The sequence below is a fragment of the Cnephaeus nilssonii genome (assembly GCF_951640355.1).
Source record: "Cnephaeus nilssonii genome assembly, chromosome: 11".
Taxonomy (NCBI): domain Eukaryota; kingdom Metazoa; phylum Chordata; class Mammalia; order Chiroptera; family Vespertilionidae; genus Cnephaeus; species Cnephaeus nilssonii.
Window position 1 is genome coordinate 2,397,383 of NC_137082.1, and position 67,494 is coordinate 2,464,876.

At 60.5% G+C, this 67,494-nt stretch overlaps 4 protein-coding genes across 12 annotated transcripts in view; 3 read left to right on the forward strand and 1 right to left on the reverse strand.

The window, feature by feature from the left end:
• The window catches only part of GATA5 (GATA binding protein 5), a 9,918-nt gene extending 5,483 nt beyond the window's left edge, over positions 1-4,435 (forward strand). The window contains exons 4-7 of one of the 2 annotated variants that reach the window (XM_079784631.1): positions 1,766-1,891; positions 2,409-2,496; positions 2,768-2,895; positions 3,217-4,435. In XM_079784631.1, coding sequence (XP_079640757.1) covers positions 1,766-1,891; positions 2,409-2,496; positions 2,768-2,895; positions 3,217-3,372 — 498 coding nt within the window. In that variant the 3' untranslated portion in view covers positions 3,373-4,435. Of the gene's footprint in view, positions 1-1,765; positions 1,892-2,408; positions 2,497-2,767 lie in introns of both variants that reach the window. The other variant, XM_079784630.1, reaches the window with a different exon arrangement.
• A 22,833-nt stretch (positions 4,436-27,268) lies between these two features.
• Positions 27,269-43,043, forward strand: RBBP8NL (RBBP8 N-terminal like). Of its 5 annotated transcripts, none has more exons than XM_079784937.1 (14): positions 27,269-27,332; positions 31,358-31,450; positions 33,241-33,379; positions 34,302-34,344; positions 34,758-34,853; positions 36,349-37,032; positions 37,470-37,621; positions 37,725-37,804; positions 38,013-38,170; positions 38,637-39,336; positions 39,540-39,666; positions 40,013-40,200; positions 40,292-40,427; positions 41,884-43,043. In XM_079784937.1, the coding sequence occupies exons 3-14, from the start codon at positions 33,319-33,321 to the stop codon at positions 41,901-41,903; spliced, it is 2,445 nt and encodes an 814-aa protein (XP_079641063.1). In that variant the 5' UTR covers positions 27,269-27,332; positions 31,358-31,450; positions 33,241-33,318; the 3' UTR covers positions 41,904-43,043. The 5 variants fall into 5 exon arrangements, with proteins under 5 accessions (XP_079641063.1, XP_079641065.1, XP_079641066.1 ...); XM_079784939.1 differs by lacking the exon at positions 31,358-31,450 and having other exon boundaries at positions 36,349-36,572; positions 36,960-37,032; XM_079784940.1 differs by lacking the exon at positions 31,358-31,450 and having other exon boundaries at positions 36,378-36,490; positions 36,960-37,032.
• Positions 43,044-45,185: 2,142 nt separating this feature from the next.
• Positions 45,186-56,043, forward strand: CABLES2 (Cdk5 and Abl enzyme substrate 2). 3 transcript variants are annotated; one of them, XM_079783833.1, is made up of 10 exons: positions 45,186-45,591; positions 48,844-48,915; positions 49,005-49,097; positions 50,256-50,333; positions 50,907-51,015; positions 51,383-51,548; positions 51,836-52,101; positions 52,409-52,515; positions 53,493-53,697; positions 53,947-56,043. In XM_079783833.1, exons 1-10 carry the CDS (start codon positions 45,221-45,223, stop codon positions 54,085-54,087), a joined length of 1,608 nt encoding a protein of 535 aa, XP_079639959.1. In that variant the 5' UTR covers positions 45,186-45,220; the 3' UTR covers positions 54,088-56,043. The 3 variants fall into 3 exon arrangements, with proteins under 3 accessions (XP_079639959.1, XP_079639957.1, XP_079639958.1); XM_079783831.1 differs by having other exon boundaries at positions 51,998-52,101; XM_079783832.1 differs by lacking the exons at positions 45,186-45,591; positions 48,844-48,915; positions 49,005-49,097; positions 50,256-50,333; positions 50,907-51,015 and adding an exon at positions 51,046-51,242 and having other exon boundaries at positions 51,998-52,101.
• A 103-nt stretch (positions 56,044-56,146) lies between these two features.
• Positions 56,147-57,507, reverse strand: RPS21 (ribosomal protein S21; the record flags this gene model as incomplete). Of its 2 annotated transcripts, XM_079783834.1 has the most annotated exons (6): positions 57,385-57,503; positions 57,114-57,176; positions 56,959-57,022; positions 56,737-56,808; positions 56,302-56,357; positions 56,147-56,217 (listed from the first exon to the last, which is right to left on the reverse strand). In XM_079783834.1, the coding sequence occupies exons 2-6, from the start codon at positions 57,161-57,163 to the stop codon at positions 56,208-56,210; spliced, it is 252 nt and encodes an 83-aa protein (XP_079639960.1). In that variant the 5' UTR covers positions 57,164-57,176; positions 57,385-57,503. The 2 variants fall into 2 exon arrangements, with proteins under 2 accessions (XP_079639960.1, XP_079639961.1); XM_079783835.1 differs by lacking the exon at positions 56,147-56,217 and having other exon boundaries at positions 56,298-56,357; positions 57,385-57,507.
• Between the last annotated feature and the right edge of the window lie 9,987 nt (positions 57,508-67,494).

A 67,494-nucleotide genomic window follows, 5' to 3' on the forward strand; every position in this document is an offset into this window, starting at 1 on the left:
CGAGCAAACACTTGGGATTTTTTTCATGGTTGTTTTTTCCCCATTTTCTTAATTTTAATTTAATCTCCAATTTCTCAACTGGATGTGTGCTCGCTGTAGGAATTTCGGATGCAGCTTCCCGGTGTCCCCTCACACTCCCAGGAGAGGGAGGCTGGGTCGCATGCTTTGGGGGGGCTGGGTCCTTGTGTATGTATCCTGCACGCAGGCACCCTCTGTGTGCACAGCTCCCAGCACCCGAGGGGCAGACAGAAGGGAGGGGCAGGGGAGACCCTGGTGTCCAGTGGAAGCAGCTGCTCTCTGGACGCGAGCAGCTGTGGCCTCTGCCCGGGGAGCAGTCTTCCCAGAGCCTGAGTTTTCTTGGGAATGGCTGGCGCCCAGGCTGCAGACAAGCCCCACTCCCTTCCCAGGCCATTCACAGGGGGCAGGTCTGTGTCCTTGACCGCTGACCACAGCCTGAGGGAAGCGGGTGGTCAACAAGGCTTGCTACCCTCAGTCGTTGCAGAAGGAAGGATCCTAGAGACTGCTGACAGGTGGGGAAACTGAGGCTGGCCCTGTCTGCTGACCCCTAACCCCCGGGTCAGGTTCCTTTGTGGCTTGGTTCGGCAGTCTCTTGATTGCCCTCGGGCTGGGTCCTGGACTGGACAACACCAAGGAGGGGACATACCTCCGTGGGACAGTTTTAAGTATGGGGTCCTCATGGGCTTGTAGCAGTGTGGCCTGGGCTGGCCCTGGCTGCACGGGGACCAGCCGGGGCAGTACAAGTGGAGGAGAGGATGGGACACGTTCAGGGGCATCTGAGGCAGTGGTGGGTGAGGAGAGCAGCACCCCCAGGACAAAGTCTGGGGGCAGGTAGCTGGGGAGGGGTGGTGCCACCAGCAGGCGATGCTGCTGGGATGCAGGGAAGGGCTTCGGGTCCGAGGTACCTGGGGGCCCTGGGCCTGGAACAGAGCATCTGGAGCTCCCAGGCTGGGGGTGACAAGACTCCATCCAAACACCGAAATGGGAGTCAGGCAGACTCTGTGCTGAGAGAGAGGGGACTGGGCTCCGGGTCTGGGGATCTCTGAGCTGGTGGGAGGGCCCCTCAGATCTCTCTGCCCCCATTAGGTCCCCATTCCTGAGCCTCAGACAGCCTGCTCTCTCAGGATCGCTGGAGTTAGTGCTGTCTGGGCCCCATCAGGCACCTAAGCATAGGGAGGTTTGGGGTCCCCTGTCGGATATGGACCTGCAGGCTTGGGGGTCAGCTCTGCTGGGACACATGGGAAGGAAACGGGCCTTTGGAAGGTTCCGGATGGGCCCAGTCTTACTCTGACATAAGGCACGATGAGACTGGTGCCCTCAGCCCGCTGTCCAGTGGAGAGTTGTTGACTTACGTCCATGCTGAGTCTCAGGTCCTGGGAGGCAGGTGTCCAGAGGACCAGCAGGTCCCCACATGTCCAGCCTGGGGCCTGACCTCTGGAGGTGCCACTCCACCGTAGAAGTATGGGGTCTTCATGAGATCCTAGCCCCACCACATCCTGCGGTGGATCTGGTTTCACCCCCATTTCACTGATGGAGAAACTGAGGCCCCAGAGTGAAGTGACCTGTGCCAGGCTCATGGGGCATGGAGTCCAGGACAGCCTCACAACACCTGAGCGGCCCCACATGGGCCAGGCCTGGCTGCCGGTCAGTCCCAGTCCACTTCCGTCCCCTCCTCCAGCTGAGCCTAGCCCAGCAGCCCAGAGTCTGGGGGCCAGCACCGGGTCTCACTGGCCTTCCCCTTCCACAGTCCTCGACCCGCCGTGCCGGCCTCTGCTGCACCAACTGCCACACGACCACCACCACCCTGTGGCGGCGCAACGCAGAGGGTGAGCCCGTGTGCAATGCCTGCGGGCTCTACACGAAGCTGCACGGGGTGAGTGGGGCAGGTGGATGGGGAGAGGCTGGGGCTGCCGAGCCTGAGCTGGGGACAGGGATCCCCGGTTGGATCACTTGACCAGCCTTCCTGGCACTTAGGGACCAGGGGCTGGGGAGGAATGAGGTGGGTGGGTGGGTGGGTGGGTGGGTGGGGCTGGGGCTGGCGGTGTTACACACGGGGCCCCACATACTGCTACTTCCAGGCCCATTGTGCAGATGGGCTCACTGAGGTTCATCATGTCACCGTGGCTCTCTCACAGCCATTCAGCCAGGGGCAGAAGCTGGACACTTAGTCTTGCCTCTGCACCCCAGGGTCCCCCTGGCCCTGACGGCTCCGGGAGGCTGGGGTGGGACAGCTCCTCCACCCGCCCGGAGGGAAGCAGCAGCCCAGGAGGCAGCTGGCCCAGCAGGGCTGAGGACACGTCAGCTCCTGGCTGTGCAGGGCTGAGATTAGGGCGGGGCCCAGGGCTGAGCAGGGAGAGGGACCCGCCGCCCACCCTGCATGTCTCTGCCAGGTGCCCCGGCCCCTGGCGATGAAGAAGGAAAGCATCCAGACTCGGAAACGGAAGCCTAAGAATGTTGCCAAGACCAAGGGCTCCTCAGGTGCCGGGCCAGGGCCCACCGGGTGCCGGGTGGGAGCCTGGACCGCCAGCCACTAGTCACTCGCAGCCCCTCAGGTGGGGCTTGTGGTCCCTGCGGGGTCACCTGGAGTAGTCACCTTCCACCATTAGAGACTTACGTGTCTGGTGCAAACATTATCCCCCACCTGTTCCGGGATGGCTCCAGTTGGGGGAGGGGCAGGGAGCCCCCCAGCACTGAGGCGGAGGGACGGGCTGGGTGGCAGCTCCTATAAACGTCCCACCTTTCCTCCCAGGGTGCCCAGGGAACACCACAGCCTCCCGGCCGTCCTCCATCTCCATCCCTGAGAGCTCAGCGGCCACTTTGAAACCCAAGCCCAGCCTGGCGTCCCCTACTTGCTCTGGGCCCTGTGTCACCTCCCAGGTAAGGCATATGGGTGGGGTGGGTGCCCAGAGCTGGCTCCCGGGCACCTCCTCAGGGAAGCCTGACTCCCTGGCCAGGCCGGGGCCCCTGCAGGCCTCTCCCGGGAGCTCAGGGCTGGCCACACAGCTGGCCGTTGGTACGGAGGGTCGACCTGTGTTAGATGCGGGCTGAGAGCCCTGCGTGTGTCATCACGTCGACACTCACGAGAGGTCCCCCCCTCCATCCCGGAGTGAGGGACCCCTTAAGGTGAGGTTTCTGACCCCGCAACCCCACGTGAGACAGCCTGGGTTCCTGAATTCATACACCCCGTCCTCCCTGCAGGCCTCCAGCCAGGTGGACGACCCCCTGGCCCCCGGCCACTTGGAGTTCAAATTCGAGCCCGAGGACTTCCCCCTCCCCGCCATGGCCCTGGGCTCCCAGGCTGGCCTGGGAGGGGCCCTGCGCCAGGAGGCCTGGTGTGCACTGGCCTTGGCCTAGGTTCCCAGTCACCCACCAGACCCACCTCGTGACCTGCGTCGCTCCAGCACAAGGGACACCCCACCGGGCCACCCGCCGGGCCACCCGCCAGGGGAGACAGCAGCCAGCAGGATCTCGAGGCGCGGGGCATGCGGCGGAGAGGCCTGGACAGTCAGGCCCTCCCACAATAAGGGACCCCGAATGCTGCACGAGGCTCCACACCACTCTGACCAGGGGTGCCTGCCGCCAACCTGAATTCTGTTGTCAGCACTCGCCACCGCCATGTTTACAGGTGACAGCTGTTGGGAAAACTCAACCTTTTGTTGTGAAACCGGGATCACAGACGGAATGGCCAAGGCCGGGAAGACGCCTCTCCTCTGAGCGGGGGACGGCCAGGGGCAGGTGTGCAGGCCATGCTCTCGCCACCCCGCCCCCTCCCCCACCGCCCGGGGAAGCCCTGCACCTTGCCGTCCTAGCCGACAGTGAAGACCTAGTTCTGGCTGGATCTGTGTGTGAGCGTCTCTGCCGGGCAGAGTGCAGTACCTGAGCCCGTTCTGACCCACGGGCTGCTGGTGGGATGAGCGCCACCCGGGCTTGCCTGTTATCACACCCCCTTTCTCCTGCCAAAGTCCTTCGCAGGTCGGGTGGTTAAGATGGTCCCGCCAGCTAGACACAGCTCTGCCCACGGGAGCTGATGGGTGGCTAGTAACAGCTTGATGTTGGGAGGCAACAGGGAGTGGAGGGGAGCGGGGCACACCCTGCCGGAGGGCCACCGGCACTTGTACCCAGATGCTACTTTAACCAACAAGACCTGATTCTTCCAGGGGAGCCAGAAACTGGAATTCTTTAACAAATGTAGTCTTCCAATTGAAAGCTTCTTTCCCCAACTCCCAACTTGACTCAAACATCATTTAAATATGGAGCTAAGAGTTGCAAGCCAGCCCCCACGGCCACCCTGCGGTCACCCTGGCACCAGCTTCCAGAATGTCCGCTCACCTGCAGCTGCCCTTGAGGGTCAGCCAGCCCACTTTTTCTTTTCTTTTTTTAAGACAAACGAGGCCATAAGAAAATATGTAAAATAAAGACTTTGATTTTGCCTTCCTGTCTCTATCACCTGTGGAATTTCCCGGCCTCGCACCAACCAGTCCAACATTCAGACCATCCCTTTCAGAAATGCGTGCCAGGGGCCAGTCTGCTGGACATCGCTGGCCACCCTGAGTCTCACAAGGGCCCTGGAGGGCACCTGCAGAATGGATGATGCTCACAAACAGAATGCCTTCGAGGTTGCCGGGCATTCCCCAGCCTCTCACACACACAGCTGCACGGCCTGGGCCACATCAGCGCAGCCCCCGGCCTGCAGTGCCGCATAGGGCAGCGGTCGCCAAGCGGTGGTCCGCGGACCGCGGGTGGTCCGTGAGGTCCGAAAGGTTGGCGACGGCTGGCATAGGGAGCTGCACGGCCAGTGCCAGGCTGCAGGAGAAACCCCTTGTGGGCAGGTCAGTTGGCAGCTCACAACCAGCACTTTCCACAAGCAGACTGATGGGAGAGATGGCAGCGGGCAGTGCCTTCGAGCTGTGCCCAGGTGCACCTGCCTGGTGGCCAGATAGGAGATCGCTGCTAGAGAGAGCTGGCTGCCATCTCGTCTCCATTCCCACAGGTTTCCCGAGAGACTGTTCCCGGTGAGGAAACTGAGGCACCGAGAAGTTAAGGGGGCTCCCATTTCCTCGTCCAGCCTCCCCTTCCCCCTCAAAGGGAAGCTCTGCCCTGTCCAGCTCATCCCTTGCCCTTCCCCCTTCAAGGGGGTGGACACCTGATGAGAGGAACTGAGGCACCAGGGAACACGAGGCGTTAGGCCAACAGCAAGGCCCACGTGAGGGCCCAGGTGTGGAGGGGATTGCATAGCGTCCTCACAGCACTGTGCTGCCACCAGGAGCCCAGTGGCTTCTGTCGGAACCTGTCTCCCCATCTGTAGGTAGGGGAGGTGCCCTGGTCTGTCATCCATGTACGCGGGCATGGGCCCAGGCCCCGGAGTCCCCAGTGTTGGAGGCAGCACTCACACTGACCAACCAGAGGCTCCCTGGAGGTGGCAGTGGGGCAGGCAAGGGGCAGGGTCTCCACAGATGCAGGGGTGGATTTGGCAGAGCGGAGGAAGAAGCGATCTCTCCCACCTCTTTTTGTCATTTTTAAGGACATGCCCAGGATGAGGGGGCTGAGCCCCACCTCTGGGCGTGGCGTTGCTGCTAAATTTAAGCCTTTCTCCCTGAGTGCCTCTCGGGGCCAGAGCCTTAATATAGCTGCTGGGCACCCCCTTCCTGCAGCCCTTCTTCCGGCTACAGCCCCCAAGGCTCTGCCCACGGGTCACAAACAACCGGACACTGGGCTGGCAGGCCTGCAGCCTGGGCCACTTATTATAGTGACAGGATGGAAAGGCCACCTCATGGGCGCTGCCTGACTGCACCCGCTTCATCTCCAGCCTCTCTGCCAGGGAGCCCGAGGAGGGGCGCCCACCTGCACTGTCCCCGCCCATCCGCATCCTCGAGTCCACCGAGCCCCACCGGGCTCCGCCCTGGTGCCTGGGGAAGGGGGAGACCCTGCCGGTGAGCACAGGGCATAGAAAGGGGCGACACCAGGGCCCCTCATCAGAGTTTCTTAAATCAGAACAATTTTAAGGTGTCCTCCTCCCAACCTGCCAGCCCTTGGTGCCTTCACTCCAGTTGCAGGGCAGCGGCCAAACGTGTCCCAGGGACACTCCTGCAGGCTTGGTCCTCGAGGCAGAAGCATCCTCCCCCACCCCCTACTTACCCCCCCCCACACACACACACACACGTCCTTGACGATGGGGTCGGGGTGTGACGTCCACCCTGCCTTCCGCCCGCCTTGCTGCAGGTGTCAGCACATGTTTGCTGCATGCATGGTGCACATTTGCCCCCTGGGCCCTCAGACGAGCACCTGATGAGAGGCCCCCTCCGGCCCAGCCGTGCCCACACCCCGGAGCCTCTGTGGGGCCGGGACTGGGCAAAGGCGCTCGTTGCAGAAGGGGCTCAGAGCCTCCCGGGCGCTCCTGGGCCAGGCGGAGTGACCAAGGAGCGCAGCGCTGGGACGCGCTGGCACTAGATGGGGACCAGCTGCCTCGGGGCGGGGACGGTGTCCTCCCGCTCACTGCCCTTTCCTTTGCCACAAGCCCAGGGGAAGTGTGTGGCCACTCAGGGGCTGCGGGGTGGACAGCTGTGTGGACAGGGCCCCAAAAAGAGGCTGATGAGGCTCCCCTGGGTCCCGGCCCCCACATGGACCCTTTTTGGCAGACAAGAGGCCAGAGGGGTGGGGCCCCCTGAAGTTGGGAGGCTGTGGTGCTTGTCTGTCACCTACACCCGTCTCGGCAGAGCCCGGCAGGCCCATCGGAGCCTGGGTGGGGGTGGCTAGCCCTCAAGGCCACGCGGAGGCCCTCGCGGGCAGCCCCCCTGCAATGCCCTGCGAGGCCCGCCAAGATGTTGACATGGACGGCTCCAGCCGACTTATTTATGATCTGATAAAGGGCTCTCGGCACCACTGGTGGACAGTGTCTGGCTGCACTGGGGCCTGGGGGAGGGAGGAGGGCGGTGGCGGGGACCGGAGGCCAGACCAGGCCTCTACATTGGACTTCAGGGCAGGACACACAGAGGAATCTGGGCTCTCCCTCCCCAGCCACATCCTTTCTTCTCACCGCCCACCGAGCCAGCGGCCGAGGGGACGCCCAGCTCCGCCCGGAGCTGTCCCTGGGGCCTCCCAGCCTGGACGCCACACCCCGAGACCTGTGCCTCCATGCCAGGCCCTGCTCTCACCGGTCCCAGGAAACCTCTGGCTGGGCCCTCCTCTACCCCTCCCACCCCCTTGGCCCGGAGCTCGGACTTTCCATGATGCAAATCTGGGCGTCTCTCCTTTGCTTTCAAATGCTCGGGCCCAGGTGCCACCCTAGTAACTGCTCGGCCGGCTCCAGCCATGGTGGCCCCATGGCCTCAGGGCCCCCCTTTCACAGCACCTGCGTCCACTCTTTGGTACCGGGGACACTTACCAGCCTCCAAGCCCATCGGGGCTCTGGGCCTTTGCATGTGCTGCTCCCACGGCCTGTGACGCCCTCCTCATCTGTGCCTCACTGACCGCATGTTACTCAGGGCTAGAGACCCTGACGCCCTCTTCCACACGCCTTTGTCAGGCTGCGCGAGGTGGCTCCAGGGTCCCTTCCTGGGGTGCCCTTGCACAGTGGAAACAACCTAGATGCCCTGTAAGAGCAGGGGAATGTGTCCCGTGAGCCTTTCGAGACCGCGTTGCAAGAGCGTCGAACAATTCCAGCTTATTCTAAAGTGCTTCTCCCTAAACCTCCCAGTCAGCTTTTACAACCAAGTGACGGCGAAGGCGGCCTCCACGGGTCTCCACCGCCTCACTGCCTCCTCGTGAGGGGCGGGCCTGCGTGGGAGGGGCAGGTGGGGGTCCAGGGCAGGTGACCTGGCCACAACCCAAATAGGTCCCTTCCCATGGGAGGCTCAGCAGAGGCAGGTGAGGGTCACTGTCCCTTCTGCTTGGCCTTTGAGGAGCCTGGGAGGCGGGCAGGCCCCAGCTTGGAGCAGTGGCACTTCCCCTGGCTGGTCACTTCCCGTCTGTGGCCACCTCTTCAGACAGGCCCTGCTTGTCCACACTGGTCCAAGCAGACCCTCACCCCGGTCCCTCCTGCACCTCGGCCTTCCTGGCCCTTGTCCACCTGGAACCGCGGGTTTAAACGCTCCCACGCTCCCTCCGTCTCGCTGCAGCCGTGTCCCTGCACCAACCAACTCGATGGGGAATACATGCATGAACAATGAATCTGTTCCTGGCTGACCCGGGGGTGCTGACCAGCCCCTCCAAGGACCAGCCAGCCCCCCAACCCTGTCCATTTGCCATGGGGGTGGGGACAACGAGAGTGAAGTGAGGTCCCCGAGGAGGATTTGTGTGGGGGTGATTCATGGGAGAGAGAGGGAGAGGAGACCCGTCCGGGCCGTTTGCAGCGGCACCCCTGCCCAGCTGCTCCTGCAGGAATGGAGCGTGCAGGCGGCCCTGAGGCTGTCCTGCCCCAGGCACGGACGGAGGTGGGCTCTCGCCTCCACGCCAGTGCGGCCCTGTGCATGTGATCAGGAAGGGGCTCCCTCGAGTGGGCCCTGGGAAGGGGATGTTCAGCTCTTGCCTCCCTCGTCCCAGACCACCCACCTCCCGCTCTGAGCAGGCCCCAGGCCCCAGGCCCCTGAGGCTCCAGGGCTGAGGCCAGTTCAGACGGGGAAGCCGGGGCCTGTCCTGGGTTCAGGGTGTGGCAGGGATGGACATTCCCACACCTGGACAACGGCCTGCAGGGACTGGGAAAGGACAGAGGCCACCGGAGGGGCCTTCAGAGCAGGGCATACTCAGGGTGGCCAGAGGTGGGCAGCACGCAGCGGGACCAGCCTCGCCCGGAAGCCCGTGGACACTGGCCAGGCTGAGTCTGCTGGATTCTGGTTCCCAGAAATTTGGAACTGACTCAGGATGGAGGGACAGAAGGCCCTAGCAGGGTCTGAGGGCGTCATGTCTGACCTCTGACCTCATTATTCCCAAGTGGGTCTCTTGTGTGTAAAACGGGCCAAGTTGCTCAATATAGACATTTTGGAGATTACACAATGGCCACGCCCTGTTCTGGCTTGTCTCTGTTTTCTAACATGCAAAGAACTCAGAACTCGGCCTGGCAGGGCCCCTTGCTCTCGACCCCCTGAGGCTCTGGTGGCCAGGAGTGGGCAGGTCAAGGTGGACCCACAGTAGGCCATGTGCCTGGACAGGGAGGGAGGGATGAGGTTGAGAGGGGCAGGTCGGGAATGGAGAGACCCAGATGGATGGAAGCAGATACAGAGAGACACGAGAGACACAGAGACACACTGAGATATACAGAGACACTGAGAGACACAGACTCAGAGAGACACAGAGAGACAAACCGCTGACTTTGGACTTGGAACCCCTGAGCCCCCACCACCTTCGGTCTGATGGCCACAGCCTCCTTTCCTGGTGGCCTGTCCTAGGGTTTGTGTCCCTTCCCACTCTGTGATGCTGCTGGACAAGGCCCCCAGGTGGGGGTGATATTGGGGCCAGGGGGGGGCCGAGGAGCACGTGGCCGGCCACGTGGGCGGTGTGGCAGGGCTTCCCGTGGAAGAAGAGCAGGTGCCGGGAGGCAGGAGGGTGGGCAGCAGCAGACTGCCCCAGGTGACGGGAACCGGGTGAGAGTTTTTCTAAAGATTCTGAAGGCAATATCAAAAACCCTTCATGCCAAGTTGAGTAGGACTGCTGGCCCCGGGCCAGGACCTGCCCTCTCCTTTGCACTGGAGCCTCCTAACAATTTCAAAATGGGGAGGGGGCACTGGGACGAGTCAAGGCAGCCAGGAGCCCCCAGCATCCCCACTGAGAGCTCAGAGGTCACCCAAGGGCACTGGCCAGCTTGAGGCCACCAACATGGTCTGCCCCTGGGACTGAGCACAGCCTTGACCTGCCTAATAAACTGTGGGGCTGGGCTTGCATTGGAGAGCGGTGTCCTGAGGAGAACAGGCGCTGGTTTCCATCTTGAACTTGGTACCACTGGCCCGTCTGCCACCCTCAGGGTCAAGGGCTCGGAGAAGGGAGACAGATGGGGTCTGGGCACAGTGGGTGGAGTGGTTTCCTCAGCTGAGCTAGGAACCTGATGAATGGCTTTGGGGTCTTCCCTCAGGGACCACCTGCATCCGTTCCACAAGGGCCCCGGCGGGGGGCAGTCGGCCCCACCATGAGCCCCTCTGAGTCTCAGTGCCGAAGCCGGAGCCTGAAATTGCCACGGGCACCTGGGAGAGTGCAATGACTTGTCCTGAAGCTTCGACACCAAACACAGAAAACACTTAAAACGGAGCCTCCTTCAGTCACCAGCACCCTGAGCGGCGTCCCCACCCCCACCCCTGAGCTGACAGACAGCAGCTCCTCCGCCAGGATTTTCTAGTGAAAGATTTGGGACACCAAGCCCAGCCCCGTTAACCTCCGAACTAAAATACTAGGTCCATTCGCTTCCTGCAGCACATCACTGGAAAGTGCCGCCCGCCCCCCCACCCCCCACCCCCGCGCCCCCGTCAAGTTCTGAGCGTTTCCTGCGCCAGGTCCCGGGACTCTGCACAGCGCCAGCAAGAGCTCACAGCCACTCGCACATAAATCTCCCTTGTTTATTTTATGAATGAGAGGGGACATTAAATACTCAAATAGAGTCCATCTAGCACACTTCCAGCCCCAGAGACACTTCGAGCCAGCCAGCCCCTCTGTGGCCTTGTGGAATTCATAGCCAGGCCTGGGTGCAGCCGCCAGAGGGTCTCTGGGCAGCAGACAGTGTCCCCAAACCCACACCTCAGGGCCACACAAGGGCTTCAGCTCTTGGGGAGAGAACATGGGCATCGGGACAGGCAAACTCCACGGGTATGAACAGGCACTTTTTTTTTTAATTGATTTTAGAGAGGGAGAGAGCGATAGAAACATCAATGATGAGAGAGAATCATTGATTGGCTGTCTCCTGCACGCCCCACACTGGGGATCGAGCCCGCAACGCAGGCATGTGCCCTGACCGGGAACCGACCTGTGACCTCCTGACTCATGGGTCCATGCTTAACCACTGAACCACACTGGCCAGACAGCAGGCACTTTTAGAGCTCGGTGGCCTGACTGGGTCCAGGCCTGAGTCCCAGCTGCCTCTGACAGTGGCGAGCGGAGGGTAAGCGCAAGGCCATGCTTGCCCGATTCCCGTTGGCAGGGAGCTGAGTGCCGGCTGTGTGAGCGCTGACGCCACCCACCTGGCCTGGAGGCAGCTCCGGCCGCCTGTCCTCTGCCCTGTCTGTCCTCGGAGAGTTCCCCAAGGACCACGGCTACAGAGAACACAGGCCCAACGCCACAGCCTCGTCTCTGCAGCTCACCACAAGCAGCGGCCCCGATCCGCAGGCAGAACAGCTCGGCCCCAGCCTGGCTCTGGGACAGAGAAGGTCCCCCTTCCGGGCCCCCTCTGCGGACCCCCGGAGGGAGGTGCGGCCCGAGGAGCCAGGAGGAGAGAGGCTGCAAACAGATCCTGAGACCCGCTGGCCCACCCCATCCGCCCTCCATGCCCCTCTCACGGCTCCCACCCTACGCAGACCATGGGCCCCCGCTCTGCGGGGGACTCAGCTACTGCTCTGCCCTGCCCACCTTCACACAGGTGCCTGTTTCCCTAATGAGATGGCGGCTCCCAGCATCTCCCCCACTCCTGCACCCCCTCCCCGCCAGCTCCCAATTTATTGAGAATTCAATAAAGCCTGGTCCTGGCAGAATCAGTGAAGGACTTTGAGGTCTAAGTGCCACCTCCCGGGGCCCAGCCTGCTCCAGTCCTGCAGAGAGAAGCGGGGCCCCAGCCTCCGGGCTCCCAGCTCCCTGGAGACCCAGACAAACTCACGTTCCCTCCTCAGAGAGATGTCCAGAAAACCCCAGACAATGGGCGCTAAAAATACCCTGGAGCAGGCAGGATTTCCCAGGAGCATCTGTAACCCTGCAGGAAGTTATAAATACTGAATAATGTTAATTCAGAGACATCAGTCATCGGGGACAGCCACGTCCTTTGTGGGGACAAGGGATGTTTTTCCAGATCTGTAATTTATAGCTCTTTACAGTTAAATCCAGCTACAGGCAAAAGGGAAAATGAACAAAGCAGGGACTCCCGCGGAGCCATGGCGATCAGCCCGGGAAGGGCAGGGTCCCACCTCCACCCTCCACCCTGACCCTCAGCAGCCCAACTGGGGCTGCGGGACCTACGTGTCCCCGGGGACCTCAGGGCCGTCCTTGACGTCTCCAAACAACCCGGTCGGTCCTGGGTCTGCTTCCCAAGTGGGGTTCCAATTCCTGCACATGATGCCCCTCCAGCCACAGGTGGCCCCAAAGGCTCCTCCCACCTCCCTGACCCACCCTGCCGGCTGCCCCCCTGCCTCCCCATAGGGCTCTGGGACCCCAGAGCCATACTCGCTGGCCTCCAGGGTGCCCTACCAGGCAGTGGCCGCTCATAGGCTGGTCCCTCCGTCCCCACTGACAGCTCGCTCCCACCTAGCGCTGTCCACACTGTCCACAGCGTGGCCTCAGCCCTTGAGACCCAGGCCCCAACCCTTGCAGGCTGAGCCTCAGGGTGGGACGGTTAAGAGCAGCTGGATGGTCAGAAAGGGGTGGCCCACGTGCCAGCACCCTGGGTGGGCAGCCAGGGGTTAATGGCTTTGAGGACATCTGCTCCATGCGGGGTGCGTGGGGATCCCAGTGCAAAGGTCTCAGAAAAAAGACAAGCAGCCATAAACCAAAGGGCAGTGTTTCCTGAAAGGCGGGCTCGGGACAGGCGGCACCAGTGGCGGGAGACGTTGGTGCTGGACACTCCCATGGCCCAGGGCACGGGGGCTGGAGGAGCTGCGGGAGTGGCCTGGCCCGCCAGCTGAGCCACCCTTTCCCAGCAACCCGGTCAGTCCTGGGTCTGCTTCCCAAGTGGGGTTCCAATTCCTGCACATGACACCCCTCAGCCACAGGTGATCCCAAAGGCTCCTCCCACCTTCAGCTGGCAGCAAGCGCCTCTCGCAGAACAGACAGGGCCAGCAGGAGCCAGGACTGCCGCCCAGGTGCCCGAGGCTGGCAGGATGCCCTAGGAGCGGGGCTGACTCTGGGCTCCAGCTGGGGCTCCCCTCTTAGACCCCGCCCCATCCTCATCCAGAGACTGGTCTCCCACGCAGCCGGCCACTCAGCTCTGCCTCCAGAGAGCCAGACGGAAAGGCCCAGGGAGTTGGAATGGAGCCTGTGGAACAAGGGACAAAAGACCAGTGGCTCAGTCAGTTGGAGCATCGTCCCATACACCAAGAGGCTGTGGGTTCAATTCCCAGGTCCCAGTCAGGACACATGCCTAGGTGTGGGTTCAGTCCCTGGTCAGGGTGCATACAGAGGCAACTGATTGTTCTCTCTCTCTCTCTCTCTCTTTCTTCCTCCCTCCCTCCCTTCCTTTCTCTCCAATCAATGAACATATCTTCAGGTGAGGATTTAAAAAAATATACACTACTAAAAGAAAAAGATGCAAATTGACCATACCCTCGTGATGCCCATCAGCCAATCAGTAGTGAGTATGCAAATTAACTCAACAAAGATGGCAGATTAATTTGCATCCGCAGGCGCTGAGTGGCCGGGGGTGGGATGCTTGTGTTGTTGCCATGGCGACAATGCAGGCGTTCCACGCCGCCCCAGCCCCTCCGGGCCTCTGGGCAGTGTGGGAAGGCAGAAAGGTGGCTCTGGCCAGAGCGAAGGCAGTGCCGGCAGCCAGGGGAAGGAAGGCCCATTCTTGCACGAATCTTCGAGCATCGGGCCTCTAGTAAATAAATAAAAATGATCAGGACTGGCCGTCCCTAGCACAGACTGCTCCTGATCTTGGGGCTCTGGCCCCATTCTTTTTTCTTTTCTTTCTTTTTTTTTTTGGTTAATTCTCACTGGAGATTTTCCCCATTGATCTCTAAAGAGAGTGAACGTGAGGGGGAGGGGCGGGAGAGAAAGAGAGAGAGACATTGATGTGAGAGAGACAAACCCATTGGTTGCCTCCCACCGGGGATCCAACCTGACCCTTAGGTGCTCAGGGCAATGCTCCTGGCCTCATTCTTTACCACATTCAAGCCTGAGTCAGATTCTGGGCTCCTGCAGCCAGGATCCAGAGCCGGGACTACTGATTCCTCCCCCACAACTCCTGTTGAAGTCCCAATCCCTAGGACCTCAGAATGTGACCTTATTTGGCAATAGGGAGGTGCAGATGCCATTAGTGAATATGAAGTCACACTGGAGCAGGTGGCCCTCGTCAGACTCGACTGGTGTCCTTATAAGAAGGGGACAGGGGGACAGACAGGCACACAGGAAGACAGGGTGATGCGTCCACAGGACAGGAGCTGGGAGCGGCCTGGAGCAGATTCCCCGGAGGGGCCGGCCCTGTGGACGCCTGGGCTCACACTTCCGGCCTCCTGCATGGGGAGGAGGAGTCTCTGTTCTTGAAGCCCCCAGTTTGTGGGGCTTTGTTGCTTTGGCCGGTGGCCAGGACACTCTCACACCAGCCTGCCTACCACCCTCTGCTAGGCCTCTGCGGTGTCCATCCTGGAGCGGGGCCTTGCCCTGCTCATAGCAGCAGGAACCATAGCCTGTGGGACCATTCAGGCCTGGATCCTTTTTTAAAAAATAATCCTCAATGACCAAGGATATGTTTTTATTGATTCTAGAGAGAGAGGAAGAGAGAGAGAGAGAAACATCGATTGGCTGCCTCCTGCATGCATCCCAACAGGCAGGGATCAAAACCCACAACCTAGGTATGTGCCCTAACTGGGAATTGAACCTGCAACCTTTTGGTGGAGGGGAGGATATGCCAACCAACTGGCCACCCAGCCAGGTCTGATGGTGCCTTTGCTGGTCCCAATCCCAACCCCTAGCCAGCTGGGCCCTGTGGTTGGTTTTTGGCCCAAAGAGGAGGTTGAACCAGTATTTGGAGATGAGGCTCCACAGACAGAGTCCCCAGGCTGTAGGCACAGCCCTCTCAGTGGCAGATGGAGTGTGTGTTCCATGCAGCCACCCAGCGGACACCCCAGCCCGGCCGGCCACCCAGGCAGGGTGAGGTCGTGCCAGCCTCTGCTGCCAGGCAGAGGTGTCTGCTGATGCCCCCGGTGTGGGGAGGGGGCCTGGTGGGGAGCCAGCAGCCTGGAGAGGGCCAACTCACATTTTCCGATGAGACCACACTGGGCTGCTGGGGGCCCGGCTGGTAAGGGCGGGGGGCCTCTTAATCCCCTGCTGGTCTGCCTTGGACCATGAGGGGAGGGGAGGAGGAGGTGGTGCCAGGGGAGGCCCCGCCAGAGCCACTTGAATGTGTGCCCCACTCCCTCTGAGGGGCAGCGGCTTCCCCAGGGCCCTGGCCGGCTCTAGGCTCCAGAAAGTGGGCCATGGCTCCTGACCCTGTAGTCACTACCCACACTGGGCTCAACAAAAGGGCTCAGCATGGTGGGAGATGCTTGAAGGAGTGAAGGAATGTATGAGGAAATGAAGAAATGGAGGTACTCAGTCCGGGGCCTCCTGGGAAGCACCTACTCTGGCCCCACATTTCGTCAACAAGACCTGCAGTCCAGGCCCCAGCCTATACCTTGCTCAAGCGGCCCCAGACAACCAGGGCAAGACCTGGATGGACGAACCCACACCTACACGAACCAGGTCATCAGGAGGGCCAGGTGCAGGCTGGTGAGGAGCAGGGACCTGGGACCCCACACAGGTTCAAACCCACGTCTGCACAACCAGCTGGCGGCCGTGGGCAAGTCACTCAGCCTCTGTGGACCTTGGGTTCTCACAGCCCTGCTTGCTACTGCGGAGACTAGAAGCCCCTAAGGCTGTCCGTGGGGAGCCAGCCAGGCAGGGGCAAAGGCAGGGGCTGAGCCACGTGGGGAGTCCCCTGAGTTATCCACTTTGTGCCAAAACCAACTGCCAGATGAGGCCTTCATCTGACCTCCGTGTCTTGGGTCGACGTTCCTGCTGGGTTCTGCAGAGACCCCGTGGAGGAGGTGGAGCCCGCGCCCTGGGGCAGGGTTTGAGGGAGAAGGCAGGGAATGTGGAGAGCGCAGCTGGGCCAGTGCACAGACCCTGAGGGTACACCCGGCCGGGAGCAAGGAGCCAGGCCGGCCTCTGGCAGACTCGGAGGGTGTGAGGGTTCCGGAGCGCGGTCTCCCGTTAACAGGAGCCGCTGCGGGGTGTTGGGAACAGAGCACCGGGAGACCCTGGAGGTGCCCAGAGACAGCCATGCATCTCTCCGCTGACCACCGAGCACCAGGAGCCAGGCGGGCAGCCAAAGGCCTCCTTCTCTTCCCTCCTCATTCGCTTAATCCAGCCCAGCCCTGGGCTTCGAGGGAATGGAGGGGAGAGGCGTCTGCCCCATCCCCCCGGGCTCGCATGGACACAGGCAGTACTCCGTCTGTCACGGTGCCCCAGCAGCGTGGGCTCCCGGCGTCCCCCGCACCTGCTTCTGCGCGCTCCACAGTTCCCTTCAGACTGCTGGGCTTGAGCCCCAGGGGCGTGCTGCCCTTGTGGGGCTCCCGGGCATCCCTGACGCCCCTGCCCGCTCCCAGCCCCGGTGTGCAGCCAGTGACAGGTGGCACTTAGGAAACCAGAGCAGGCAGCCCGGGCCGCTGGGCTGGTGGCCGCCTGGGACATGCTCTCAGGTGTCCTGACACCCAGGGCCTCCCACAGACATGGACACGGGACACATCTTCTGAGGCACGTGGCAGTGTGGCCCCTCGGGCTCTGCGGTCATCCACGGGCCAGGCACCTAGCAGCTCACTGAGGGCCTCAACCCGCCCCAGACCCTGGCGGGGATAAGCCCAGAGGTCAGCACCGTGAGCCCCGCAGCACCTCCAGGCCTGTCCGCCGGGCCCTGGGGAGCCTGCGTGGGAAACGCCCAACACCTCTGGACCCCCAGGGCCTCTGCAGCCACCCCCAACCTACCCTCCCCCCTCGTCTCGGCCAACACGCAGCGCCTGCCTGCCAAGGACCAGGAGGGTCCCTTCCCCCGAGAGGCCCCTTGCTCTGCCTTTGATCCTCCCTGAAGCTCTGCGGGCTCTGCTCCCGGTCGGCCATGACATTGACAATTGTTTATTAGTTCTGAAATAGCTGAAATTCACGTCAAACATTCTCATGTTAGAAAAATGTTTATGAAGTGCGATCGCCGTTTATGTAACTGCGTGTTTGGGAGAGCACAGGGGCTGTAGCGGACCACACAGCCTCGGCCTGGGCTCCAGGCAGTGCCTCTCGGGGCTGGAGGGTCCCAGAGCCCAGACCCCATCCCCAGTGCCCTGCTCCCCGGGTCAGGGAAATGTCCCCCAGGCCACCCAGCAACTCGCCAGCGTTGGGTTAGGGAGGGAGGCACCCACCCACCTGTGCCTCTAAAGTAAAGGCCCAGGAGGCCCTTCCCCGTGGGGGCATTACTGAAGCTTCAGACGGCTCTCCCCACGGGGGGCCCCGCCGGCGCTGGGTGGGGACAAGGTCCTGCCCACCCCCTGGACTTTAAAGTGTCACTTACCCACTGGAAGCCTTTCTGTGGAGGTGACACTTGGCCTCCTCCATGCGCTCTGGCCTGGATCTGAGGCCACACGGGGAGACCCTCAGAAGCGTGAGCTCAGACCTGGAGGGCACAGGGTCCAGCTGGTGGTGCCAGAATGGCCCCTTGGTTCACTCCAGCTCCCCTGCTAATGCCAGGCTGGCCGTGCAGGTGCCCGAGCAGCCCAGCTCGGGGACAAGACAGTGTGGTTTCTGCCCTCCCGGGTTGTCCTGTCCAGCAGGACAGAAAGGTGGCAACAGCCACATGCTGCCATTTCAGATGCATTATTCATGGTGCTGATATCAAGGGGGCACAGGGCCAAGACAAAGAGGGTGCAGCTGGTGCGCCCATCCATCTGAGGGGCTGCTGCTTGGCGAGAGGGAAGGACTGCTGGGAAGGCGCCGGGGTGGTGACCCCCAGCCAGAGCGGCTCCGCGCACACGGAGTTCCAGGAGAGACATGGTCGCCGCTACGGCAGAACTGGGAGCTTATCAAAACCCATCAAACTGAACGCCTCAGAAAAGGTGTGCTGGCAAAGTGCCTGCCGCTAGGTAGATACTCAATTAAAGTTATTGAATAAGAGCTCCAACAGCCAGGGAGGAAAAGGGTCTCCAATCGAAGCAAAATACCCCAAATAACTGAAAACAGGAACTCAGACCTGTGTACCCACGTGTCACAGCTGCACCACACACAGCAGCCGCAGGGCGGGAGCAGCCGGTGGCCACTGAGAGGCATCGATAAACACAGGTGCTCCGCCCTTCGATGGAACATGAGTCCGCCGTTAGAAGGAGGGAAGCACTGACCCAGGCTGCAGCACGCATGAGCCTCAGAAATGCCGAATGAGCCTGGCCAGTGGCTCAGGGGTTGAGCTTCGACCCATGACTCATGAGGTCATGGTTCGATTCCCAGGCAGGGCACATGCCCAGGTTGCGGGATCAATCCCCAGTGGGGGGCATGCAGGAGGCAACCGATCAATGATTCTCTCTCATCATTGATATTTCTATTTCTCTCCCTCTCCCTTCCTCTCTCTGAAATCAATAAAGATATATTTTAAAAAGAAAGAAATGCTGAATGAGAGAAACCAGACACAAACAACCACATGCTGCAGGATTCTGTTTAGGAAACTTCCAGAACAGGCAAATGCATCCAGATGGAAGCTGATGGGGCAGCCAGGAGCTGGGGGGCGGGGGTGCTTCATGCCTATGGGTCTCCTTTTGGGTGATGGGAATGTCGGGGCCTGGCCAGTATGGCTCAGTTGGTTGGGCATCATCCCATGCACCAGTTCCGTTCCCAGTCAGGGTTGCAGGCTCAATCCCCAGCAGGGGGTGTGCAGGAGGCAGCCGATAGATCTCTCTCTCTCGCATCAATGATTCTATCTCTCTCCCCCTCTTCTCTCTCAAAATCAATAAAATCATATTTTAAAATAAATTAAAAAAGAAAAAATTTTAAAAGAAATAAAATGTTCTGTAACTAGACAGAGGGGTGCTTACACACCATTGCAAATGTGACAAATGCTACTGGGTTGTTCACCTAAAAATGGTTAATTTTAGATTGTAGGAATTTCACTTTAAAACACAAAATCACCCGAGCAAAGTTTTGGAAGATCCTAACCCTGGGTGTGCGGTGGCCCTGGGCACACGCAGGGCGGCCTTGTCCCAGGCCCAGGGATCTGAGAACAGAAGCCACGCCCCCCGCCTACCACAGACCCCAGTGTGGAGCACAGCCACCAGGGCCCAGCCACAGCCAGACGAGCCCCCTCCTGGGCTCTCCAGTGCTCATGAGCACCAGGGTGGGCAGCTCCCGAGAACAGGCCATCTGAGGACTGGGGACCCAAGGAGAGCCGCCCAGACCCCCTGGCCATCCACAGTGTCTCCTGGGGCCCCTAACTTTGTTCCTTTGTAGCCGAGCCGTGAAACAAAGACTTAAGTTCTGCCCCGCAGTGCGTGGCCATCTGATCATGAGCACTCGCAGCCAGAACTTCCTTCTGGACAGAGCTGGGTGACAGCAGGTCCTCGGAGCCCCTGGCCTGCACCGGGGCTGGTGGAGGCCTGTCGCCGCCTGCTGTGGCCCTAGCCCAGGATGCACCGTGAGACCCAACCCCCCGCCTGAGCTGCCTGAACACACAACACACCCCCTCCTGAAACTGGGCCTTCCCAGCCCTCCATGAGGAGAGGGCTCCCAGCTGGCCTCGGGGTCACAGTGCCCGCCACGTCCATCAAAGGGGCAGCCACCTCCTGCCTTGCCGCTCCAGGACGCTGAGACCAGCGGTGACAGATATTCTGATCTCCCTTCCCATGTCCTCATTATGTAGCCTTCTCTTTTTTTTTTTGGCCATAAAATTCTGACTCTTAATATTTTCAACTCTTGTTTCTCATAAAACAACAATATTAGTATTTCTGTACAGACCCGTGGGCCATTACTGTATCTTTATGATGTGCGTGGGATCCATGGTGCATGCACCGTGGCTTTCTGACATCACACTCCTGGCCAGGAAGCATCGGTTACATCTGGGTTTGACACTGCCTCCCGTGCGTGCAGGAAGACACGGTTTTATTATCTGTGAGGTGCCGGCAGACAGCCCCGCTCGGGCCGGGTCACTCCCGTCACAGACACCTCCTTGTCCCGTCACAACCATGGACCGAGTATCCCGACCCCGGCAGCGATTACAACCCCATTACTGCTCATGTAAGTTCAGCCACTCGGGGAAGCCGGAGGCTGTTCTGTGCAGACACACAGGGTCCGGAGCGCAGCCACCCTCTGTCGGGCTGTTTCTATCTGGGGACAGGAAGCAGAAAAACAAGTTTTCAACTTCCCGCAGTCGGCGAGGAGGCCCGGAGCTGCAGGCCAGGCTCTGGCGGGGGCTTGGGCGAGCATCGCTGCTCAGTGACCAAGACGCCTTCCAGGACAGCCCTGCGCCCCAAGACCGCGCTGCCCAGCGACAGGCTGAGGCTCTGGGCCCTCCCCAGCTGCTGGCCCCAAAAAATGACAAAATAAAAAACTGTACGAGTGGTCACTTGGGAGGACTCAGTAGGCCAGACACTGCCCGGCATCCATGGGTAGTTCTCGCATCTAATTCCCACACCTGCCAGGGACAGGCACCCCAGTGGCCCCCACTGTCCCCAAAAGAAAGCTGAGCTGGGAAATGCCCAGGGCACCAGAGCCTCCACCCCACGGCTAGCACAGGCTTTTCGGGAGGGTGTGAGAGAGTCAACGCAATCCCCCTCATCCCAGTCTTGTCTTTATTGGGGGGACCAGGCCTGCAGAGGAGGGCAGTTTGGCACACCTATCAGAGCGGCCAAAATCCAGAGCACCGACAACACCAAGTGCCGGCGAGGACGTGGAGCGGCGAGAACTCTCCTGCACTGCTGGTGGGAACGCAGCTGGTGCAGCCACTTAGGAAGACAGCGTGGTGGTCTCTGACAAACTGAACAGACTCGTGGGACCCAGCAGTCACGCTCCCTGGTATTTACCCAAAGGAGCTGAAAGCTGATGTCCACACAAAACCTGCACACAGACGTTTACAGCAGCTTTGTTCTTAATTGACAGAACGGGAAGCAGCCCAGACGTCCTTCGGCAGGTGGATGGATGAATCACCATGGTCCACCCAGCCAGGGGGATATTATTCAGCACCGAAAAGATTCTACCCTGTGCTTGCACAACCCTGAGTGTGAGCTCTTTGCTCCCCTCATCCTAGTCTTGTCTTTATTTAAAACTTTGATATTTTGTTCATTGCAGGTTTTTCTATTGATTTTGATCTTTTTTATCCTCACCTGAGGATATCCTATCTAATAAAAGAGTGATATGCAAATTGACCATCACTCCAAGACACAAGATGGCTGCCCCCATGTGGACCCAAGATGGCCTCCAGGGGAGGGCAGTTGTGGGCAGTTAGGGGTGACCAGGACAGCAGAGGAGGGCAGTTGGGGGAGACCAGGCCAGGAAGGGAGGGCAGTTGGGGGGACCCAGGCCTGCAGGGGAGGGCAGTTGGGGGGGACCAGGTCAGCAGGGGAGGGCAGTTGTGGGGGGACCAGGCCTGCAGTAGAGGGCAGTTGGGGGGGACCAGGCCTGCAGTGGAGGACAGTTGGAGGGGACCAGACCTGCAGTTGAGGACAACTGGGGGGGGGAACCCAGGCCTGCAGGGGAGGGCAGTTGGGGGGGACCAGGCCAGCAGGGGAGGGCAGTTGGGGGGACCAGGCCAGCAGGGGAGGGCAGTTAGGGGCAATCGGGCTGGCTGGGGAGCAGTTAGGTGTCAATCAGGCTGGCAGGGGAGTGGTTAGGGGGTGATCAGGCTGGCAGGCAGAAGCGGTTAGGGGCAGGCAGAGGCAGGTGAGCATTTGGGAGCCAGCAGTCCTGGATTGTGAGAGGGATGTCCAACTGCCTGTTTAGTCCCAGGCCTACTGAGATCGGGCCTAAACGGGCGGTCAGACATCCCTCAAGGGGTCCCAGGTTGGAGAGGGTGCAGGCTGGGCTGAGGGACACCCCCCCCCCCACGCACAAATTTCATGCACCAGGCCTCTAGTGTTTTTATTTGAGAGAGAGCGAAACATTGATGTGAGATAAATATCAATCGGTTGCTTCCCATACATGCCCCAACCAGGAATCAAACCTGTAACCTAGGTGTGTGCCCTTACCAGGAATCAAAACCACAACCTTTTGGTGTATGGGGATGATGTTCCAACCAACTGAGCACCCGGCCAGGGAAGATTTTGCTCTTTTAAAATATTGCATTAAAATACTGGCAATTGTTTACATACTAAACATGCAACTGCCATAGGCCCCAGTGACTGCACCCAGCATGTATCCACAGAGATGAAACTTCACCCACACAAAAACCTGTCCACGAGTGTTCACCACACTTTACGTGGACGCCTCTTCAGTGGGGGGTCCGTCCCACCATGGAGCTCTGCTCAGCAACCACGAGGAAGAAACGAGGGAGCAGACACATAAGGACCGGGAAGGACCTCCGCACAGTGCTGAGCAGAACAGCGAGTCCCAGGGGCCACATACAGTGCGGTCCATGCGGATGATGAGAAGCTCAGAAATGGGGAACAGAGCGGTGGCTGCCAGGTGTAGGGACGGGGAAGCAGGGAGGAGGTGTGGCTGTAAAAGGGCGAGGCAAAGGCCCCAGGAGGGTGCTGGGAACGTGCTCTGAATTGACTCTGTGGGGAGGAAATAAAACCATGTAGAATTTAGCGCATGCACACTCTCTCTCACACACGAATTTGGGTAACATGCCGTCACTGGGTTGACACCTTTGATAAAAAGATCACACAGGGCCTCCTATATATTTCTTGCCGCTGCATGTGACTCCACAGTTTTCCCCATTAAAATTTTAACGAAAGCAAACCCCCAAAATATGTCTTTCTCTTGATTACTGAGTTTTTAGTTCTGCCTTCAATTCTGCACCCACTGCCCTCACCCTGCTCCCAGCCCGGGAGACTCGCTCCTGACCCCTCCTCTCCTCCTGATCCGGTTCCCTCTCCCTCGAGACCCCCGAGGGCCTTTGCCGCCGGCTCCCCCACAGCCCGGGTTCTAGCAAGAACCCCGATGATTCCACCAGCAGCGTGTGCAGGACTCGCCGTCCTAAAGATCGTCAGTGATTCTCACAGGCTGAGCAATTAAATCACCAAAGCCGCTGGCAGCTCCTCAGGCAGTTAAACAGAATTGCCATGGGGCCCAGCCCGTCCACCCCGGTGTGCGCCCACGAGAGCTGAAAGCAGGTGCCCACAGGCTTGCCCACACATGTTCACAGCAGCCGAAAGGTGGAAACAACCCGAGTGTCCACCGACAGAGGACGGTGAGCACGTGTGGCCCCTCCATACGACGGACTATTACTCAGCCTTCAAAAGGAAGGGAGGACTGGCTCACGCCACAAAGGGGGCAAACTTGGAAAACATGGTGCTCAGTGAACAAAGGAAAGGCCACAGACAGGAAAGGCCACACCGGGGAGTCTACTCCTAGGCAATGCCCACAAGAGGCAAGTCCACGGACACAGAGCAGCGTAGTTGCTGCCACGGGATGGCAGAGGAAGCCACGGCTGACGAGCACGCAGTCTCCTTGGGGTGACAGTGTCCTGGGTCTGACAGTGGAGACGCTGCGCACTCGTGAGTGTGCCGAGTGCCCCGGACTGTCCACTTGACAGGGTTGGAAGGCACAGGGAGATGGTGATGCAGAGAAAAAGGACCTGGGAGGAGACAGAGGCCGCGCAGCGCGGTGACCGGGCGGCGGGGAAGGCGACCATAAAGGGGCCTTTGGCCTCCTGTGACGGTTGAGTGCTCCGAAGGCCGCCATCCTGCACTGCTGAGCTTTCAAAGTGTACTTTTAAGAAAAGGGTGCCTTGTGTTGAGGCCACGTGGGGGTGCCTCAACCCCACAAGGACATCCCAAGGCCCCCTGCCCCTCCCACTGCCAGACTGGCCAACCCCAAGCTGCAGTCTGGCCCAGTCCCGGGGCCATCAGGAGCCTGTCTGCACAGAGCGGGGGACGGAGCCTCAGACGTGGAGGGAGGCAGCCTCACCCCTCAGGCCCCTCTGCAAGGCCATATTAATAGGTGACCCATTTATCTGGGAGCCAGGGCTCAGGGCGGGCCTGGCCTGGCCGCTGCCCACACCCCCATCTATCAATCTAGTAACAAACAGTCGCGAAGCAGCGAGACAGGCCTGGCTCCTAAAGGTGCCTCAGCAGATGCCTTTGAAGCCTTATCTCCCGCCCCACCAGGCCCCGGGGAAAAGCCGGACTGCGATCCCAGGGCACCTTCTGCCTCCAGCTGTTCCAGGAGACGCGCTGGAGCACAGATCCTCCCCAGGCTCCGAGCCCTCGCCCCTCACATGCGGGAGAGCTGCCTGGTCCGGAGGCGCTCTGGGCTGGGTTCAGGGAGCTGCTCCTAGGCCCCTGCAGCCCTGGCAGGTGCCCCCCAGCCCACTCGGGCCTTGGTCTCCAGCTGAAGGACGGACGTGGAGCCGACTCTGCCCCTGGGCTGGTGGTGAAGCCACAGTCTGTGGTGGCATTCAGGCTGTCACCCTGAGGCTGGCCGGGTGATGTCTGAGGTGGGGTGCTGCCTGGTTAGTGCGTCCCACTCCCCAGCACCCAGCATCCTGGGCTTCAACAAACAGAATGAGTGAATGAATGCATGAATACATGCATGATATAATCTCATTTAATCCTCACATCAACTCTGCAAAGTAGGAAACTCTGTCTTTGGGTTACCGGTGAGTAAACTGAGGCTCAGAGAGCGCCTGCTGCATGTCTGATTCTGACAGCCAGGCTACCAAGCAGGAGGTCAAAAAATGGGCACGGCCACGACCATGCATGTGCTCAGAGCCAAGGATACAGCAAAGAAGTAGTTCTTGGATGGTTGCGTGAGCAAATAGGTGAGTGACCCATGGCGCAGTCAGGCGAGACTGTGGGAAGCTGCAGCACCCACAAACACCCCCGCCCCCAGGCAGCGGCCCTCCTCCCCTCTCTAGTGCTTTCCCCTGCCCCTGCTCAGGGCTCTCGGAGGCTGACAATGCCGGCCTGGTGTCCCTCCAGCCGCTGGCTGGCCCGGGAGTGTCACCTGTGCCCTGGCCAGCACAGGCGTGATTGTGGACCCCTGTTCCCTCCCATCCCACAGCCACTCCCCAGCCAGGTGGCTTTACCCTCTTCGTTCCCCCACTGTGTCCCCACTCTCTCCTCCCTTCTGTCCTGTGCTCCGTCTCAGGGCACCCTCATCCTCTCCCAATAGCGCTGGCACCAGCTCACTGGGCCAGAATGGTCACTGTCACCAGGATCTGCGCACGGTGGGTGCTCTGTAAACAGGGACCTCTGTTCTGTATCACCAGGGCCTGCGCACAGTGGGTGCTCTGTAAACAGGAACCTCTGTTCTGTATCACCAGGGCCTGCGCACAGTGGGTGCTCTGTAAACAGGGACCTCTGTTCTGTATCACCAGGGCCTGCGCACAGTGGGTGCTCTGTAAACAGGGACCTCTGTTCTGTATCACCAGGGCCTGCGCACAGTGGGTGCTCTGTAAACAGGGACCTCTGTTCTGCATCACCAGGGCCTGCGCACAGTGGGTGCTCTGTAAACAGGAACCTCTGTTCTGTATCACCAGGGCCTGCGCATAGTGGGTGCTCTGTAAACAGGGACCTCTGTTCTGTATCACCAGGGCCTGCGCACAGTGGGTGCTCTGTAAACAGCTCCCCCGTGAGCACGTCAGGTGAGACCTAAGGTTGCTGCCTTGGCCGTCTCACCTGTGCCCTGGCTGGTCCCACAACAGAGGTGCAGCGGGACCTCAGTGGCAGGTCACACACCTGCCTGACCGTGCAGCACTCAGTGGGCGCCTGTTGCATGTATGAGTGCATGAATGAGCATCGGATATTCAGTGTCTGCACATGTCTGGGGCAGAAGCCAGGGGGAGGCTCCCATACATCAGGCTGTACCCACACTTGCCACATCCACTCCCTTATGCAGTGCACATGCAAGCACACGCAAGCACATGAAAAGTTTCTGGCCAGCGCACAGATACCGCTCACAGAGGGCCGGCCAGCAGGGGGCGTTACTCAGGAGCACCCGAAAAGCTCTAAGGCTGACTACACCAGTGATGGGCAACCTTTTGAGCTTGGTGTGTCAAACTTCGCCAAAAAACTGAGCATAACTCGGGTAGTGTGTCACTTTGAGGAAAAAACATTATTTCGCGATATTTATAGTTTAAATAACATAAATGTATAATTGTTATATATAATTGTATTTAATAAACCTCAGCGGCCGCATGTCATCAGAAATGGCTACGCGTGTCAGTGCTGACATGCGTGTCATAGGTTCGCCATCACCGCTCTACACCCTCGCAAGAGCCCAGGGGCCGCCCTGGCAGCAGGAAGTTCCTCTGGGACCTCACCTGGGCCTGGAGCCAAGTCCTTCTCTGAGCCCTGGGAGCTCCGGCCGAGTGAGGGTGGGGGAGTTGGAGGGGTGTGGAGGGAGGAGCTTGGGGTGGGGATGAAGGAGGTGTGGGCACTTGGGGCAGGGAGGACAGTGTGGGGGTATGTGCAGGGAGCCGGGTGGAGGGAGGCATGGGGCCTGGGGCAGTGGGTGCAGGGGCAGCAGCGTGGGGAGCCCGCAGCCCTCAGGGGCCAGCTCCTTGCTGTGTGAGTGGGGCCACAAGGTCCCTGTGCAGAGAACAAACATGTAAACCACAGTGCCAGCCCCTCCCAAACCCCAGCAGAACCCCTGGGCCCAGCCCCACTGGGCCCCCCAACTTGCCCTAAGACCCAGAGATGCCCACTTCTAGGCCTGCCTGCTGTCCTCAGCGAGAGCCAGAGGAGGCAGCACTGGGCAGGGCGGCCCCCACACCCCGTGGGGCCACTTCCAATGGCAGCTCCCGATTTCCGCCCCTGCGCTCCTATGGGAACAGGCCGTCTCCTCGTCCCCAGTTTGCAGACAGGGACCCCGGGCCAGGGTGTGAGGAGGAAGGGCCCTGCTGCCCACCTGCACCAAGGGAGCAAGAGAGGAGCCAGCTCCCCCGCCCGCCCCACCCCCAGGGCCCTCCCCGCCCCACCCCCAGGGCCCTCCCCGCCCTCCCGCCCTCCCCCATGTTGGAGGCCCCAGATTCTCCTTGTTAGCTGGCCAGAGGTGGGCCATGCGTATTACGGAGAAACAATTCCAGCTCTATGTGGGTTCAGACCCGACCTGTTAGGCCACTTTCTGCAATGGCAGAACCCGTTGGGCGGCTTTGGGCCGCCCTGCCTCCTTTCTGCTCCTGGCAAGGAGAGCCCAGAACCTGCCCAGCGGGTTTGGCCAAAATTGCGCCTTGCTGCCTGTGCAGGTTCACACATTGCTGCCTCTATCTCGGGCAGGAAGGTCCGCGGAGGTCAACACGGGCAAGGGGCCATGTGAGTACCCGGGGTCCCGGGACCCCACAGCTCCAGCAGCTGGAGGCAGGGGAGGGGCTGGAGTCACTGTGGGGGTCACCCAAGGTACCCCAGCCCCTGTTTGCTACGCAGGAGGTGGGCTGGCCTGGCTGGTAAGAGGGGTGCAGCCACCTGCTCTGAGGTGCCTCGTCCAGGGAGCCAAGTGGGGGAGGGGCCCCAGTGAGCTTCCTGGCCAGAGGCAGGGTGCAGAGGCAAGACTGGGGGTGAGGGTCTGGGGCACCAGGAATGGGCTGCTGGCCAGGCACCGCCTCCTGGATCTGCCCCACAGCTGAGTCCTCATGGGCAGAGGGTGAAGCCCTGGGGGGGGGGGGGGGGAGGAGGTGCACGGGGCTGTGGGACACGGCTGCCCTAACCTTGGTGTCTCTGGGGAGGCAGTGGCAAAGGGCTCCTGGACCATGGGTGCTGCTCAGCCGCCCCCAGCCAGGCCTCAGGGATGCAGCAGGTAGCCCATGCCCTGGAAGCCAGGGTGCAAGGCCCACGGTTACCTGAGCCACGGAGCAGCCTCAGCCCACCCGGGAGCACCCTGCCCTGCTCCTCTGTGCACGTGTGCACGTGCTTTTGGGATGCACAACTCTGTGTGCACACGTGCACGCATGCACACTCATGTGCAGCTCTCCCTAGGCCAAGGCAATGCTGTGTGCGTGGCAGGGGAGGTGGCTGAGGGGAGCACATGTGTGTGTGGCACTCGTGTGTTGGGATATGCTCTAACATGTGTTAGGATGTTATTAGGATCCTGTTCGCCCATGTATATGGGTGTGGGCATCATGCTGTGTCTGGTGACTTTAGAAACCTCCCTGGCAGTAACACATCTCTGGACAGGACCTGCCCCTGAGCTGGCCCAGGGGTCATCGGGAGGCCCCATTTCTGCCCCGGCTGGGCCCCTGTGAACCTCTCTCGCTCCTCTATAAACAGGGTTGGCATGGCCACTCCGTGGGCAAGCATGAGACCCAGTGAGCCACAGCAGGGAGCGCCTGTGTTTGAGGAGTCCCGACAGCCTGAGGTGGCAGAGACCCCCCTCCTCCAGGAGCAAGGGGCGGGGCTCACCTCTCTGTGTGGGGAGGGACACTGAAGCTCAGCCGGGAGAATGACTGCCCAGCAGCGCTGAGGCCCCCACAGAGGGTGGGCAAGACTCAGGCCTGAGCCTGTGGAGCGGGCCAATGAGCACCTCCTCAGATGACTGCACGCGCCGAGCCCGGGCACGCAGTTGGTGCATAAATAAATCCCCATGCCGCAAGCGTTCAGTGGGCTCCGATGGCGTGCCTGGTTCCTTGCAGGCCCAGCAGGAGGTTAGGGTCCGTCACTTGGAGACAGTATATCCGGTGACCTCTCCACACTCCTTCAGAGAAGCTTTGGGGTCGTTTTAGTGCCCCTGCAAGCTTGTAGAGCCCTGGCACCATGCTTGTCACAGTGGGCATGAGGAAGCAGCATCGTCACGGTTGCTCTGTGGGTAGGTGGACAGACAGACCGATGGAGAGAAGGAGCAGGACACGGACCGAGCACGGTGCTCCGGCACCGAGGGCTGCTGAAGCAGCCTGCCCCAACCAGGGAGGCCGCGAGGGGGCGAGGAACCAGGGGCCCCAGCTGGCCTAGGAGCAGGGCCAGAAACCACACCCCTGACAGTGCCCAATCTGGGCTGGGGGCCACAGCTGGGGCCTCAGTGCCCTCCCTGGGCACAGCAACTGAGACTCAGTGGGCCTGAAGTGTCTATACAGTGTGCACCATCACTACAGATTTCTGGATTGGTGTGGGGGGGGGTGTCCTCCTGCAAAGGGTCTTCATGGCAAAAGGAGAGGAGGGGCTCCTGTAAACAGAAATGACAGCCCCTGGGGTCACATGTGAGGGAGCAGCTATCGGGAGACTGCAGGCAGGGGATGCAGGATCTTCATCTGCAGTAAACTGAGCACTCAGCTGCCAGGCACTGGGCTGAGCATGTCTCACCTGGGCGGGCGTCCCCTGGGCATATATAACCTGGGCGGGCGTCCACTGGACATATATGACCTGGGCGGGCATCCCCTGGGCATATATAGCCTGGGCGGGCGTCCCCTGGGCATATATAACATTGGCGAGCGTCACCTGGACATATATAACCTGGACGGGCGTCCCCTGGACATATATAACCTGGGCGGGCGTCCCCTGGGTATATATAACCTGGGCGGGCGTCCCCTGGGCATATATAACCTGGGCGGGCATCCCCTGGGCATATATAACCTAGACGGGCATCCCCTGGGCATATATAACCTGGGTGGGCGTCCCCTGGGCATATATAACCTGGGCGGGCGTCCCCTGGGCATATATAACCTGGGTGGGCGTCCCCTGGGCATATATAACCTGGGCGGGCGTCCCCTGGGCATATATAACCTGGGTGGGCGTCCCCTGGGCATATATAACCTGGGCGGGCGTCCCCTGGGCATATATAACCTGGGCGGGCATCCCCTGGGCATATATAACCTGGGCGGGCATCCCCTGGGCATATATAACCTGGGCGGGCATCCCCTGGGCATATATAACCTGGGCAGGCGTCCCCAGGGCATATATAACCTGGGCGGGCATCCCCTGGGCATTGTTAGTGGGAAGGAGCCTACAGTACCTGATATGGGGGTAGTGTTACCCCCCCCCCAAAGAGGGTGGGCAAGACTCAGGCCAGATGAGGAAATTGAGGCTCTGAGAGGTAAAACCACTACCCAAGTTTGCACAGAAGGTAAAGGTAGGACAGGGCCGCTACCAGGGCTGTAGGCTTATGGCTTGGGCCCCCATGTCTTCATCGCTCTGGCCTGGCTACCTCGGCATGGCCGGCCCACCCGCCCTTCCAGAGGCTCAGCCCCAACGGAAACCTTGCAGCCTGGGCATCCAGAGGTGGAGGGCTGGGGAGCCCTGGCCTGTCTGGGGCCCTAAGGAGCACAGCTCAGGTCTTTGCTTCCAAGCTCCACCCCCGAGAGCAGCTCAGGTCAACCTCTCCTGTGCACAGGCCTCCAGACTTCTCTGAACCCCAGCCCCCAACTGCCTGGGCCCTCCTGGCAAACACAGAGCCGGCCTGATCGGGAGGCCCACTGATCTCCCAGCAGGAGGCTACAACCCAGGGTCATTCTACCCACAGTGCCCTGGAGACCGACTGGCCACTTGGCCTCAGACAATGCACTTCTGTCACCTGCCCTCCCGGGAAAGTCGCACTGTCCCCATGGCACTGCCGCCATGTACTGTGTGGCCCTGGGCTATGTGTGTAGACAGGAGACTCCAACTTTGCTGACAGCCACCCGCACAGGCCTGCCCCAGGACCCTCGTCCCCTGCCCAGCATGGAGGGGTGTCTCCTGCCGTCCTTTGGGGACCCTGAGAGGAGTAGCCGGGAGGGCTGGCAGGGCGGTTTGGGGCACAAAGAGGAGCCTGGTGGGGCAGGGGTGGCACCAACAGAGGGCAGCACCGTGACATCAGAAGCCATGTTTGCCTCTCGCTTGCACCCAGAGCCCACACAGGCTGGCCCCGGCCATGACACCATGGGCTCCCGTGGGTACCTCCTTCATGGGCGTTGGCCCAGCCCACGGCCCACGGCCACCACAGGTGTTGGAGGGAAGCGGCGCCGGTCAGGCAGGTCAGGGTGGAATTTCAGGCACTGCGGCTCAGCCCCTCCCTGGCCCTCCTCGCCCTCCTGCTAGAGACCTAAGCCCATGGAGGCCCCGGTTCAAAGTCTTACCTTCCAGGGCCCCACCATGAGGTCAAGGTGAGCACAGTGAGCACAGTGGGACTACTAGGACATGCCCTTGTCCCCATGGGGTGAGGGCACAGCATCCACAGGCTTCAGAGAAAGTTCAAACCTGGCTCCCACATCCACTGGGCAGCCGGGGAGGGGGACAAGATCTTTTGGGGCCTCAGTTTCCCCATCTGGAGAGTGGACTCTTTACGGTGTGGTCAGGCTTTGGACTGTCATGAAAGTGACGGTGTGTACGGCGCTCAGGAAACGGCCGAGTTACCGTATATACCCCTTCTGCTCCAGCCCCGGCCGTCCGGCCTCCGGAATTCAGCATCTTCCCTTCATCATGAGCCACCATGCGGGCGCCCCCACTTCTCCACAGCCCAGGCAGGTCTGGTAAGCGAGTTTGGGGAGCCTGGCCTTCCTGCCGCTCCACCCTCCACCACACCCCCGGGCCCTGCGCAGCCGGCTCCTTGGACACTGCAGGGCACAGGATTTCACCTGGCCTCCAGTCTCCCGTCCAGAAGTACAGGCTTCCCACTGTTCTCTGACTCGGGCTCAAGGGCGCGCTGGGAGCCAGACTTATGGCAGGCCTAGTCCTGTGCTTGCTGCCCCTGGCTTCTCTTGGGGTCACAAGACCTGCTCCATTCAGGCCTTGTGACCCCACGGCACCTGCCACCCCTGCTTCGGAGAGCCCAGAGCAGCAGGCTGGCTTTCCGCCCTGCCCCCGTGTCACTCGGTGATGGCAGTGGGGGCTGGGGCATTCCTCTGGCCATGGCCATCTGGTAGTTGGCATTTGGGGTTTTCCAGTTTGGGGCTGTTTTGTAGGGTGCTGCTGCGAACTCAGGCATTCTCAGGGCAACCTTTGAAATGCAAATGAGACCACGCCCCCTTCTGTGGCCTTGGCCAGCACTCAGGCACAGCCGAGGGGGGATTCTGAGCAGAGGTTTCCAGGGCCCTCACTGTGCTGTGCAGAGCGCGTGCTGGGGCCGGGCAGAGGCAGGGAGCCAGGTGCAGGGGCCCGGGGGATGCAGCTCAGTCCCATGGTGGCAGTCCCATGGTGGCTTGGGCCCAGTGGGGTGTGGCAAGGAGGGAAAGGTGAGATTCTGGGCGTAAGTAGAAGTCCTACCAACAGTTGCTACTGAGGGGTCAGTGCGGGAGGCCAGAAGGAGAGGGTTCTGGAGTTACAGGAGCCTGGCTGTCTGTTCTTAGGGTCCAGTGGCCCCCAGGGCTCCTCACGCTGAGGACCAGGAGGGGCCACCTCACGGTGGGCCGGAAGTGAGACCCAGAGGGAAGAGGTCTCTGACCTCGGGCAGGCAGGACAGGATCCTTCTGCTGTTTGTGAGACTCAGGGCCCCAGGGAGCTGGCCACAGACCCCACCCCTGCAGCGGGCATGCAGGGGGCTTGGCTCAGCCTCAGTCAATGTAGACCTGGGGTCAAAATTAGCATCCACAACTACTCAGACTCGAGGTGGGCGCAGAGAGCACTGGGCCTCAGCACCCTGACACACACACATGTACACACACATACACACACACACACACACACACACACACACACGGGCGCCCACATGTGCACACACAGCACAGCACAACACTTCCAGGCCAGGACAGAGCACACCAGACTGAGTGAGGGGGCCCCGTGCTGAGGTCTGAGCCTTAGAGGCCCTGGGCACCCCGTAGCTGGCAGTAGCCCCCCCTCACCGAAGGAGCAGCAGGAGAGCGTTCCCCAGAGGGGCTGCATGTCACAGCCGGATAGTGGGCTCATGGAGCGTGAAATGGGTGCTCTGAGCCATGCAGGCCAGGCCCAGCCAAGGCTCCTGACGTGGGGCCCACCCTCCCAGGCCTGGGGCCAATCTGCAGCCACAGTGGGCGGGGGATGGGGAGAGTAGGGGCTATGCCTACGGGAGGCCAGGATTGGGTGGTGGACATTGAACGGACAGGCCTCATCCCTCCTGTTTCTCCTAGCTCCCCCGAAGTATGAATGCTAAGAGCAGGACAGTGTAGGGGAGCCCACTGGGTCCTCAGTGTGGGCATGACCCAGGGGGGGCCCACAGACAGGGCACCCCACCACACCCACGGGGCCAGCACCTAGCCCCTCTCCAGGCAGTGGCCCAAGACTGGACCCTACAGCCCACAGGCCCTTCCCCAGCCAAAGAGCTCCTCTCCCACTTCCTGCCCCACAGGCTGGAAAGAGAGGGGCAGTAGGGCCCAGGGCATCCTGCACCTGAGCACAGAGGGGCCTGGGCCAGGGCCGTGGGGCCATGGAGAGCTTCATGGAGTCCCTGAACAGGCTGAAGGACATCCATGAGAAGGAGGTCCTGGGTGAGTGCCGTGGGGCAGGGCAGGTGGGGTGGGGCTGGTCTCCACAGGTGGCTCTCCCCTGGACGAATGGTCGAAGGGCGGAGGCCAGGCCAGGGTGCTCCCACACATCCCTCCAAACCTAGGACCTCGCCTTCCAGGCCCAGAGGCAGCAATGCCTCAGAGCTCAGAGCATCAGCGTCGCCAGGTGCCCAGCCTCAGATCAGCACCCCAAGTGTGCCCTGCAGGGTTTCTCCCACAGGTCAGCCCAGTCCGAGTGGACATGAAAAGCCAGGCCTGCTGCAGAGAGCCAAGAACCTCCTTCGCTCAGGGCAGAGTCTCGGCGTCCCCCGAAGCAAGGCCGCCCACCTCTAAGAACGGGAGCTCACGGAACCGGAGGCATTGATCTGAAATCCTCTGTTTCTCTCCTGGACACCCAGGCTGAGCTCTGCCCTGCCCACACACCTGTCCCTTCATTCCCTGGGCTCCCGGGCCTGGCCAAACCCTCCTGAGACCAACCATTCCACAAGCACCCCCCGCCCCAGGGTCCAAAGGGCATGGGTCACCTCCCCAGAGATTTAGAGAGGCAGGTTCTGCTTGGGCTAATGAGCCCAGGCTGGGCCACATGAGGTGGCATGGAGGAGTCTGCCGGGGTTCCCCCCAAGAGCCCATTTTATTTCAATACTAGCTGCCCCCAAAATTAACGCCCCTCCCAGGACCTGGTTAGGTGGTTTGTTACTCCCAGCTTTGAGGTCCCAATCAACCTCCAGACTGACACCAGAGTCAGAGCCCCCAGGGGAAAGGAGACACTGGACCAGGGCAGCAGTCCCGAGAGGCGACCCGTCAGGGGTGCAGGGTGCAGAGGGACAGGAGGTGCCCTGGGCTCTGCTGCAAGGGATGGCCACGCAGCTGGGCCTGACCCCCCACCCCTTCCTTGACCCTCCAGGCCTGCAGAACAAGCTTCTAGAACTGAACTCAGAGCGTTGCCGGTGAGTCGGGATGGGCTGGCCCAGTGGGAACAGATTCGAAGGACAGCAGCTCACCAGTCACTCACTTCATCCTCCCAAATTCCAGGCCCCCCCCTCCCCCGCATGTACAAAGGGAAAGAGGCTCAGCGTGGGCGGGAGGGAGGGAGCCACTGGCCCATGTCATACATCCAATAGCTGGTGAGCCAGGATTGGAAACTCCAAAGCCACCATGTGAACGGGGACCCTCCACGGGGCTGGGCAAGCCACACCCTCTTGAGGCGCCTGCGGTATCAATAATTATCAATGGGAACACACGTCATGAGACATGGAGAACTGAGGGGAGGGGCTCTCCACATCCAGACGGGGTTCAGTTCTGTAGCACTGCAGGTGGCAAGAGAGAAACCCCACCTCGTTGGTTCCTCACCCCCCCACAGGGATGCCCAAAGGGTAGAGGAGCTCTGTGCCAAGAACCACCAGCTCAGGGAGCAGCAGAAGGCTCTGAAAGACAACGTGCGGGTGCTGGAGAACAGGTGAGCCAGGTGCTGGGGTACAGGGGAGCAGGGGAGCCAGGTGCTGGGGAGCAGGGGAGCCAGGTGCTGGAGAACAGGTGAGCCAGGTGCTGGGGTACAGGTGAGCCAGGTGCTGGGGAACAGGTGAGCCAGGTGCTGGGGAACAGGTGAGCCAGGTCCTGGGGTACAGGGGAGCCGGGTGCTGGAGAACAGGTGAGCCAGGTGCTGGGGTACAGGTGAGCCAGGTGCTGGGGTACAGGGGAGCCAGGTGCTGGAGAACAGGTGAGCCAGGTGCTGGGGTACAGGTGAGCCAGGTGCTGGGGTACAGGTGAGCCAGGTGCTGGGGTACAGGTGAGCCAGGTGCTGGGGAGCAGGGGAGCCAGGTGCTGGGGAACAGGGGAGCCAGGTGCTGGGGAACAGGGGAGCCAGGTGCTGGGGAACAGGTGAGCCGGGTGCTGGGGAACAGGTGAGCCAGGTGCTGGGGAACAGGGGAGCCAGGTGCTGGGGAACAGGGGAGCCAGGTGCTGGGGAACAGGTGAGCCGGGTGCTGGGGAACAGGTGAGCCGGGTGCTGGGGAACAGGGGAGCCAGGTGCTGGAGAACAGGTGAGCCAGGTCCTGGGGTACAGGGGAGCCGGGTGCTGGAGAACAGGTGAGCCAGGTCCTGGGGTACAGGGGAGCCGGGTGCTGGAGAACAGGTGAGCCAGGTGCTGGGGTACAGGGGAGCCGGGTGCTGGAGAACAGGTGAGCCAGGTCCTGGGGTACAGGGGAGCCGGGTGCTGGAGAACAGGTGAGCCAGGTCCTGGGGTACAGGGGAGCCGGGTGCTGGAGAACAGGTGAGCCAGGTGCTGGGGTACAGGGGAGCCAGGTGCTGGGGAGAAGGGGAGCCAGGTGCTGGGGAACAGGGGAGCCAGGTGCTGGGGAGCAGGGGAGCCAGGTGTTGGAGAGCAGGGGAGCCAGGTGCTGGGGAGCAGGGGAGCCAGGTGCTGGGGAGCAGGGGAGCCAGGTGTTGGAGAGCAGGGGAGCCAGGTGCTGGGGAGCAGGGGAGCCAGGTGCTGGGGAGCAGGGGAGCCAGGTGCTGGGGAGCAGGGGAGCCAGGTGCTGGGGAACAGGGGAGCCAGGTGCTGGGGAGCAGGGGAGCCAGGTGTTGGAGAGCAGGGGAGCCAGGTGCTGGGGAGCAGGGGAGCCAGGTGCTGGGGAGCAGGGGAGCCAGGTGCTGGGGAGCATGGGAGCCAGGTGCTGGGGAGCAGGGGAGCCAGAACTCGGCCAACTGCTGATTGGGGGGCTGGGGAGGAGGACAAGGGTCTGTGGGGAATGCGTTTGGGAAGCTCTAGGGTTAAACTAAACCAGACAGCTTTCCCCGACCTTCCCTCAGGACCTCTCAGAGCCTGAAGTAAACTGCATTTTCATGGTTCCTTCCCAAACTTGGAGGGGGGGCTGGCCTCCACGGTTTGGAAAAGGCAGGGACACATCCCTGGAGGGTCCCAGCCCTTCGGGGACCTCAATCTGCCTCCTCAGAGTGGCCTCCTGCCTCCCCCACGCCACAGGCTGCGGGCCGGCCTGTGCGACCGCTGCACTGTCACCCAGGAGCTGGCCCGGAAGAAGCAGCAGGAGTTGGAGAGCTCCCTCCTTCAGAACCTGCAGCACCTCTTCATCCTCAGTGAGCTGCCTGCTGCCCCTCCTGTGGGCCATGCCCCCAGGGCCTGCTCAGCCTCACATGGGGTCACAGGGAAAGAGGGAAGGTGATCCTTCTGTCCGATGGTCACCCCACCCCCCAATTTACAGACAAATGATACGAAGCCCCAGCTGGCCCCGGCATGTCCCTCATTCATCCGTCCCCTGCCCTCTCGGCCTCACTCCCCGTCCCTGTGCTGATGAGAGGTCCCTGAGGCCCCACGTGAGGAGGGCAGGCCCCCTTCACCTTAGGGGACATTCCGGGGACAAGGTCCCCATCGCTTTCCTCGGCCTTAAGGCTGGCGCAGTTGACTCAGCCACATCCAACCACCCCCCAGGCAGCAAGCATGCATGGGGCACTTGCTGCACCCCAGGCCCTGCGGGGGCAGGACAAGGAGGGAGGCTTCCCCGGGGCTGTGAGGACCCCCGTCCTTCACTCACCAGTGTCTTTGCAGCCAATGAGGTGACCCGACTGCAGGAGGAAAATGAGACCTTGAAGGAAGAGGTGGCCCAGCTTCGGCGCCTGGGGTGAGTGGGGAAGGCACCAGGGGCCTGAGCACCCTGATCCCTCATACCCAGCTCACAGCAGGCACCCGCCACGCATCCACGGGCACCGGGGGCAGAGCATGGGGGCACAGGACCCTGTGGGGGACAAGCCCAGTACTGGGGTGGGCGTCCCATGGCCACTCACCACAGAGCCAACTCCCGACCTCAGAGCAACAAGCACAAGTACCTTGTAAATGGGCAGGAGCCCAGTGGACCCTTAGAAGGAGGCTGGTCCCCAGCACCCCAGCAGTCTGCCCCTCAGGGCTCTGCACCTGGGGCGCATCTCGGTTGGTGTCAAGGGCCCTCTTTCTGGGTCACCTGGGTCCTCCTGCAGTGGTGGCTTGGCCCCCAGGAGGACACCCTGGCCTTTCTGATTGTCTCTGGGGGGCACTGCCCTCTCCCCTCCCCTCGGGAGACAGACCCAAGCCCCAGTGCAGGGAGGGCTCCTCGGACCCCTCCTCACCCCCACTGCTCATCTCCCCGGGCCCCTGGAAGGCCAGCACCGAGAAGCTGCCAGGAGGCCACGAGGAGGCCGAGGACCACCCCCCAGATGCGGGTCCACGGGGAGAAGGTGCTGTGAGGCTGTGGGGGGCGGGCATCCCAGGCCAGGGGGCCTCTGGGCAGGGGCTGAGCCATCTCCCAACCTGGCCTGTCCACTGCATTTCCTCCCACAGAAAAGCTGGGGCACAGGATGTCTCCAGTGGCCAAAATCTCCCCGGGTGCCAACCTGCCCGAGCCACGGGCCTCAGACATGGTGAGGACGAGGGACCCCAAGCCACCTCTCCCAGCCCCAGCCACATGCCACGCGCTGTCCTCTGGGACAGACAGGGACCCCTGAGCTCCATTCAACGGGGTGGAGGCAAGGCTCAGAGCCGGTGGGTGACCTGTCCAAGGTCCCACAAAGAGCAAGGGCAGAGGGCAGCAGCCGGCCCCCCCAGGCTGACCGTGCCCACCCTGTGCAGAGCCCTCAGCACATCTCCAACCAGCTGCACGGGACCATTGCTGTGGTGCGGCCGGGGGCCTGGGCCTGCTCCACTGACCGGGGCTCCGCCAATGGGACGCCCTCTGCCCAGAGCAGCCCACCCAGCCTGCCTTACGAGCACAGCCTCTCCCTGGACAGGTGAGGCTCTGCCCACAGCCACCACCAGGAGTGGCCTCAGCTGAGCACCTGTCCCCATCTCGTCCCACCTTTGGAGAGGGGGTCAGTGGCCAGGAGCCCCTCCATGGCCCGGCAGGAGCTCATGCTCTTCCAAGGCTTTGCTTTCCTGGTGACTCTGCCCATCACAAAGTCCCCACGGGGATACCTCCTGAACAACCAGGACGGGGTGGGGGGCTGCGGGGAGAGGTGGAGCCAGCGCTCCAGGTGAGGGCAGGTAGCTGATGCCCAGAGGGGAGAGGCCACAGAGCCCCAGGCTCCAGGTCACATGGCTTGGCGTCCAGAGCGGGGAGGAGGGGCGGGGCCAGGAACCCACCCTCTCCCCTACCTCCCCTCTGACCTGGCCGGTTCTCCTCACCTCTCTGGGTCCTCCCCTGTGATGTGGGGTTGGCCGTGAGCCCCTGTCATTGGGCTTTTTCCCACCCCCCAGCTTCCTGCGGGCCTCTCGGGCCTCCGCCAGGCCCTACGAGTCCCTGAAGCACGCCCTCCAGGCTGACCGCCTCTGCCTCCTGAATCGCCCTCTGTCCCTGCACCTTCGGAGCCCCCAAAGCAGCCCCCGGGCCCCCGCCGCAGCCCCTGACGGTCCCCAGCCCCAGACCCTGAAGGCCGGAGAGGCAGAGGCCTGGGAGGCGCCCTCGGGCCTGCTGGGCCTGCCGGGCACCCTGGTGGACATGCAGGATCCTCGGCTAGAGGGAGCACTGAGCCTGCTTCTGGCCCAGCAGCTGCGGGCACGGGGACAGGCTGGTGGTGCCAGGATGAGGGGGCCCCCCAGGCCAGGGGAGACGCTGCCCTCCCCTCCAATCGGTTCTGACTCTGATGGGTCAGAGAGCGAGGTGCCCAGGGGGCAGCACCGGCAGCCCGCAGGCCCAGGCAGCCCCAGGGGAAAGGAGGCCACAGCCGCAGAGGACCTTGTTCCGGACAAGCCCCTGGACCTCTCCGAGTGGGGGCGGGGCCAGGACGCCCCCAAGCCCGTGGGCCGGCCTGGGAGGTTCAGCCCCCAGACTGCCCACACTCCCAGCCCTGAGCCACCCCAGGGAGCGAAGCCACTTGCCCAGTCTGGACCTTGGGGGCGAAGCAATGGCACCAAGGGGGCCAGAGCACCAGGGCCAGAAGAGGCCTCCATGCCCGAGGTGAGCCCAGCCCTGGTCTTGCCTCCCGTGCCCACACCCAGGCCAGCAGCTGGGCCAGTGAGGAAGCCTGCTCCTGACTCACGCAGGCCAGGCTGCCCCTCCAGCTGCACCCAGCCAGTGTCCTGAAGGCTGTGCCCAAGGCTGGGTTGGGGGGCAAGACAGTCTCCCCAAATGAATTCAAGCCACCTACTTGCTTCCCTCAGGACTGCCCACATCCTCTCCCAGAGCCCCAGCCCAGCCTGCCGTCTCCAGGCAGGACAGGAGATGGGTCCAGAGAGAGGCCAAAACCGTCCCCCCACCCACAGTGGCCTGATGCCAGTAGCCACCCAGGTAAGGGTGGGTGCTGGGGTCATGAGAACCCAGCAAATGTAACCCCAGGAGGGGAGGGATGTGCAGTGGTCAGCACCAGCTGAGTGTACCTGTCCCAGCTCTGCCCCCGGGCTTGACAGGCCAAACCCTAGGGTCCCCACAGGCAGACCTAGAAAGGAGTTGGGGGTCAGGGCAGGTGTGTCTCTGACCACAGGCAGTGAAGGGAAGGGTCCTAGCAATTAGGGTCTGGGGGCAGGACATGGGTTCCCCATTACACAGTGACCAAGCCAGGGGACACCCTAGCTGGTGGGGTCATTGTGCAGGTGCCGGACCCTGGGGCAGGTTACTGCACCCCTCTGTGCCGCAGTTTCCTCATCTGCAGAGTTGTTGCCACTCATCCTGGTCTGGCAGGCTGGAGCGCGCCCTGCTCCCGCCAGACTCCCGGGCCGCCAGCCTCGCCTGACCCCTGCCCTGCACCCTGCAGAGCTCAGCAAGGCCCAGGCACAACGGCCGCTGTCGGACAAGCTGGATGAGCCAGACGCCTCGGACAGTGAGGTGGGTCCCAGGCTCAGGTGGGGCCCCAAGCTAGGGCTTCCCCAGGCTCGGGGGAGGGTCCCGGCCCTGACCACACTCCCACACCCCGCAGGTGGGCCTGAGTCCGGAGGCGGGGGCCACATCCAGCACCCCGGGGGCGGGGCCCCGGTGCTTCTGCACTAAGGAGCCTGGGCAGGGCCCGCCACAGAAGAGGAAGTGGGCCCAGGCCTCTGACCTGTGGGACAAAGGTATGTGGCCAGGAGCAGTGGGGGGTGGGGAGTCGCCACAGCCCCAACACCCCCACCCCTTGGGGAATGGCGTCCTCAAACTGACTGGAACCCAGACCCTGAAACCAGTCCTTGAAGCTCTCCCAGAGCAGGACCCTGAAGAGGAGGGGCCAGGGGTCAGGCCTGGGTGATGCTGGTCCACCTCCTCCTCACAGCAGCCCCGGCCAGTCCCTCCAACCTGGAGGCATGGGGACTCTTGGACCCTTTTGGCCACCTGGATGCGCGGGGTGTGTCTGTTCCACTGGGGAAGTGGGGGCTGCTCAAATGTTTGCGAGAGTGGTGCCTGTGGGCCTGGTTCCTCCTGACAGGGCAGCAGGAGCAGAGGCCCCGCCCGAGGGTCCCAGGACACCTCCACTTCCTGTTCTGGCCACAAAGGCAGCTTTGGCCAGGGGCCAGAGAGAGACTTGGAATACAGAAGCGAATAATGGGTGCCGCCCAGGTGTTTGTCCAAACGGGTCTGCCACTCGGCAGGCCAGGCTAGGCGCCACAAGGCACCATTGTTGCTGGGAAGGTGACGGAGAGCCGTGTTTGCTCGGGCGAGCCATGGAGGCAGCCACCTGTCTGGTTTCCAGGCACTTCCTGCTGGGCGTTATTGGCCCAGTCCCGGTGGGCACAGTCCACAGGGCATGCCGGTGTCCGCCCCCCCCTGCTCTCGGAGCTGAGCTGCCCAACCCTGGTCCTCCCACCTGGGCCAGTGCAGGGGCTCCCCAGCAGGCACCGACACCTCACGACGCCCACACCGGTGGTCAGTGAGAACAGAGCCTTTGCCCAGCTTGTGGCCCTCACCATTATGTGCCAGGCAGGGTGCCACACGGCTCAGCTCCCGCGGCAGCGCCCTCGTAGCTTATGGCCATGGAAGGGTGTCAGCAGTGTCCAGTCATCACTGCCTCTGGCCTCACGACCCTGCCCAGTGATGGGCCTCACTGCCTCACAGGTGGGGAAACTGAGGCACAGAGAGGTGGGGAACTCACCCAAGGTCACAAAACTGGTACACGGGGGTCAGGATTCCAACCTGGTTCTGACCCAGGTCTGAATCTTGTTCCGCATCAGACACGAGCCTGGGGCATCCTGGCAGGTGCCCCCCTGCCAGGGTCCCAGCGATCTGACACCCTCCCCTGTGGCCCCGGCCAGTGTCTCGGGATTCTGAGAGCCTTTCCCCATCAGTGTGGGTTATCCAAAACGTGCCGGGCCCTCTCTCTGCAAAGCAGCGAGGGGGTGCCAGGACTGGGCCGGCCTCAGGGTTGCCGGCTCTGGGTCTGCTGCTGTCAGAACCGGTCACCTCTGCCAGGTGGGCTCTCGAGTTCCCATGCCCAGAGACTGCCCTCGAGGCCCTGGGGAGAGCCCAGTGTCATCTCAAGGGAGGACCCACGAGGCCACGGCCGTGCATCCCAGCCTAACCTCAGTCCGCTTCCCACAGCCTCCAAGAAGCTGTCCTGAGGGAGAAGGAACCCCAAGGGCGCCCCTGACAGCAGCTGAAGGGCCCAGGAGCCCAAGACCCCAAGGACGACGGCCCCGCACCCAGCAACAGCAACTGGGAGGAGCCCTATCCCGCTCTGCCCACTGAGGCCAGGACAGCCCACACCACCAGCCCAGCCCAGCTCAGGGGGAAGGAGATTGAATCCTGGCCACGGCCAGAGGGGCTGGGAAGGCCGAGAGGGGTCTATAGCTGGTTTTCGGAACCCTTCTTCTCCATCCATCTTGATGACTGGCTGCACCTACCATCCCACCTTCTCCCCAGCACCTTCTCCCTTGAGGGGAACAGGAGTTCAGAAGCACAGGAGGCAGGGATCCTCAGGCCCTAGCCCAGCCCCACCCCTGCAGCACACAGACAGCCCTTACCAGGCAGCATCCACCAGCCCGCCCCCACCGCCCCCCACCCCCGCCCCTTCCCGGACTCCACTGGTATCCCAGACTCCAAGGGCCCTGCACTCCTGGCCACCCCTTCCCTGAGAGGCAACAGAGCTGCGCGCATCGGTCTCCGGCGCCCCCTCGTGGAATCCTGCATACAGACGCTGGGCATTGAGGGCCTAGTCAGTCCAAGGGCTCGGGGAGGCTGAAAGGCAGTGGCGAGGCGCCTTCGCAGAGAGGGTCCTCAGGGTGCTGGGAGAACACAGGTGCAAAGAAGGATGGCCTATGTGGCTAGCAGGGTCAGGGTCAGCCGGGCCAACACCTGCCTGGGCAAGTGACTCAAGAGGCTCTTGAATGCATTCAGGGCCAAGGACATCACTCTCTTACGGGAGGGCAGAATCAAAACCAGCGAGGCATTACAGGGACAGGCCACTCTCTGGGGATGGCCAGGGACCAGAACAGAGAATGTGCACAGCCCTCCTCACTGACACCTGAGTCCCTGGCCCCACGCCTGCCACTGACTGGTCAGCCCTCTGCATGACCACAGGGCAGCCCACCCAGTATTCCACCCTCAGCATTCAGGCTATTCTGCCCCCGCCAGGCCATTGTCTCTTCAAGAGGGTGTGTCGCCGAAACCGGTTTGGCTCAGGGGATAGAGCGTCAGCCTGCGGACTCAAGCGTCTCAGGTTCGATTCCGGTCAAGGGCATGTACCTTGGTTGCGGGCACATCCCCAGTGGGTGGTGTGCAAGAGGCAGCTGATCGATGTTTCTCTCTCATCGATGTTTCTAACTCTCTATCCCTCCCTCTTCCTCTCTGTAAAAAGTCAATAAAATATATTAAAAAAAAAAAAAAAGAGGGTGTGTCTCAGAGGCCTCCAGGAAAGGAGCTTAAACAGGTTCTTGGGTCCACCCAGGCCCACTGGATCAGGATTTAAGAAGCTCCAAGGGGCTTCTGGCTGGTTTGGCTCAGTGGATAGAGTGCCGGCCTGCGGACTGAAGGGTTGTAGGTTCAATTCCGGTCAAGGGCACATGCCTGGGTTGCAGGCTCGGTCCCCAGTGTGGGGCGTGCGGGAGATGGCCGATTGATGATTCTCCATCATCATTGATGTTTCTATCTCTTCCTTCTCTGAAATCAATAAAAATATTCAATTAAAAAAGAAGAAGAAGAAGCAGCTCCAAGGGGCAATTTTCCTGCACATGAAATTTGAGGACTGCTCCTTCCAAGACAAAGGCAGGACATGGGGCAATGGCTGGGCTTGATGAGGCCTGAGGGCACTGCTCCCCACCTTGCTCTGAGAGGCCAGAGAGAATAAATTCCCAAGAGAGAAGTCTAGGGGTGTATGTGTGCAGGTGCACGTGAAATCTCCCATCTGTTAAAGATGGTTTTGATTTTCCCAAAATCAAATAAAACAGAACCTGAGGCCCTGGCCAGTGTGGCTAAGTGGTTCAAGTGTCAGCCTGGGCACCGAAGGGTCTCGGGTTCAATTCCCGTCAAGGTCACATACCTCAGTTGCAGGCTAAATCCCCAGCGCTGGGTGAGGGAGGCAACCAATCAATGTGTCTCTCTCACATCACATCGATATTTTTCTCTCTGTGTCTCTCCTCCTCCCTTCCACTCTCTAAAAATCAATGGAAAAAATATCCTCTGGTGAGGATTAACAAAAACAAAAAGAAATACAAACCAACAAAAAATAAACAACCCAGAGCCTGTGTACTCCATTCACATCCAACTTGCAGGCCTGGGTGGTGAAGCCTCATGAGCAATTTGAAAGGGCAGAGGGAAAGGAAAGAGGACAGGCTGGGCAGTGGGTGAGCCTGCCTGTGCTGGCAAATGAGGTCACTAGGAGGGATACGCCAAGATGAACGGTGGGTAAGGGGCCTGAAGGGGAGCGGGCCATGCAGCGGGGCCCTGATTGATGATGGTGACGACTCTTCATGTCCCTCAAAACCAGAAACTTGCTGACCCGTTTCCTTGGTGCAGGTCGATGCCCGCCTCCTCCTCCTGAGACAGGAGCTGCAGAGGCCAGGGTCGTGTGGGGCAATGGGCAGCACACCCAAATCATTCACTGGGCTGTATAACCAAACAGCAAATGCCCAGCTTCCAGCACATGGCAGCCCAGCGCTGGTGACATCCGGGGTCAGCTTTATCCTGACAATACCTGGAGTTGAAATCACTGTCCCCACTCTATGGATAAGTAAGCCTACAGGGGGAAAGCTGGGGCCCCAGAAGGCAGCACCTGAGCAGGAAGCCATCGGCTCTGAAGTCAGGGGAACCCGGGTACAGAAAACTGAAGCCTAGGTCACTTTGCAGCTGAGGGAAGTGCAGGACTGTCCCAACCTGCCCGTCATCCCAGACCCTTCTCCACTCAGACCCTCTGTCTCTTCTTCAGCCAATGAGGGAGGCCAGGTGGCACCACCGGCCATGCCGGCCATTCCGGGGAGCCTTGGAGCTCCTAGAAGTAACAAAGAGATGTCAGTTTACAAACTGAAGGGCCTCCCACACGGCAGGTGGCACAGCTCCAGCCCCTGCACCAGCACACACCCAAGAGGAAGTGCACTGGAGCCTAAAGACGCAGGCTCGATGGAGACTGACCACAAACGCCGCAACCCAGCAAGAGCCCAGCCTCCGAGGCGGGGAGTGGAACCCCGGCCCCGTCGCCGCGGCCGCCGGAACCGCTCCACCCCGGGTCAGAGGCGGCGAGAGCGCAGGCGAGCGGCGGGCCCTCGGGACTATTAGGACCCCTTCTAAGACCCACGGGAGCCGCCCTCGGGGCTCCGCGCTGACCAATGGGCGTGTGCGACAGCGATCATTTGCATGAGGGCGCGTCGTGGCCAATGGGCGGCGAGCGCGGGCGCGTGCGCGCGGGCGGCGGCGGTGGTGGGCGGCCCGCGGGCTCTGTCAGAGGATGGCCGCGGCCGCGGCGGGAGGAGCCCCCGGCCCGGCCCCCGGCCCGGACCCCGCCGCCAGGGCCCCGCCGCCGGCGATGCGGAGGCGCGGGGACTTGCGGCGCCGCCAGGCCGCGCTCTTCTTCCTCAACAACATCTCCCTGGACGGGCGGCCGCCGAGCCTGGGCCCGGTCGGCGAGAATCTCCCGCCGCCGCTGCCGTCCGCCGAGGTCCGCGAGCCGCCAGCGCCGCCGCCGCCGCCTCCCGGGCCCGGGCCCGAGCCCGCGCCGCCCGGCCCTCCCGGCAGCGCGGTCAGGGCCTCGGCGCCCCAGGGCCTGCTCAGCCCCGCGCCCGCGCCTGCCGGCCTCGGCCTGGACGCGCAGCGCCCGAGGTGAGTGGGGTCGCGGTGAGCGGGGCGGGGCGGGCGGGTGCGCGGCGGTGCCCGGGCCGTGAGCCGGGTGGGCGGGCCCGTCTGCACAGGACGTGGGTCCCCGACCGGCGGCGACACAGGGTGTGGTGGTCGGTCAGCCCAGGACGTGGGGAGCGGGAAGTGACCCTGGCCCCCTGTGAGCCCAGATGCAGGGTTGGCAGGTCCTGGGCCCCGTGGCCTAAGATGTCAGGGCCGGGTCATCGGTGCGCTGTCAACTACCGGGACATGATGTTGGCGTTTCCTCGGGCCCTGTCAGTCCCCAGACATAGGCGGCATGGTCCCCATCAACCTGCCAGCCCCTAAATATGGGGTCATGGTGCTCTCAGCCTTGTCAGTGCCCTGAACATGAGTTTCGGGGTTCCAGACGCGGGCCTGTCAGCTCTTGGCACGCCCCCTCCCAGCCCACTAGTATGTCCCCTGGACAGAGACTCCCAGACGCCCCTCCTTGTCCCCTGCACCCGACCCTGTGGGCCAGGGGCTTCCCTGCATTGCGCCATGCAGCCTCAGTCTGCTGCACCAGGCCAGGCGCCACCCCCGCCACGCTGCCCCTGCCCCTGCCCCCACAGTCCTCCTGAGCTCTGTGGCCGGCCCTGTCGGGGCCCAGGGGGCAGTTACTCCTCCGCCCTGATTCCACCTCCAGGAATCCTCAGCCCATCTCAGAGCAGCCCCTACCCCTGAGCTCAGCCCCTCCAGTCTGTGCCCCTGACCACAGCCCCGGGAGCCAGACAGCCTCAGGTTCCAGAGACCCTGCCTCCTTGGCCCCTACCTCCGACCCTGAGGTGACCTCCACTCACAGCCCTCACCCTGAGGAGTGATGGGCTCCTGGGCTGGGCACCTGGACTGCCTGCTCATCACAGCCCTTCTGCTGCCGGGCAGGTGGCACCCTCAGGCTGGCCCTGAAGGTGTGCAGGAGGGGCTGAGTCCCCGCCGTCCCCTGGAGTTCAGAGGTGACCCTTCTTACCTGAGGTCATCATGGCTGCACTGGTGTGGTCACCTCCAGCCCCTGGCCCTTTTGGTTGGGAGGGCTGCGCCCAGAGTACTTTGCAAGAGCGGTTTTGCTCTTCTCTCTGGGTGTGAATGCTGGGCAGCCCGGGTGTGGTTTTAGGCGTCAGTTCAGCAAACAGTTGGGCACCTGTGTTGTGGGCCAGACCCTGTGAGCGGTCGGCAGCCTGCCATGGGCCCGGGCTGGCGGGAGGGGCACCAGTGCCGTTTCTGAAGAGGGCATGTGGAGGGCCCGAGCTTGGGAGACTGGGCAGGGTGGGAGGTCGTTTGAATCGGGTGTCCCTGGGCCTTCCTGCTGCACCCACCACAGTCCCGGTCCCTCCACCCCTGCCTCTCCCTCCTACTTGGTCTTCAAGTCCCGGTCAGATGTCCTTCCTGCCCCCAGGGCTGCCCCTGCCCCAGCAGAAGTTGTCCCTCCTCAGGCTCTGCTGCCAAGCTCAGGGCCTGCCCTTGTGTCTGGGGGTCACCTCCCTCCCTGACACATGGCAGGCCCCCAGGATCAGGGTTGTCCACTTCTCTCTGTGCTTCCCAGGCCTCAGCAGAGTTGCTGCTGAGTATGGGAGGGTGGCCAGCCTAGCAAAGATGGCTTCCAGCTACTGGCTTTAGACTGTTGTTTTCTAGGGGTGGAGAGAATTGTGAGGTTCTTTTCCCAAAATCTGTGTTGTGACTGAGGTGGTTTGACCCAGGCTCTAGGAGCAGACCTGGTGGGATCCTAGCTCCACCATTCAGTGGCTCTGTGGCCTTGAGCAGGTGGCACGGCTTCTCTGAGCCTCAGTTTGCTCCTCTGTGAAATGGACTTGTGTTAAGCACTACCTGCCTGAGAGGCTATTGTGAGGTTGGATGAGTGTCCAGGGCTCAGTACCAAGGGCTCAGCGAGGGTGGCCGTGGTGTGGCCAGGTGAGCAGAGACCCTGGTCACAGCCCGGCTGCACAGAGTGCTCCGGCTCAGTCCTCAGCGGGGCGGGGGGGGTGGGGGGGGCACGGTCGCACACTCGGGGCTCAGTCTGGAGCAGCTTTTTCTGCTCAGTCAATGAGTGAGTCATCAGGACCCTAGTTTTTAGTCCTAGGACTTCTCGCACGGTGTTTGTTTTCATTTCAGCAGGTAATACATATGCACATGCAAGCCAGGTCAGCACCGGCTCCCCGCCCCGTCACAGCATGGTGCTCCTCCCCTCTCCTCTCCTCCCCCCCTTTTTTCCCCCTCCCCTTCCCTCCTTTCCCACGGGAGTGGGGCAGCCCCCCCACTGGACAGCTTGCAGTATCCCAGGGTTTCCTCTGCCCTCTAAGAGACCACAGTCAGCAGGGTGAGGGCAGGGCCTTGCTCCCTCCAGGGGCCCCCGGGGAGGATTCTGAATCATTGTCACTGGCACCTGTCAGGTGCCCGATATAGAAGGGCCGTTACTTCAGGGGGGGAGGGGGGCGGGTCACTGTTCTCAGATGGTCTGATCGCACATACAGTAGCCCCTTCCCAGAACCCCTCACTCGGCCTTGGTGGTCTTCAGACCTCAGACAAGAGCCCTTCCTCAGCTGGGCTTTCTTCATTTAAAAGCACAGGAAGTTCATGGGCACTGCACACGCTAAGGAGCAGTGATTTCTCTCCTGGCCGCGAGCGCGCTGCTGTTTAGAGAAGGAGCCCTGGAGTCCAGCTCCCCACGGGCGGGCGGCAAGATCCCTGTGCGGGAGGGGGAAGCTGCACCGCCCCAGCTCTGTCCCTCGGTCTCCCCACCTGTAAATGGAGGGTAATAATACCGCCCACCTGAGACTATTATTTCCTCCCTTGAAACACAAGGAAGGGAAGGTAGAAGAAAGTTGCCGACCAAGGTCTGTGACACCAACTGGGAACCGATTTTCCGTGTGGTGACATGGATGGCGCCGTCCCTGCAGTAACCGGAGTCAGCGGGAGGAGCGAGCTGGGCCAGAGGCCAGGCGGGCTGGGGAGTGTGGGTGCTGCTCGCGCTCCAGGGCATCCGCCCGGCGCCTCACAGGAACCGCCGCGGGCCGGCTCTGCACATGAGGTCCCAGGTGTGCGGGAGCCACTGGGCACCTCCTGGGAAACTACCTGAAGAAATGAGCCTGAGAAAGTCCCGCGTGGCCACAGAGGCCCCGCTGCACTCCTTCCCTCAGCACCCCCTGCCCCCGCCCGCCATCCTGGCTGGATCCATCCTGCATGGTCCTGGTCTGTATTCTGAGCCGTGTGGCGTCTTCTTTACAGAAGGCGGGTTGCCTCCCAGCGCTGCTCCCTGGAGTTCCTGGAAGACACCGTGGGATGTCCCTCCATTCAAAGGTAAAGATCCCCCCTGCTGCCTGAGAGCCCGAAGGCCCTGGGGGCAGAGAGGATCCTGGAGGGATGAGTGACCTGTTTCTCACCTGCAGAACCAAGCACATACCCGGGTCCCCCAGACACAAGGGCCTGAAGAAGACTCACTTCATCAAGAACATGCGACAGTATGACACCAAGAATAGCAGGTACCGGCCATTGTGGGGCTGCCTACCGTGTCCTCCATCAAACCTTGGGGGCCGGGCTCCTGCCCTGGAGCCACAGCCCATACATGTCCCTTTCCAAGTATACTGGTTTCCCTCCAAATTAACTGAGCTCCAAGTCCATGGCCAGCCACTGCCTCTCCCTCCCCAGAACCCTGGGGACACCGACTTAGTGGAGGTACTGAATGAAGGGACATTGGAGCAGGTGACATGTTGGGACGCGTCCAGGATAGAGGGCTTGGTTTCATCCGAGAAGCATGGGGGGTCAGGAGGGCGGTGGACTAAAACCTAAACACGGCTGCCCTAAATCACTCCTGTGGCAGCAGGTGCACCTTCGGAGGCCTGGTGCCTGCAGATGCAGGACTCCTGTCGCCTGTCCCTCATGCACCACCCTGCCAGCCCTGAGGCATCTGAGCTCATCACCCTGACCCAAAGGGTCCCCACACCGTTCCCCCTCCCATGGGAGGTCACGCTGCAGGCACCCACCCTTTCCAGTAGTGGCCGTAGATTGGACAGACCTGGATCCCTCAGCATGAGGAGCTGGGCCTAGTCCTGAGGAGCAGGCCCTAAGCAGTCCTGAGAGCCAGGTGGGCCTCAGTGGGTACTGAGTGCCCAGTTATCCAGCCAGAAAAGGGGGGAGTCTCGCTGTTCTCCTGCTAGACTGGGGCTTGGCCGGGTAGAGCCATCCCAGAGGGGGAAAGGCTGTCCTTCCTGCTGTGTGCTCCACGCAGGGGCACCTCAAGGGTCACTTTGGCTCGGGACATTGAACGGATGCTTTTTGATACTATTAGTCCCCCACCTGTCCAGGTGGCTGAGGAGGGGCTGCCTGAACCAAACAGCCCTCTGGGCACACACTCTGTCCCGTGTTTCCTCCAAAGCCTGACCTCTCGAACTAGGGGCCTGACCTCCGGCCTCTACCCTGCCACGTGGGGCCAGGTGAGACCCTTCCTGTGCAGCGTGTTACGTGTGGGGGACCAGTGAGAGCTGGCATGGCCAAACCCACTGACCCTGGCCGCCGGGCCTCTTGGCCTGAGAGTTCCCTGGACACCTGGGGTGTTTCCTGGCACCAGAGTCTAGGCGGGAAGGAATTCTCCCCTCCTCAGGAAACACCTGCCCCCTGTTCTGACCCAGCTCTCCCCACAGGATCGTGCTGATCTGCGCCAAGCGGTCCCTGTGTGCAGCCTTCTCGGTCCTGCCCTATGGAGAAAGCCTGCGGGTCAGGTGAGTGGCCCCGGAGGCGCAGGCTGGGCAGGACCAGGCTCCTGGCAGCCTCACAGGTGGTCAGCAGATCAGCTCCGACTGAATCTTCTCAGAAGCTCTGCCCATCTCCTGGTTCTCCGGGAGGGATGTGTCCGCACCTTACTTCAGTTTGAGTTGCCTAAATGTCAGTGCTTGGGACATGCCTCCTCTGCGTGCATTCTTGTGACCAGTCCCGGCAGCTGTGTCCTGCGTGTAACCCAGGAAGAAGGAGATGGCCGTCAGGGTGGGAAGCCTCCTGCCCAGCGTGACTGCAGGGTGGGGGGCACACCCCTGAAGATCGGGCGTGGCCTGAGCTGCGGCACAGGATGCAGGGCCATATTGTTGCCAACGGTGTTTTAACAGGAAGTGGCTGGTTCTAGGGAAGGAGAGACTAGACAGTTCTTAGGACAGGTGTCCTTCACTGTGTACCCAGTGATGCTAGTGCCGCTGTTCTTCCAATGAGAACACGTGCCCGCGTGTCTGCGAGGTGAGGTTCTGATGCCCCCCCCGCTCAGGCAGAGGGACCCAGCCTCTCTCCGGTGCCCTGTGTTGCAGTGACCTGAGGGTGGACAGCCAGAAGCAGAGGCATCCGTCCGGTGGCGTGTCTGTTTCTTCCGAGATGGTCTTTGAGCTGGAAGGTGTGGAGCTCGGAGCAGATGGAAAGGCAAGAGCTGATGCCGTGCACACAGGCCGGCGGGCGCAGATCTCACGTTTATGGAGGAAAAGAGCACATGAAGTTGTGCTTTCCTTTGATCTTCTAAAATGCAATGGGCAGTGGGAGCAAGCCACAGCCCTGTAAGAACGGGCCTCGCCCTCAGCACTGGTGGTCGGAGGTCAAGGGCATCAGAGGCAGGGAGAAGGTTCCTGAGCTACAGATCCAGATAAGAGCTGGTGAGGGTGACATTCTGGAATGTTCTTGTTACTGAGAACACTAACTTCAGGCCTGAGCTGGGCCACAGAGGGGAGTGGGGGGTGGGGGCTTCCTGCAACAGCAAGGAGCAGGACTGACCTGGACGTGCTTCCCTCTCCAGGTCGTATCTTACGCCAAGTTCCTGTACCCTACCAACGCCCTGGTCGCACAAAAGACAGACAACCACGGCCCGCCGCCCCAGCCCCGGACCAGCATCCCCCGGGCTATGCCAGCATCAAGATACAAACCGGCTGCTGCCAAGTCAGCGCCGATCAGCACAGAGCTAGGTACCCTAACCAGGCGCACGGGGGCAGGACAGGCAGCCATACCAGCCAGGCCAGTGACCCTGAGGGGCAGCAGAGCAGTGAGTCACATTTGAGCCCACAGCCCTCAGTCTAGACCGAGGCGGGCTTGGGGTGTGGAGTTGGGGTACAGCCTTTCAGAATGGAAGGGACTCGGCAATGGAGCAGACCCAGCCAGGCCGTGGAGAGAAGTTTTGTCCACAGATGACTCTGGGGCAGAGGGCGGGGGGTCCATCCTCATCAGGACGTCCTTCCCTCCCACCCATGCCTGGACCCCTCCCAGACCCCAGGAGCATCGCTCCCTGTTCCTGGAGAACACCTGCAGCCCCAGCTGCTCCCAGGCGCTACACAGGTTCTGCTGAGGCTTGGGTTGATGGGAACTGGGCACCAGAGCTCGGGGCTCGTGGTGGGTCAGGGCTGCCTTCTGCCTGCAGGGAGCGATGCAGGGGATCCCCTGGAGTACAACCCCAACCTGCTGGATGACCCGCAATGGCCCTGTGGCAAGCACAAGCGAGTCCTCATCTTTGCATCTTACATGGTATGGCGAGCACCAAGCAGCACTGCCCCTCAGGTGCTGGGGGGGGGGGCTGTGAGCCAGCGGCCCCAGCACTGGGGATGCGCAGCAGGCCAGAGAGCAGTGCTGGCCCACCACCCTGGGGTTCAGCCCATGTGCTCCACAGCCTGGATTCCCCACTGTGCACTCGGCTCCCCTGCCCTCTGTCCAGGCGTATCATTCTCACAGACCTGGTGCCGCTCTGAAGGCTCCGCGCGTTCACATCTGCAGGCCTGGCCGCGGGAAATTGCCTCAGTGGCCCGGCCCCACCCTGCTGCCCTCTGTGTTGCAGACCACCGTGATCGAATATGTGAAGCCCTCCGACCTCAAGAAGGACATGAATGAGACATTCCGAGAGAAGTTTCCACACGTCAGACTAACACTGAGCAAAATTAGGAGGTAGGGAGGGCCAAGGACATCCCCAAACCTACTTCATTTTTTTTAAACGTTTTTATTGAATTTTTTAGAGAGGGAGAGAGAGAAACATCAATGAGAGAGAAACATCAATTGTTGCCTCCTGCACACCTCACACTGAATATCAAGCCTGCAACTCTGGCATGTGCCCTGACTGGACATCGAACCGGTGACCTCTTGGTTCCTGGGTGAACACTCAACCACTGAGCCACACCAACCAAGTGGCCCAAAACCTACTTCTAACGTGTGTCATCCTATGAGGTCCTGTAGGCCTATCTCCCCATTTCCCGTTGATTCCTGAGCCTGAAGATCCAGATGCCCCCTCCCACCCTCTGACCAGGCCAGTAACACATGCAAGCACATGTACATACACATGCACACGCATACACATGCACGCCTCTGCTGGTCAGGCTGCCTGTTTGCTTCTTGCAGCTGCCCCCACCCACTGAGCTCTCCTCACTGGTGCCCACGACACCCCATGAGGCGGGCACCACCATTGTCCCTATTCAGTAGAGGAGGAACTCGCAGGCCAAGGCAGCTTGCCTATAGCCTCACAGTGTGAAAGTGCTGGAGCTGCTGGCCGAGGCAGGTCTCCTGGTCACTGCCCCTTCTGGGGTCCTGCACTGCCAAATCCTACTAACACCCCACCCCAGCAGCTCCAGGGCTCCTAGGGTCCCCTTGCCACCACAGGAGAGCAGGGTCTTTGTCCTCTGTGGCAGCCCCTAGAGGATATTGAGGGACACCTGGTACAGTGGGGGCGGGGGGGGGGGGGGGGAGACACGGCGTAGGACTCAGCCAAGGGGCAAGTGGGGCCCAAGACCAGCACGCTGCTTACCCACCAAGCTGTGGGCCGATGCTGGGCTGTGCCTGCCTGGAAGGAACAGCTGTTCTAACAGCCCTGTGTCATGGAGCGGGTGGTGTTCCTCCACCCCAGAGCACCTGATTTCCCTCTAACCCTGCAGTTTAAAACGCGAGATGCGGAACCTATCTGAGGAGTGCAACCTCGAGCCTGTGACTGTGTCCATGGCCTACGTGTACTTCGAGAAGCTTGTCCTGCAAGGCAAGCTCAACAAGCAGAACCGCAAGCTGTGCGCAGGCGCCTGTGTGCTGCTTGCTGCCAAGATCAGCAGCGACCTCCGCAAGAACGAAGTAAAACAGCTCATAGACGTGAGTGCACTCAACCCTTCCCTGGCCCCACTGCCCCCTCCCAGCCCCGCCCCAGCCACCACTCCATCCCAAGCCAGTGCTGCCCCACCCAGGCCTCACCCCAGCCAGCACTTGTAGGCTGGGCACTACCCCTAGAGAGGGTGGTCATTGCCCACTAACCTGGAGTGGGGCCAGCCGCCACTCCCAAACCTGCTGACAGGAACCAGAGCAAGGGACCCCGGCTTAACGCTTCTCTCTTCTTCCATGCAGAAGTTAGAAGAAAGGTTCCGATTCAACAGACGGGATCTAATTGGGTTTGAGTTCACAGTGCTTGTGGCCTTGGAACTTGCTCTTTATCTTCCCGAGAACCAGGTGTTACCTCATTACAGACGCCTCACACAGCAGTTCTAATCTGCTGCCCAGACAGCCCATGCCACTCAGCACACCGTCTGTGGGCCCCAGGAGCTGTTCCCAGGCAGTGACGTGCACCCCTGGCCCCCATGGCCTCACCCTCCCAGCTGGGACACGTGGGCCCTGCCTCCGCACACTTTCTTCTTTGCGGGGGCCATGCTTTCATTCCAAAGCACAGCACATCACCATGATATTTCTGAGAATATTCTGGCATTCTCATATGGATAGAATGTGGGATTTGTCCTTTTCCTTTTTTCACGTGCCTGACTGGCCTGGCACCAGGACCCTTGATTTATGCCTTGGATCCTGACGTCATGGCATCTTTCTCCTTTGCACTGCCTTGCCTTCCACATACCATCGTAGCCACTGATGCATCGCAGTGGTGGCTGTTTCCAGATGCTGCTGAGCGCATTCAAGTCCCTGAAGTGAATGTAGAAGCATTCATCTTGACTTCCCAGTGTTTGGATGTGCAACACTCCCTGCCCAGCCCGCTGTTCCCCTCCCCACGTCCACAAGCAAAGAGCAGGCTCCTGGCTTTGATCAGTTTTATTCTTGGACCTCTGACCTCCCAAGCATCATGTCACTGTGAAGTCCTCGTACCCGAGTGTTAGCCAGCAGGCCTCTGCAAACACAAGTTGCCCCTTCACCTCACCCAGAAAACCCCACTGGCCTGCGACACTCTGGATCTTCAGATGATTGCATTGGAGTGTGGCTCTTGATCTTCTTAAGCAATATTATGACAGAACAGCCTATTGTCATTCGGGATTCTGTTTTGGAGGTTTCTCATAAGGGAACACAAACTAGTTAAATGTGTGACGCTGTGAGTTGAAACCACACTTGCTCAAGCTGGGAGGAGACGGAGACGGACTACTTCACAGCCCACAGCACGGCCTCCCCAACAGGTGGGCTCAATGCCCTCTTCTCCCAAGGCTGTCCGGGCCAACTGGCCAGTGCATTGTCACACTCAGACCCCAGCTGCCGGTGATCCTCACTCCTATAAAGGCCTGGGCTCTGCTTTTCCAGGTTTGTTGTCCGTTGCACGAATTCTGTGGTCCAGTTCTCCAGCTCACTGCCCCACCAAAAACACTTTGGTGAGTCAGCTGGCCTGAAAGATGGCCATGGACCATCAAGCTGCTTTCCTATTGTGCTAGACCTGTTGGAGGGGCCCTGGGGCAGCCCCCATCTTGTACTCTCTCCACATGGGCTGGTGTTTTTGCAGAACACCCAGTTCTGCTCATCACAGCACCCAACCACCAGCAACTCAGCCCAGACCCCAGAAGAGGTGCAGGCCAACTACTCATCCACTTGTTGCCTGCAAGCCTGTTCCTTCCACTCATTCAAAGACTGCAGTGCGCCTCCCTCTCCAAGATGGCTTCCTAAACCCAACCTGCATCCAAGGTAGATCGTAGGGTGTAAGGTGCTAGGCCCGGCAACTTCTGGAAAGCATCCTGTCCTGCCACCATATATCTCAAGGACACTTCTGTGTTAGAAGCACTGTAAGGGATTTCTAAAAATATACGTCCCGGTTTACAGCTTAGCCTCGAAGGACCTGTCTCTTTGGGAATTTCTATACAGACGTTAGACCAGCTGAAAAATATGGTCATTTAAGTTTGCACATTTATGTGGTAAGATTTAGTCATTTGCCAATCTCATCTGTAACCTCCCCAGCTGTGTGTCCTTTTTAGTAACGCTGGAGCTGCCACTGTGTGGTACTCAAGAATCCCTGCAGGAAAGCCAGTATTTAAGCCAAACCTCAGACTGAACCCCCATCCTCTAGAACAAGCCCCAACCTCTGAGGGTGTCCAGGGCCCAGTGCCACTCCCTCAGAACCCAGTAGCAGTTGTGGATTTTAAATGTGCGTTAAGCAACTATCTGACCTCAATGCCAAGTTGTGTCACAAGTGTTTGTATTTGTGCTTTAAAGTAAAGTTTGGTTTTGCAGCGTATAAGTCGCCTCCTTTCAGTGAGCTGACCCCTCCTCGCCCATTCACAGCAGGATGTCAGCTCTGACCGCCCCCCCCCCCCCGCCCCAGCCCAGCACAGAATGAACCAACATGGGGGATGTTTCCACTATTTATTTATGACAAATTAAACATCTGTGATGCTCCTCAGTCAGTTCAGTCAGAAGTTCCTAAACAAAAGGAAGAACAACATTAAAGCCCCATCTCCGGAAAAATCCCAGCCTGTCCCCAAACTCGACTTTGAGACAGCTTACTTTGAGACGATGCCATCGGCCTTGGCCAGTCGGAGAATGGAGTCATCTGACTCACCCTGAGAAAAAGCACATTGGGACTATGAACTATGTTCCCTGCTGCCCTGAGCTGGCAGGAGGTCCACCAGGGACCACCCAGCCCTAGCGGCGCCTCTCTCCCAGTCTCACCACTCAGACCTCACTGGACAGAAAAAGGCCTTGGAGATGGGAGTGTGATAACTGGGAAGTTCCAAGGTAAAAGGGTGGTCCTGTTTAGGGCCTTTGAGCATCCTTTCCACCCCTCACCCCACCACCCCCAGGGACAGGCAGGCAACCAGTGCAATCCAGCCCCATAGGCTCAAACCTGTTCTGCAACAAATAGACCTGAGAAATAGTATAAGACACCATTCTCCATTACCCCACAAAAGCCCACAGATGAGCCACGTCCAGGACACTCACCATCCTGCGGATAGCCCCGCAGATAGCATAGGTTTTAAACTGGCCGTTGAACCTGCCTGTCACCTTGTCAACCTGTTGATGGAGAATGAGGATCATCAGACGGGCACTCGAGCTCCTTTAGCTCTTAAACCTGGGGTCAGGGGATCATCAACCTCGGGGCCAGCCCAGACCTCGCTCTAGTCTGGGATGGACCTCGTTCAAGCCTTAGCGCCCCAGGCTCACCTCGGCCACGTTCATCTGGATGGACGCGTGGTCCTTGGCGCCGATGATGCGGTTGCTGGCGGAGCTGCGGGGAGAGCGCAGTGAATGGGAAGGGTGGGAAGTCACAAGTGTTTGTATTTGTGCCTTAAAGTAAAATTAAATGCTGTGGCGCTCACCATTTCCGCGGCACGTACAGGTCCACGAACTCGCCGGCGTCGTTCTGCATGTTGGGAGTGCGCCTACGAGACCCCGCGCGGCGCCGTGAGAACCAGCTGGGTCGGTGCGCCCGGACCCCGCGCCGTGGCCTCACCCCGCTCCCCGCTCCCCGCTCCCCGCGCCGTGGCCTCACCTCAAACCCCGCGCACCCGGACCCCAACCTCCGCGCCACGGCCTCACGCCGACCCCGCCCGGAATCCCGCGGAGCCGGCCCAGGGCCACGCGGCCTACCTGCTGCCACCACCACGAGCGCGTCGGCAGAAAGGGCGCGCTACGTCCCCCGGCAGCACTACGACGAGCGGGGCAGGGCGGGGCCTCGGCGAGTGCTTCCGGGTCCCGGCGCGCCCGCGAGTCTGCGCAGAGCCTGGTCGAGCCCCCCGCTGGCGCACTTCCGTTTCCGGCGGGAGCGGGCGGGGGCGGACGCTGGGGCCTCGGGCGGCGAGTGGGTGGCCGGGGCTGGGGGGCACTGAGGTGCCGGCGGGCCGAGGTGTCGCCACCCCTGGCGGCAGGAGACCCTGCGTCGGCGAGGGCGGCGCGCGGTGCTAACGGGCGGCCCGGGGGTGTCCATCGGCTGCCAGAACGCAGACCCGGACCTGGGAACGGACCCCGCGGAAACCGCCGAGTGAGAACACTCCTGAGGTGTCCTGGGTGACGAGACAGACCGTGAACGGGGACGTGGTAGCGCGGCTTGTGCCGGGGACCTCCGCGGGCGGGACGCAGTCCTGGGACCTAGAGGCCAACTCCTCGGAGAACGAGCCCGAGCGGCAGGCGCTGGGCCACGCCTGGTGGCGGAACCAGGTGAAACCCACAGCCCTTGCGCTGCACCACCCGCCCGCTCCCCGGACCGCCTCCCCCTCCCACCACCCCGCTCCGGTCCTCCAGAGTGCTGGTGCCAAGACCTATTAATAGAGAAAATAGAAAAATCCAAAGCTGCACAGCTCGAGCCCCTGTGACACGTGTGCAGGGCAGCCAGCTAAAACATGGGCTTGGGTGAAACAGGATCCCTTTAGAAGGGGTTTGAGACGCCCCCCCCCCACACACACACACACACACACACATCTAGGCTGAGCCAGGGGCCCCCACATCACCGCTCCACCGGCTCTCTGGTGGCCGTTTAGGGCTCTCTCACCCTGGGCTGCTTGCGCCGGTGGGTAATGTGTAAATGATCCTGGTCAGCCTGGCCTCGCAGTGCCGGGTTTGAGTGACTGCCAGCTTTCCGGCTCGGAGGGGATTTAGCATGTGGGGCTGTAAGTCCCCTCACACCTGGAAACGAGTGTTCGTGTGGGCAGTGTGTCTGCTGTTGCTTCCACTGGGCTCCCAACAGCTGGGCAACAGGAGTGAGGTCACTGAGCCCCGTGTCTTCTAAGCGGGTCTCATGTAGGCCCTGGGAGGTGGGTGCTATGTACCTGGGCATGTGCACAGACATAATGTGCGTACACATGATTTATGTGTGTGGTTGGGGATCTGCACATCTGGCCTGCCTGCCTGTGTCTGTGTGGGTGAGCCCAGCTGGGCCTAGTGATGGATTCTCTGTAGCTGGAAGGCAGGAGACAGGCAGCTTGAGTACCAGAGTGGCAGGGAGGTCTGCAGCAGGTCTCCCTTGAGTGTTCAGCAGAATAGAGAGCCCAGAAAGCCCTCACATACACGGTCGAATAATTTTTGACAAGGGTGTCCAACACACGGTGTGGGGAAAACTGGACATCCACATGCAGGAGGAAACTGACCCTTACCTCACACCATACATAAAGTGAACTCAAAATGGATCAAGGACCTAAATGTAAGACCTTAATCTCTTACAAGAAAACTAAGGCACAAGCTTCATGACACTGGACTTGGCAATGACTTATTAGGTAGGTCACCAAAGGCCCAAGCAGCAACAAGAAAAAAGACAGTTGGACTTGATGAAGTTTTTTTAATTTGTGCATCAAAACTATCAACAGAGTAAAAAGGCAACCCACAGAATGAGATAAAATTGGAAAATCACACATTTGATAAGGGATTAGTAAGCAGAATATATAGAGAAGTCCTAAAACTAAACAAAAAAAATAACAACTTGATTCAAAAATGGGCAAAGGGCTTGAATAGGCATTTCACAAGAGATAAATTGACGAATGAGTACACTTACAGATGCTCAATACCACTAATCATCAAGTCACAGCTATTTTATACCACCTCACACTTAGAATAGATACTATAGCCCTAGCTCAGTGGTCGGCAAACCGTGGCTCGCGAGCCACATGCGGATCTTTGGCCCCTTGAGTGTGGCTCTTCCACACAATACCACGTGCGGGCGCACACGTACAGTGCAATTGAAACTTCGTGGCCCATGCGCAGAAGTCGGTTTTCGGCCTGGGCGAGTCTATTTTGAAGAAGTGGCGTTAGAAGAAGTGGGTGTCAGTTGCTTGTGGCTTGCAAGCCGCGGTTTGCCGACCACTGCCCCAGTTTGACTCAGTAGATGGAGCATCAGCCTATGAACTGAAAGGTTCTCAGGTTTGATTCCGATCAAGGGCACATGCCCGGGTTGTGGGCTCAATTCCCAGTGGGGAACTTGCAGGAGGCAGCCGATCCGTGATTCTCATCATGGATGTTTCTACCTCTCTCTCCCTTCCTCTCTGAAATCAATAAAAATAGATTTTTTTAAAAAAAGAATGGATACTATAAATAATAGAAACTCTGGCTAGTGTGGCTCAGTGATCAGAGCATCGGCCCGGTACAGAGGGTCACAGGTTCGATTCCTGGTCAAAGGCATGTACCTCAGTTGCAGGTTCAATCCTGGCCCAGTCAGGGTGCATGCGGGAGGCACTCAATTGATGCGTCTCTCTCACATTGATGTTTCTCTCCCCTCCCTCTGTCCCTCCTTTCCTTCCACACTCTGAAAATCAGTGGAACATATATCCTCAAGTGTGATTAACAAAATAAAAATAAAAACTGGAAGTAGCCCAGCTGGCATGGCTCAGTGGTTGAATGTTGACCTATGAACCAGGAGGCCACAATTCAATTCCTGGTCAGGGCATATGCCTGGTTTGCAGGCTGATCAATGATTCTCATCATTGATGTTTCTATCTCCCTCTTCCTCCCTGAAATCAATAAAAATATATTTTTAAAAAAACACACAGGAAGTATTGGTGAGGATGTGGAAAAATCAGAACCCTGGTGCATTAGTTGGAATAAAATGGTGCACCTGGAAAACAACATGGAGGTTCCTTAAAAAAGACAGAATTACCATATGATCTGGCTATTCTGCGTCTGAGTGTGCACCTAAAATAATTGAAAGCAAGGACATGAACAGATATTTGCACACCCACGTTCACAGCAGCATTATTCACAGTAGCTAAAACATGGAAGCCAACCAAGTGCCCATCAACAGATGAATGGATAAACAAAATGTGATAAGTACATAAAATTGAATATTATTCAGCATAAAAAAGGAAGAGAATTGTGACACATGTATATGGATTGACCTTGACATGCTGAATGGAATAAGTCAGTCACAAAAAAGACAAATGCTGCTAATTCCAATGATATGAGGTGCTTAGAGTCATCAAAATCAGAGAGTAGAAAGGTGGATGCCAGTGTCTAGGGAGGGAGAGTGAGTGTTTAATGGGGAGAGTTTCAGTTTTACAGGATGAAAAAGTTTTGGTAGTGGTGGTAGTACATTATTGGTGTATTTAACACCATTGAACTGTGCACTTACACATGGTTAAAATGGTAAATTTTATTATATACCTGGGGCTCAGTGCACAAATTTGTGCACCTTGAAAGGAACTGTGGGCCGTAAGGCTGTGGTGGGCACAGCGGTGGGTCCTGGACCATCCTCCACGCCCCCGCCCGGCCCCTCCCGCAACGGCCCCAGTCCCCTGTCTGCCGGCAGCCCCGCACCCCCCACCCCTGCTCCCACATGCTGATAGCTCGGAACAATTGGGGCTGGCGCTGTCAGCGGGTGCGAGTGGCAGCTGCTGCCCCGATAGTAGCCCCTCAGGAGCAGGGGGAGGTGGAGAAGCCCTCAGGGGTGACTGGGGCCGGCAGTCACCACTCGCACCCTCTGATGGCGCTGAGCGATGGGCACTGGGTGCTGGCAGAGGGTGCGAGTGGGGCAGCACCAGCAGCAGGTGCGAGCTCCTGGCAGGACCGTGGCACGGGAGCAAGGAACTTTCAGTAACCACCAAAGGCTCACCCTGATGACAGCAACCAGCACCCCGCCTTGATCTGGCACCCCCGCTCACCTGCTTCACCATCCCACTGCGGCTGATGCCCACCATGTTCCACGCTCTGCCGCCTGCTGCCGACACCCACCATGTTCCACACGTGCCCCCTGGTGGTCAGCACGTGTCATAGTGACCAGTTGTTCGGTTGTTCCACTGTTCGGTCTATTTGCATATTAGGGTTTTATATAGAGAGATATTTTACCACACTTAAAAAAATTTAAAACTATAGGACACACACACAGGCATCATGATATTCTCTCCCTGTAGCAGGGTCCCAAGGCCAAGTTCTTTGAAGGGAAACTGCTCCCCACCCTTGGGCCATGAAGTCTAGAGGAGCCCCTCTTTGAGAAACCCTGTTGTCCAAAGTCCAGATCCCACAAACAGGAACAAGTGGTCCCTTGAAGGGAGCAGGGGAGGGTCTCGGCAGCAGGGCCTCCTGGCAACTGTAGGGGGCGGGTGGGCGACAGACTGCCAGATATTGGTAGCTAAGGGATAATGTCCCCACATCCCGCCCACACTATCCCCCATCCAAGAGCACACCTGGCCCTGCACACAGCCCTGCTTCCTGCCTATTTCCCTGTTAGCTGAAGGGGGCTGAGCCACCTCCCTCCGGCTCTAGGTCCCTAGCCCCTTGCTGGTGGGTTGGGAAGACCAGAGGCCAGGCGGTACAAAGGGCATGGTGGGCAGGAGGACCTGGCACTGGAAGACACTGTTGAGCTGAGCCCTTTTTGCAGACCCCAGGGCAGCCCCAGAGTCTCGGAGTAGCAGCTGTTCAGCAGGGTAGTCCCAGTCGTGGTCCCTGAATGCCCCTTCATCCACCCCAGAACATCTCTTCCTGCCCACCCTCCACCCCCAAAGTGCTCTGCATAACCTTGACTGCCAATATCACATTGGATTATAGGTGAAGTTCCCACGCTCCCTCTGCCTGTTGGCTGTGTGACCTTGGACAGATTATTTGACTGCCTCCTCCTTCCAGCTGTGAAGTTGGGTCAATGGTAATAGAACCATCCCACAGGGCTGGGCCATCTGCATTCAATGAGTTAACACAGGCAGGGCTCAGAATTGGTGTGGCACTCAGTAGGTCCTCAGTGTGGTAGCACTCACCACCACCTTCATACCATCACCATCATCACCACCACCACCATCGCTATCACCTTCACCATCATCACCACCAGCATCACCATCATCACACCATCACAGTCAGGATTGCTATTATGCTGTGGCCCCAGGTCACATGGGTATATTTGAATCCTGGGCTGTTGACTAAAGGAGCTGCACTAACTATCCCAATCTCATACAGGTCCCCATTCAAGCTGCCTAGGCAGGTGACAGTGGCCGGTAAGATCTGGTTGGAGTGTGTGGCCCCCGCACTTTCTCAGCACCATCTTTGGGCTCACCTCACAGACAGGTAGGAGATGCCTGTGCATACTTCTAGGGGAGGCTCCCTCCTCCTCCCAGATCAGCTGTCTCTGGGCCAGGCAGGGCCAGGCCAGCCTAAAGTGCATTGTGTGTGCAAGGGAACAGCTCCAAGTGAGGAGACTTCCTTCCAGGCCTGGGCAGGGCCCAGGGTGATGGGTGGGTCAGAGCCTAGGGACAGGCTTCCACCCACGCAGACCTCAACAGGAGCTGAGGAAGAGGAAGTGGCTCCTGGCCTGCTCTCCTCTTGACAGTCTCACCCAGAGGGCACTGTGGAGGGTGGGCGTGCACAGGCTTCAGCCAGCCACCCTCCAGCAGGTCCTGGACCATTGCCTCCCAGGGGTTATTTGGGATTATCCTCTGGTGTGAGGGATGCAGGCATCACTGGCTGCCAGAGCCCCAGGGAGCCGGGGAAAGAGCTGGGCCAGCATCTTGTTCTGCTCCATTTTACTACCTCGTTTATTGTACTTGGTTAGATTTTTTCATTGAGCTATGACCCACGCGTGATAAAGAGTACAAACCCCAGGTGTCCCACCCCCTGGATTTTCATATCTGTGTCCACCAGGCAGGCAGGGCCCACTACTGACTTCGCTGGCATTGGGTCAGGGTCTGGATGGGCCAGTCCCCTTTCCACTCAGCTCCCAGGAGATGCCCATGGACCCTTCCCAGGTTACAGGTGAAGGTGCTTGGGACTGGGCGCCCAGGGCCTGGCCTGTGCACGGAGTCCCCCTGGAAGGCCAGCCAACAGAGATCCCTGCCTGGGCCACCCCCAGCAGAGAGACACTGTGAGGTGGGAAACACCCAAGACACCCCATCTTCTGACTTCTCCATGGTGACTGGCCAGAGGCCTGAGCCTAGCGACAGGACAGGAGGCACTTCCAGCCCAGAAGCACACAGTATGTCCCTCCGGCTTGGCCCAGCACATACACCAAGGGCTGGCCTTGCTGGCCAGAGGCCAAGACATTCCAGCCAAACCCAGTGGAGCTGCAGGTCTAAGGGACAGGCTGCAGACACCAGCAGCAAGGCCCGCCTCCACCCAAGGCCAGGCCAGCCAGGCGCCCCTAGCTGACCCCACAGCCTGAGCCCATGTCCTGGCTCCAGGCTAACCTCCGACCCTGGGCAGAAAGGGCCCTGAGCCTCAGTTTCCCGATCAGGAGGTTGAAGCTGTTCTCCCCACCCCCACGGGTGCAGCTGAGGGTTGAGCAGGAAAGGGGCAGCTAGGGGCCTTGTCAGGGGAGGTGGCTCTGAAAGGCTGCATCCTGTCTGTCCCTGGGGACAGGTGTACACAGGGGAGAGACCCACACCCAGCCCTTTGAGGCTGCTCTGGTCTGCCAGTGCGTCTGCCGGCCTGTCTGGGAGGTGACCTGAGATACGTCTCAGGCCTGGTTCTTCCTGCCCTTGGAGGAATACGCAGCGTTGCCAGTCAGCAAGAAGCCCTGGCACCACGTGTTAGAGCCTGAGGAAGCAGGGCTCACCGGAATGGGTGTGCCCAGTGGCCACACGGCAGGATGCTGGGGCCACCGATACTCTGGGGAGGTCCTGACCACCGGCCTGGCACCTGGTTGAGGCCCCATCAAGAAGGACCATGGCCACCCCGTGAGGAGGTAGCTAAGGAGCCCACGTTACAGAGCAGAAACTGAGGCTGAGGAGAGGAAGTGGCTCCCCAAAGTCACAGTGCTAGGGTGCAGGGAGGGATTGAACCCAGCTCGGGCTCCGGGGCGGAGGGTGAGATGCAGGAGAGGATCCCGCCACCCAGGGCTGAGCTGTGAGGAGGGAGTGAGGGGGCTTCAGGCGCAGCAGGAGCAGTGGTTAGAGGTCCCATCTCCCCTCCCCTCCCTAGAGGGGAAGGTGGCCTACTCCTCAGGCCCCTGGGTAGTGACAGGGCCTGTTCTCTGGGCCCCATCCAAACAACAAGCCAGCCAGGTGTCAGTAGCTGCTGGAACACGCCCAGAGGCAAAGGTTTGTACCCAAATTCCTGCCCCAGGTGAGTGGGCCTGGCCGGGCTTGTCTGGCTGGCCCCACCCCGCCCAGCTCCTCTGGCTCCAGGCAGCTTCTCCCCGCCCCATCAGCTCTGCAAGTGTGGGGACTCTGAGGCCCTGCGTGTCAGAGGGCCCAGCCAGGCAGTCATGGCCCTCCACCTGCTGTGGTCTGCGGGTGGCCGTGGGCAGGAGGCTGTGTGGGGCCAGAGGCTGTCCTGTCCCCAGGGTGCTCACGGCCTAGGGAAGAGGACCACACACAGCTCATCTCGGGAGCGTCTAGGGCAGCGGGTCCACGTGGCGGTTTCCCCAGGACACATGGCAGTGCCCAGCGGTCACCTGGGGGAGGGGATGGTGCTGCTGGCCACTAAGGGGTGGAAGCCAGGAATGCTGCTCAGTACCCTACAGGGCCCAGGACAGCCAGCAGGGAGGCCTCAGCCCAGAATGCCCACGGTGCCTGGCCTGGGGCTTTGAAGGGCGATGACCCAGCTGAAGGCCTCTCTGAGGAGGAGACATTGTCATGCAGTGACCAGCCCTGAGAGGAAGACTGGGGGTGCCAGACACACTGGGGTGAGGGCAGGGGGCAGGTGGGGTCTGGTGCTGGCCCTCTCCCCCAGGGCCCAGCTCCCAGCAGCCTCTGCTGCTTTCCTCCCTGGGTGGGCAGGCGGTGGGGGGCTTGCACATTCCTGGCAGAGATGGGGCCGGAAGGCAGTCTGCGTCAGCTCCTGCAGTTCCTGGAACAGGGGCCTCAGGCCCGGCTGAGGACACTCGGGGTCAGCCTCTGCTTGAGGGCGTGTGGGTGCAGGCCCGGCCACCACAGAGCTTCCAGGACGGGAGCTGAGCACCTTGCAGATAAGGCCTGTGTGGTCATCAGCCGAGCTCCTGGCCAGCCGGGAGCAGTGTCACTCAGGGTCAGAGCCTCTCGGGTCCTCCGGCTCCCCGTCTGTGAGCATGACATTAGGGGTGCTCGTTAGCACTGGCCTAGCCCAGGCCCGAGGGAACTGGCTGTTTGGCACAGGGTGGCATGTGGCCAAAGAGCCAAAGTCAGATGGTGGAGGCGAGGCAGGAAAAGAGATCATTTGCTTGGGGCCCAGGGAGGCAACATCACAGGGCAAGCCCAAGCCCAGGGAGCTGGGAACTCTCAGCTTTAGACCCCAGAGCCCCCCAACTGGTGCCGGGGAGGGGCCTGGAGGAGCCTGTGGACGAAAGGGGCCACATGCAAACTCGACAAGCTCAGGGGAGGCCTGCATGGCGGTCTTGCAAACTCAGAGACCTAAAGTCACCACAAAGGATGATCTGAAATTAAACTTTAACTAAAAGCAGTCATGGCGGGCAGTCACCTCCTAGGCCAGTACCTTCACTGACAAGGTCAGCCTTTACCTTAACTGAGCCTGTTGTCTTTTTGCATCTATGATAACATACGCTTGAAATGTCTGGGTAACTCGTAACCTCCCTTTTTCTGGACCCCTTGGGGCACAACCTAATGTGGTGGGCGCCAGGACAGAGACCACAAATTCCTTCATTATCATGTTAATTGTTCCTGCACCCACCTAAGTATGTGTCCATCATTTCACTTTTTATCCAGTCCCAGGGGTTTCCCGCTTTGCTTTCTCCCACCTCCTTAATCTATCACCAATGAATTTCATGTAACCCACCTAAGTCCTTTCCTTTGATTGCAATGGATAAATGCAGATGTAACCCGCCATTCTCCGTAGCATTATCTCAATTCATTGAGGTTCTGCTTCCCGGCATATGTCGACAGTTTGGCTCAAGTAAACTCACTAAAATTCTTTACAGGTTTCAATGGTTTTTTATGATAACAAGCCTCTGAGCCCGCATGTTTATACTCCCCCAGGAGTGTCTCCAGAAGAGCCCAGGCCAATGTTTTGTAAATGTTGAAACTTGAGGCAAACAGAGGCCTGGAGCTGAGTCCCCGCCCCCGCCCCCCCTCTCAAGGGCGGGGGGGGGGGGGGATCCTGGAGGGAGGCCACCGGGCCCACCCCTCTCCTCCTGCCAGCCCAATTGAGCTGGAGGCTTCCAGAGGGGCAGGCAGGATGGGGGCTCCCAGGCCAGCCCGGCCCAGACGGACCTCTATGCCTCCCCCCCCCCCTAATTCCGGTGTCCTGGGCCCTCCTTTTATGAAATTGGGGTGACAGTAGATGGGAGTGGTTGGGATTGTACTTGAATCACTGGGGACCCCTTGGGAACCCCAGTCAGGCCTCCTGGGGGGTGGGTGGGTTCACTGTCAGGCCTCCAGGGAGGAGCCAGCAGGCTGGCCCACACAGCGACCGGGGCCCAGCAGGCGCTCCCCGAGGGCTCCGGGGCCCAGCAGGCGCCTCTGCAGACCACACAGGCCCTAGCAGACTGAGTCAGTTCCCTGTTTGGGGCTGGTTGTCTCGGGGTCACCGTGGCCCTAAACTCAGGCCCATGCCTCCCTGTTGGTCACAGGAAGCTCGATGCCACGGGCTGTGTGGGCGGTGGGGTAAGTGCCTCCACCATCTCCACCTGCAGGCTTGTCGGGCACCCGCTCCCACCTCAGCCTGGCCCCCACCGCTCCCACTCAGCAGCACAATCCTGTCTGGGACTCGGCCTGCCTGAGCCTCCCTCTTGACACCTGGGAGAGGCGGTGACCAAGGTGCACCAGCCGCCTGGGCCCCGGCAGCCTCCTCCAGGAGCCGCCTCCCCCCTCCTTCGGCCCATGGTTAGAAGCAGCGCTGCCATGAACAGCCACATACAAGTTTTGG

Bases quoted from the DNA above. Each gene is read 5' to 3' on its own strand.
- RBBP8NL (XM_079784937.1), top strand. From the start codon at position 33,319: ATGGAGAGCTTCATGGAGTCCCTGAACAGGCTGAAGGACATCCATGAG. The intron at 37,622-37,724 runs GTGCTGTGAGGC...TTCCTCCCACAG, and splicing joins TGCGGGTCCACGGGGAGAAG to AAAAGCTGGGGCACAGGATG. The intron at 39,667-40,012 runs GTAAGGGTGGGT...TCTGTGCCGCAG, and splicing joins TGATGCCAGTAGCCACCCAG to TTTCCTCATCTGCAGAGTTG.
- CABLES2 (XM_079783833.1), top strand. From the start codon at position 45,221: ATGGCCGCGGCCGCGGCGGGAGGAGCCCCCGGCCCGGCCCCCGGCCCG. The intron at 48,916-49,004 runs GTAAAGATCCCC...TCTCACCTGCAG, and splicing joins GGATGTCCCTCCATTCAAAG to AACCAAGCACATACCCGGGT. The intron at 51,549-51,835 runs GTACCCTAACCA...ACCCATGCCTGG, and splicing joins GCCGATCAGCACAGAGCTAG to ACCCCTCCCAGACCCCAGGA.